We start from the raw sequence: 72,089 nt of genomic DNA, 5'->3' as shown, positions 1-72,089 counted from the left end.
TACAGTGAAAACAAATTATTTATTTAAAATCTAAAGCTTAACCAATTATTAAAACAGATATGAGTGGTGGCATTGACTGTGCAAATGGGCAAGGCATCCAACCTGACACAGAAGCTGGCAGGCAGGCAACTGCTCTTCTATTACAGTGAAAACAAATTATTTATTTTAAATCTAAAGCTTAACCAATTGTTAAAACATATATGAGTGGTGGCACTGGGCAAGTAGGCACAGTATCCAATGTGAACCTCACACAGAAGCTGGCAGGCAGGCACCTGCAATTACATTACTCAGGAAAAAAAAAAAAAAAAGCAGCCTGATGTTATAGCCCTAAAAAGGGCTTTTTGGGGTGCTGTCCTTACAGCAGATATCAGATGAGTCCTTCAGGATTGTAGTGGACACTGAATACCCTAGCCTAGCTATCAATTTCCCTATCTAATCAGCAGCAGCTAAACTTTCCCTCCTCTCACTTAGCATGCAGCTTCAGAATGAATCGAAAATGGATGCTGGGAGGGAGGTTGGAGGGTGTGGAAGGGAGGGGGTGCTGCTGATTGGCTGGAATGTGTCTGCTGACCGAGAGGCACAGGGTCAAAGTTTGCCCAATGATGACGAATAGGGGGCGGATCGAACCGCCCATGTGTTCGCCCGCGGCGGCGAACGCGAACACGCTAAGTTCGCCGGGAACTGTTCGCCGGCGGACAGTTCGGTACATCACTATTGTTTAGCCATAGGGTTAGCATGTAGTGTTGTATGCCTGTGAAATATAATGTGATGGTGTTGTGAGATAGTTTCAATTTAAAATGGCAAAAATAAGCAAAACCTAGGAGAGATGTCATGACAAATGGTTGAGATATGTCGCATTCCAATAGGAATCTCTTTTAAACAAGGTGAAGGCTTTGTTAAATGTCCCACGAGTATTGGACAAAAATGCTAATTAGGATAGTTTCCTGTTATGTTGCATGAGTATGTCTAATCCATGATTAGACGCTGGAATGAAGGAGTCGCTGTGGCTGCTTGAGCGCTTGATGAAATGCCTGGAATTTAAATCGAGACAAATTGTCAGCGGCTATGTTACAAACGCCTGGTACATGAAAGCAAACCAAAAAGAAATTGTGACATGCGGTCAACCAAGTGAGTTTCCTTAGAAATCTCATGATCGTTAGAGATGATGAGCGGCCCTTGTTGATGATATGGCATGTGGCTTGGTTGTCTGAGTAATAACGGACTGATGACCCTGACTATAAATGACCCCATGCCACGGCAGCTGCCACAATAGGGTAGATCTCAAAAAGAGCAGAGGTAGTGGAAAAACCTTCCAAATCCTGGACTTCTACAGGCCAACTGCCCCAAAGTAATTTGTTCCCGTATATTTCTGCAAAACCCATGGTAGATGCCGCGTCTGACCATATGGTTGGAGAAGTGTCAGACAATCCTTAAGAAATTCTTTCACATGTGCAGGTCTGCCGTGGCTTAGTTATCTAGGGACAGCATATGATCGTCATGTCGGAAGTGTGGGAAAAGGCAAAGTAGTCTGGATATAAAAGCGCAGCCTTGTTGTATGATGCACATGGCAAAATTTAAGGAACCTAGTAGGGATTGATCCTTGCGGTTGCAATTACCAAGCAGGAGGTAGTGATTGATGTTGTTGAGAATGTTCCCTATTTTGTCTTGTGGTAAACTTGCTTGCATGGATGCCGAGTCAAGTTGTATGCCCAGGAATTTGATGATAGTGTCTGGGACTTCAGTTTCTGGGATACTGGGACACTCAAGTGGTCAAACAGACTAATGGCTTCCTTGAGGCTTTTAGGATGAAAGGTGTTCTCTTCGACCAACAAGAAGTCATCTAGATAGTGTATGACTGTGGGGCTCTGGATATGTTTAATAACAACCAGCAAAGAGTTTCAGCGAATATATTGAAGATTTTTGGGCTACTCTTTGACCCAAAAGTTAAGCGGGAGAAGAAATAGTAACTGCCTGCCCATTTAATGCCATGCAAGAGCCAGAGTGTAGGGTGGATTGGTAGCGTTGATGATATCAGTTTTACTAAGCCAAGCTCCAACCCCTGCTTGAGTGATAGCTGTAATGGCATGATCAATGGTGGCGCATTGTAAGGAAAACTCCTCGGAGGGTATGAGGGAGACTTGGGGTGGCAGAGGTGTGTGGTGCCGATAAGTCTATGATTAGTCTTTGTTTTAGGGAAGATATCCCTGTGACAATCCCAATGGGGTTTGTGAACCATGCTGTGAATGGTGGAGATTATAAAGGCCCAAGTAGAAACCCCACTGCAATTTCTTGGAGTATGAGTGTGTTTATGTACGATACCTGTATGGAAGCTCTCTGAAAAAACAGAGATTAGGAAATCTACTAAATGTCTGAAAGGGTGATGAGTCAGTAGTGCTAAATATGCTAAATATGCATTAATGTTTACAGACGTTAAGTACGGTTTTGGGTACATTCTATTGGGACACATTTAGCATGTGCCCTGAAACATTTTGAACATGTATGCAACAGTCTACATTCACTGTAACTACACGTACCCACATTAAAATTGTTGCAAATTTGGGATTTGCCGAAAAAGATAATGGGACGACCCAATTTGTCTCTTGTAGTTCTCTCCGTTCTACCAGAGGTGCTAGTACCTGGAGCATGAGAGTGATCGTCCGCTGTGTTGGGACAAAAATTGGTAGTGTGGGTAGTGGAAGAGCAGGATGCACAAGCTGGTGTCTTAAGACCTGCAAAGTGTCTGCAGAATATCTCTGTATCCAGTGGTTCCAGTGGTATCCAGTGGTTCTGTTCTTGAAGTGGGAGAGAGCGACAAACACTTTGACTGAAAAAGACATATGGTAGTCATAAAATGCTGTACTACCATATTTGTTGCCTAGGTCTACCAGCTTGTACATATATAGGTCAAATACCTCTCTTCTATTAAGATAAACAGCACAAATTACATCTCTATAAATACCTGTTACGGACCGTTTCAGCAGAAAAGGGGTAAAAATCCGTTTAGGCGATAATCCCCTTTTCACAGACAGGCACAGCTACTGTAAAAGCACCAAAACTCACGAATTCGGATATAAATGAATACACCAAACTCCCGAACTGCATACAAGGGAATAAGGTAGCACTCCAAACTGGAACCTCACGAATAGCTGCTAGCAGACGAACAGGAAAAGCATACATCAGCTTACACTCCTAGCAATCAATCTCCAGCAGCATACAGTGAATCTCCCCAAGAACGAGACAAGGCTCCATGTTGAGGGTCAAGCAGTGGTCTGTTTATTGAGGGCTACCTGCCCCTGTATTTATGCAGGTCTCCCACCTGGTAGACACTCCCCTAGGGGACCAAATGGAAGACTGAAACAGCAGACAGACATGTATCACTTTGGTACACACAGCCACAATACTTTCCCACAATGCATCCTGGTTTCCTCCTCTCTGTCCTGGAGATAATTAATGAAGTAATTCAATTATCTCCCAGGACAAAGGCAAGACTCCATTATGCACGTGGTGACACAGAAACAGTATATCACTTTAAAATACATAAAGACACATTTTATACATAAAACACAGACATGTAACATATCCCCAGATCGCTCAGGTCTGGGTGCACATTATTAGGTGAATGGCACCCAGACCACCCGAATACAGTTTAAGTGCCATGGAGCTAAAGTCTTTAATTATACGAACAGGCTCCATGGCATTGCTATCTGGGTTAAAGCATTCACATAAAACATAAAATACCGAATTTCCCTGCATTCACCAAATCCATACGAATTAGAACCAGGGGCCGGAGGTTCAGCGGTGCCTGCACGTAAAAGTGTCCGATTTTGGTGCATGAAAGCCGGGCAGAAAAGTGCTGGCTGCCCGGGGAGCTCCAGAACACCGCCACCTAGCGGCCGCTAAGTGTAACAGCGGCCACCCAGTAACAAGCAATTAAGCTGCGGTTAACCGCAGCTTCAGGGAGGTAAATAGGAGGCACACTCCAGCTCCTGGGTGGCCAATTAACAGCGCCGGCCGGCTTCCCACGGATCTTGGAAGGTTGGTAAACGGCTGTTTGTTCAGTAGATGAAATCTACCGAACTGCTGTGCAGAAAGGGAGAAATAAATCCTTCTGCACAGCAAAATTAACCCTTTAGCTGCCGGTCCATAATCCAAAGGCAGCAGGCTGGCAACCAGGCTCCTCCAATACAATGTGGCGAGATTGGTTTCATCACAATACCAAAAGCCAAAACAAACTCAGGGATGGTCGGTTTCCTGTTTAACCTTGAATCCCTGGATCTGACCATCACAGATACATCATCATACGCATATGTCTTATTCTCAACAATATCCAGGGAGGCAATCAACAGTGATGCTAGATTGACATCTTTACCTTCCAGGATATCTTTCTTAATGTGAGCTGGAATCATATGGGCAGGGTTACCATCCTGAGCATCAGAAGAGGTGACTGAATCCCCTAATTGAGTTTCAGTTGATGCAGGTTGTACTACAGAGGGAGGCCCGGCCTTAGTAAGGGCTGTGGTGACAGACTCGAGATTCTCAAGCCTATCATTCACTTTGCTCATGGAATTTATGAGTGATGTTAACATAGCATGTATGTCACCCAAATTGGTATTGCTGGTGCCTTCCCCGGCTTCTATGTTATCCGTTGATGTGCAGAGCAGCTTACCTTTCCGCTTTCCTTGCTTTAGCTGGGTAGGGGATTTTTCGCCTCCTTAGCTCGGTAGTAATGCGTGGGATTGTCCATGATCTGATCGATGCAGGACTAGCAACATCTCCTCTACATGAAGGTGTGCCGGATCTAACCGGAGTGCTAGGTAGAGAGAATTCCTCGCCACCTTCTTGAGACATACTAAATAACATAAAGATAGCCATTATTACTTGAAAAACAAGGGTCTTGTACTGGCTTGCTAGCTAAAGCCGCATGGCGAAACAATTATTTCTTGGTTTTGGTGACTGGTGAGGCCCTGCTAATTGCCAAGTGGCTTGAGAGGCTCTATCTATGCGTTGGCGCGAGGGGACTTTTTGTGACCACCGAACGTAGTGGCGGGATGTCGGCCTCTCGGTGACTGTAACCAGCAAATAGGAAAGGGAGTGACAAGTGAGGCCCTCTCTATGTTACTATGCGAGGCGACTAGCTCACGAGTGGCCCGATGGGTGTTTGCCTCCGAGTGTGAGGCCTCACCGGACCACTAACTGAAAGGCATAAATGCACAGAAAAGGAAAATACCTATTGGACCCCAAAGGCCCTAACTGCCAGTATGCTATTATCTATACCTGGCAAAAATAGAATACATATGTACCACATGAGCAGGCGTACATACCTGATAGTATGGTTTGTGAACTGATAATCTGTATAGGTTTTAGTAGTACCTGTAACCTGAACGGATAAAACAACGTATGAAATAATGGATATAGACATATACCAAGCTTATCCTAATATGTGCAGCATGTAAAAGTTAAAGAGCAAAGCGCTCTGTCAAATAAGTTACTTGTATGCTTTTAATTTCCCCCTTTCTCATAGGGAGACTGATTATTGTATAAGCCGAAAATGCTATATGCTATGTGTTGTATTGAGTTTTAAATATGTACCGGAAGACATAAATGTAGTAAAACATGACTGGTAGCTGTCAAAACAGAATCTGAAAATTCAAACATAAGGCGGGTAACAGGAATATCCTTACAATCATATGTGAAACATGCGGTATATCTATATGACAAGTAGGGGGTCAGTATTTTGACGAAATGTTGTATTTCATGTGTTTGTTCACGAAATGTTCCCCGTATGAGTTCGTGCTGTGGTTAGCTGAAACAATGTGTCCATGATTAAAGCTGATTATCTCCCGTTCGTGAGTATGTGACCGCACTCAGAGGTTGTAAGCATGAGTGTACGGCAAAAGATCCCACAAATTAAATGAATGTGCTATGCTGAGAGATGAGTGGGTGACCTGTAGGGGTCAGTAGTAAGCATGCTGTGAGATTATGTGCACAAACGTAATAGCCTGGTATGACAGGCAAATGTAAACGAAACAGTGTTCCGGTTCGGGAGTTTGGTAATCAACAAGAACAAGTGAAATACATTAGATCCTTTAGTTGCAAAAAACAAATGGTTTTGCACGAACAGTAAAGGTAAGTATCAGCAATAGTGATGTCCTGAACGGTTCGCTGGCGAATAGTTCACGGCGACCATAGCATGTTCGCGTTCGCCGCCGCGGGCGAACACATGCGATGTTCAGTCCGCCCCCTATTCTTTATCATTGAGTAAACTTTGACCCTGTACCTCACAGTCAGCAGACACATTCCAGCCAATCAGCAGCACACCCTCCCTAGCAGACCCTCCCACCTACTGGACAGAATCCATTTTAGATTCATTCGGAAGCTGCAACCATTTTATTTTATTTTTTCAATTTATGATTTTTTTTTTCAGTGCATATAAATGTTACAAGCAGATACTCCCACCAGACACTCTGTATTACTGCATTAACTCCCCCCAGACACTCTGAGTTACTGCAGATACTCCCGCCAGACACTCTGAGTTACTGCAGATACTCCCTCCAGACACTCTGTGTTACTGCAGATACTCCCTCCAGACACTCTGTGTTACTGCAGATACTCCCACCAGACACTCTGTGTTACTGCAGATACTCCCCCCAAACACTCTGTGTTACTGCAGATACTCCCTCCAGACACCATGTGTTACTGCAAATACTCCCTCCAGACACTCTGTATTACTGCAGATACACCCCCCAGACATTCTGTGTTACTGCAGATACTCCCTCCAGACACTCTGTGTTACTGCAGATACTCCCTCCAGACACTCTGTGTTACTGCAGATACTCCCCCAGACACTCTGTGCTACTGCAGATACTCCCTCCAGACACCCTGTGTTACTGCAGATACTCCCTCCATACACTTTGTATTACTGCAGATACTCCCTCCAGACACTCTGTATTACTGCAGATACTCCCTCCAGACACTCTGTGTTACTGCAGATACTCCCTCCAGACACTCTGTGTTACTGCAGATACTCCCTCCAGACACGCTGTGTTACTGCAGATACTCCCCCTAGACACTCTGTATTACTGCAGATACTCCCTCCAGACACTCTGTATTACTATAGATACTCCCTCCAGACACTCTGTATTACTGCAGATACTCCCTCCAGACACTCTGTGTTACTGCAGATACTCCCTCCAGACACCCTGTGTTACTGCAGATACTTCCCCCAGACACCCTGTGTTACTGCAGATACTCCCTCCTAGACACTCTGTATTACTGCAGATACTCCCTCCAGACACTCTGTATTACTATAGATACTCCCTCCAGACACTCTGTATTACTGCAGATACTCCCTCCAGACACTCTGTGTTACTAAAGATACTCCCTCCAGACACCCTGTGTTACTGCAGATACTTCCCCCAGACACCCTGTGTTACTGCAGATACTCCCTCCAGACACTCTGTGTTACTGCAGATAATCCCTCCAGACACCCTGTGTTACTGCAGATACTCCCTCCAGACACTCTGTGTTACTGCAGATACTCCCTCCAGACACCCTGTGTTACTGCAGATACTCCCTCCAGACACTCTGTATTACTGAAGATACTCCCCCCAGACACTGACACAGAGCAGAATAGGGACTGTTCCCCCTACATAGGGTCACTTGGCAGATATGGATTGACACCTATCCTAAGGATCCCTGATACACACTGACACAGAGCAGAATAGGGACTGTTCCTCCTACATTGGGTCACTTGGCAGATATGGATTGACACCTATCCTAAGGATCCCTGATACACACTGACACAGAGCAGAATAGGGACTGTTCCCCCTACATAGGGTCACTTGGCAGATATGGATTGACACCTATCCTAAGGATCCCTGATACACACTGACACAGAGCAGAATAGGGACTGTTCCCCCTACATAGGATCACTTGGCAGATATGGATTGACACATATGATAAGGATCCCTGATACACACTGACACAGAGCAGAATAGGGACTGTTCCCCCTACATAGGGTCACTTGGCAGATATGGATTGACACCTATCCTAAGGATCCCTGATACACACTGACACAGAGCAGAATAGGGACTGTTCCCCCTACATAGGGTCACTTGGCAGATATGGATTGACACCTGTCCTCAGGGACCCTGATACACACTGGGGGAACCTGCTGTCCTCCCCCCGCCCCCACCCCTGCATGGTGGGTGAGCGCCATGAAAATAATGAGGGGGGGACCTACTGTCCTCCCCCCGGCCCCCACCCCTGCACGGTGGGTGGGGGCAATAAATCACAATGTGGGGGTGACCTACTGTCCTCACCTCCGGCCCCCACCCTTGCGCGGTGGGTGGGGGCCATAAATCACAATGGGGGGAGGACCTACTGTCCTCTCCCTGCCCCCACCCCTGCGCGGTGGGTGGGGGCCATAAAAATAATGAGGGGGGACCTACTGTCCTCCCCCCGGCCCCCAATTCTGCGCGGTGGGTGGGGGCCATAAATCACAATGTGGGGAGGACCTACTGTTCTCCCCCTGCCCCTACCCCTGTGCGGTGAGTGGGGGCCATAAAAATAATGAGGGGGTGACCTACTCTCCTCCCCCCCGGCCCCCACCCTTGCGCAGTGGGTGGGGGCCATAAATCACAATGGGGGAAGGACCTACTGTTCTCCCCCCGCCCCCACCCCTGCGTGGTGGGTGGGCGCCATAAAAATAATGAGGGGGGGACCTACTGTCCTCCCCCTGGCCCCCACCCCTGCACGGTGGGTGGGGGCCATAAATCACAATGTGGGGAGGACCTACTGTTCTCCCCCAGCCCCCACCCCTGCGCGGTGGGTGGGGGCCGTAAAGATAATGAGGGGGTGACCTACTGTCCTCCCCCCCGGCCCCCACCCTTGCGCTGTGGGTGGGGGCCATAAATCACAATGGGGGGTGGACCTACTGTCCTCCCCCCGCCCCCTCCCCTGTGCGGTCGGTGGGGGCCATAAAAATAATGAGGGGGGGACCTACTGTCCTCTCCCCTGGCCCCCACCCCCGAGCGGTGAGTGGGGGTCCTAAAAAAACAATAAGGGGGGGACCTGCTGTCCCCCTCCAGCCCCCACCCCTTAGTGGTGGGTGGGGGCCCTAAATAAAAATCCCCCCCGCCCAATCAAAGGTGACTAGGGGTCCCAAAGCCCCTAGTCACCCACCCCCCCACCCCAAAAAAAGTTACCCCCTACCTACCCCCTCCTCACTCTAAAAAATAGTGAAGGGGGAATAAAATAACTAACCTGTAAAGAAAAATTCAACTTACCATTTGACGTCTTCTTTTTTCTAAAATCTTCTTTTTTCAGCCCCCAAAAAGGCCAAATAAAAAGCCATAAGAACCGACGCAATTTAAAAAACAAAACAAAAAAAAAACAAGCGCAAAAAAAAAAAAATCCATCTTCACCCATGGAGGGCTCCGCGCAGACTGAGCTCTGCAGGGCGGGGGAAGGCTTATAAAGCCTTGCCACGCCCTGCAATTAGGCTAAGAACACTCTGATTGGCTGGTTTAAGCCAATCAGAGTGCTCTTTGTCATTTTACACAGCGTGGGAAAATTCCAAAGAACTTTCCCACGCTGTGTAAAATGACACAGAGCACTCTGATTGGATAGATTTCAAGCCCACCAATCAAGCACAGCACCCCCAGGCGGGAGGGGTAGGTAGGGGAGGGCGGCTCAGGGGAGGCAGACGGGGAAGACATGCAACAGATACCCCCATTACCCCCCCCCCCTCCTAAAAAACTTTCTGATGGAATATTTCGTAGCATTGGGAATCAAAATTGATCAACACGATTCAAAATTGATACGCTGCCACAGGCTCTTTCAAAAAAGTCAAGAGCAGAAATATCCAAGAGACGTGATTGCGGCGTTTCAATCTTACGAATTTAGGTCCCTAATACTATATACAGCAAAAAAAAACGAATCCTACAGAAATAAAGTTTAAAAAAATAATAGTATTAATTGACGTCTCCTACACAACAAGATTAAGGAGAGCGGCATTTACACAGATTTTCTTCTCTTTGAAGAATCATAAATTGGAACCAACAATCCTCGCTGCTTATTTGTCATAACGATTCATGGATCCCGTTTAAATCATTACTTCAGATTAAAGACTGGCTAATGGCGAATGATATGTCTTAGACTAAGAAGAATCTACCCATCAAGAAAATGAGGAGAAGTGGAAGAGGGAATCTTATGGATAAAATGAATATAAAGAAAAAGGAGGGGAGGAATGGGAAGAAAAGGGAAGAGAAAAGCAAAAGAAAATATATGTGTTTTTTTTTATCTAAAAGTAATAATTATCATAAGGACATCTTAAGATACAGAAATCTGTTGGTAGGGAAAAGGTGTATATCTAAGACATGTATAATGATAAAATGGAAATTATTAGGTTAATATCAGCTATATGGTGATTATTAGACGGTCAAAACCACTAAGAGGTTAAAATTTGTTATAAGTTGTTTATAAAACACTCTAAAGATTTTTAGGAAAATCCAGTTGCACATATATTATTAAGTGTTCTTGCATAGCAAGACCACTTAATGTTATCTCACATATATATTATTATTCTTATTATAGCCAAATTTACCACCCTAACTCCTCCCACAGTTTTTACACTACATAGACAAAAATATACCAAAACGTGCGGAATGTTCCCGATTGGTGTGCTATTACTTTGTGGAACGTTTCGCCGAATGGTTCACGGAATATCGTCGTTCTCGAGGCAAAATTGGTCCCATAGGACATCAAAATGTAGGTCTGGGTCTTTTGATTCTCACAATATAAAGCTCTTCGCTGTAGGATTTATAGTTTTTAAAATACGACCGTTTGAAGATGGCAACCGCCAAAATACTCTGACCTGTGCCAGGCTGCAGCAGCAAGTGATGTCATAGACAGGGCCTTTTGTACACCTGCTAATGTTTTTATAGATGTATGTTTTAATGTAACTGTGAAGCACTTTGGGCAACAACGTTGCAATTAAATGTGCTATATAAATAAATAATAACAGTTACCCCGCCCACTCCAGTTGTAGACTACTGGTGGAGGCAAGAACACTTCACACAATTTCCCCAGAATAAAGGGAATTATATTGATTAGGAACAATATTTTGTAATATATAGATTCTACTAGTATAAAAATAGAGTAAGACAATTTTATTTGAAGGAAGGCAAAAACTCAACATTTATGGGAAATTTGGTAAATAGTGGCATGGTTAAGAATCTACAAGACACAGCATTGTATAATGAAAAGGGGGAACACTTAGGTTATAAACCATGGAGTATATAATAGAAATATTGTGAAAATATACATTTTCAGGTCTTTAATGCAATTTTATTTTATTTTATTTTTTTCATCTAAAAGTAATGATTAACATAAGGACATCTTAAGATACAGAAATATGTTGGTAGGGAAAAGGTGTATATTTAAATCATGTACAATGTTAAAATGGAAATTATTAGGTTAATATCAGCTATACGGTGATTTTGTGATAAAATATGGTATCTTGGTTGATCACTACCTAGGACACATACTCCTCCCCGAGGGTCCCGATAGGTACCCAGAACTTGGTTTACAATGGTATTTCCAAGCAAGTTGTTCTGGAATAAATTTGTTATGAGAGTGTGGTTGATGTATATGGAAATTGTATGTCCGGTCTTGAAATGGGAGATGTTAAAAACAGAGGTAGAATATGGTTAGAATTATTTCAGTAAATGTCCAAGGTCTTAATTTTATCACATGACAGGAGGCTTCATATTTTGCATAACTTTCTTTACTTTATGCCTCCAGCAGCACAAGTCAATCAGAAAACTTTAAACCAATCAGTAACAGGCATCACATCCATATATAAAGCCCTGACAGTCACATTACTTTCTCTTTCTTTGCTGCTTCCAGCCAAGGCACAGGTCAGAGTATTATGCTCTCAACTGTTTTCTGTCTGTAGTGCAATTTTAACTTGTATTTGTACCTTTAAGTTATACTGTACACTGTGTCTTTAATCCCCCCTGTCTGGGGCTTTAATCTGTCCCTCTATTCTCCCTGCTTCCCCTCAATCTACCCTTCTCCCTGGACGGTCTGTTTTTTTTCACTTCAGGGCTCTGTTTCTGTTAGTCTGTTTGCCTGAGGACCCTCGCGATTCGCGGCATTTTACCGCGATCGTGCGGGACCAACAGGTTTGATTAAGGGTCCAGGGTGCTGGGGGGTGGTGTCACGTTTACATAGATTGAGATGGAGCTCAACTGCAAATTTCAATGTAAATAGTTGAGGATTCAGAATTATAGAGAATAATATAAGAATTTACTGGTACTGTGTCTTTAATTATTTGATTGAAGAAAACATAGGTACTGTATCTTTAATTGCTTCAATATTGGTGAGCGGATTCTTATTGCATCTTGTACATTTAAATTGCAATAAATAAATTAAATGAAGGAAATATAATGGAGTTTTAACCTGCAGAGATTTGTTTTAGCTTAATTGGTAGGATACGTTATCAGCTGGAGCCTGAATGGTTAATGAGCAGGTTTACAGCAATAATGATAGGAGAACTTGAGAGCAGACCGAAGATTGAGTGCTCAAAAGTCTGAGGAAAAAGTTCGTATAACACATGAACGATAACTTAGCTTCCAGAGGTTGAAGTTGGTCCCAGAGTCCCCTCCGGGGAGGTTCCGTGGGAGATAGGTCGAGAGGAGTCCAGGTACTAGCCGTGGTCGAGGGAAGGAGAAGGAGGTTAGTCGAGTATCAGTCCGGTTCGGTACACAGGTAAGTTGCAGAGAAGAGTGGCAGCCGGTTAAATTCCGCGGTACGCTGTTCATTAATCCAGCGTCTGGTGTATGGCGCGGTCGCATTATGTAGCGTAATGAGACCGCGTCAGAGAGGGTGTGTGGCTACAGTCCGTCAACCCGGAAGAGACAGGAATTACTGGTAAAGGCCATGACAGGTGGGTGGGGGGGGCATGAGGGGGTGCCGACTGGTACCGTCGGGCTGCGATCGCGGCAAAATTTGTAAAGATCCTCGTCGGCCATCTTAATTTCGCCAGTTCGTGATTCACACGAACTGCCACTAGTTTTTTTTAAAGTTACAGTGTAAAATGATTGGTATTGTTTTGAAATAAAGGTTTTGCCACATAATAAAAATTTGTAAAGCTAAGCACACTTCACACTGCAGTTAACCCCTGCAGCTCTGTGCTAAGGGGCCACTGCAGGTAACTTACCTTTGGGATTGTATTGCACCAAACCAGGAACAACTCCCATCAGGCTCAGACTGCACTGCCCATTTGGGTGAACACTCACAGAGGGCAATGATGATTGGTCCACACGGGTGAAAGCACTGAAGAACTATCCACAGAAACACATTACAAACAAACAAACAACAACAACAAAAAAACTGGCATTTGTCCGAAGTGACAATTTTGTTTTACAAAGGGGTGACCACCACGCCCAATCAGGGGCTTATAACGAAGTACGCTTATGGTATGCGGCACCTCCATGGTACATCTGGGGTGATCCGCACAATCCACAGTGGCGAAACTTCCACAAAATTCCATACACAAGGATGACCCCTTACAAAAGCGTACTGAGGTCTTCGATACCTCCCATTACCAGGCTTACGTCCCGACCATTACCGGGCTCCGTCCCGACCATTACCGGGCTCCGTCCCGACCATTACCGGGCTCCGTCCCGACCATTACCGGGCTCCGTCCCAACATTAATGACCGTTCACCCCGGTCGATAGGAGGGTGACCCCCTCTACAGACGACTAGTCAAACTCCTAGTGGTACTGAGTACATGGTACCTAGGTGACCTCCAGTTGTATGTGGAAGCCACTGTGTAGCTACATACGCACTGACGTATACTCTGTCTCCCCACAGATGGGAAAGAACAAGCTGCCATGATGTCAGACACTCCTCTATCATCAGCGGTGGATTTCCATGCCATGTCGGCTTTGGTGGAAAAGGCTTTGGCCAAAAATGATGACGCAGACACCGCCGGAGATGGCGGACACCACGCCTCCATCAAGAACAGAGGATAAGGATCCTACACAACTTAGGCCGGAGGCAGGGGCGTCCAAACGCCAATGGAAGGGCTCCAGCACAACCCTTCCAAGATGTGAGGGGAAGATATTGAGGAAGCGGAGCTGCCAGTCAAGGCGCCTGGACCGCTCCCCTCCACAAGACCCCTCATCAGGGGATGAGGAACCATAATCTCCACCGTCATTAGAAATCATGGACGAATGGAAGGCAGAGGACTCGCCCTCGGAGGAGGAGGCCCGGCAAGACATATCTCAGGAAGTCAGAGAATTCATCCAAGACCCGGAATGGCTAAGGATATATTTATATTGGGGTTTAACCCCAACGCCCTAGGACTGGCTGATAACCACGGAGTACGATCTGTTACTGTATGCACAGACCGGAACACAATGGATGGATGTATGTCGACAGAACCAAGAAGGAGAGCTCACGGTGCTGCCAAATCTCCACAATACTATAGCCAATAAGGGTGACCCCTTGGATAATTTGGAGGCTACCATACCTCCCCATACACGGGCTTACGTCCCGACATTACTGACCGCTCATCCCGGTCTTATTGAGGGCGACCCCCTCCTCAGACCACTCTCAGGAAATCTCTAAGTGGTACTGATTGAAACAATTCTGGGTGACCCCCAGTTGTACGTGGAGGCCCACTAGTGGCAATAAGTGTACTACCATACCTGACACCTGTTCGGTACCCCACAGACCGGAAGAGTGACCCAACATGCCATAAGAGACATACATACAGGGGTGACCCCCCTACGCTGGGTGACCCCAGGCTAGTCTTACTCCGGTGCTGGTGGCATAGGTACGAAGGGGTGATCCCCCGCGCCCTTGTCTAGGGCTTCTACCTTCAGAGTATGCTCTGTCATTGTATGCACTGACCAGGGCACACTACATGCATGTGTTCCGACACCTCTATACTTCAATTGGAGGATCCGTACGCCCTTCCCTTAACCGAGAAGGAGAACTCACCATACTGCCAAACTCCATAATTCTAGGTCATATAAGGATGAACCATTGGATTATACATAGGGAGGCTTTCACGTCTCCCATACTCGGGCTACGTCGCGACATTGCAGACCGCTCGTCCCAGGCCTTCTGACGGTGTCCTCAGTCACAGACCACTACCCAGATCCTGGGAAAGTGGTACCGATTAATCAAAATTCTGGTTGACCCCAGTTATACACAGAGGCACACTGAGTGGCTATAAGCGTACTGTTGTACGATCCTGGCTCCACACTTTGCCATCTTCCGGCTTCGTGGAAAAGAAGTCAGAAACAAGCTCAGGGTGGAATGCCCATGCCCTCTATGAACAAACAAGATAGTCCTCACCAGGGAGCTCGGTGTCACTGCGGGGATATCTATGTCCCGATCAGACCAGGGTCCACGTAAAGGTGTAAGAGAAGGACTCAAAACTAGTTAGGATGAAATACGGGACATGATCAGCTCGAGTAAAAATTCTATACTTTGCGGAACTGAACCCAACCAAGACTCACGTCTAGAAACTCACGATGTGAAGGTAGGGGCGCAGAACGGCGCAACACAGCCCAATTAAAAATGGATTTTACACCATTAAGGTTAGGGACGAAAGAACAAGGACCTCAGGCGGACGGACTATTGCTTTGGTAGTAAGGAAGAAGACAGGCGACTCTCGCCCAGTCATCAACCTAGGCCAACCAATGGTTTTGGGGCGTACCGACAACTCAAGAAGGAAGGTATACATCTATTAGTAGGTAAGTGTCCTTCAAATCCAACCTTGCAAACCCCTTACACCTACTCCTCGAAAGGGGTTTGCAAGGTTGGATTTGAAGGACACTTACCTACTGGTTCACATGGTACCTCAAGAAGTTTTGGAAGCTGGTCATGGCGCAGTGAAGAGCAAAGGTTATCCGCTGTAGCATGCCTAGACAACTTGCTGACCCTTTGCAAGTCCAATTCCTGACTACGTTTACAAACGAGATTTATGTTACAGTTTCGGGAATTGTTGGGATTCATAGTGAACAGAGAGGAGTCAATTCGATCCCAGTTCCGAGTAACTACGTACCTCTACTTCGGAATAGATTCCACCTTGGGCGGATTACACCTTCCCACATCAGCGATAGCGACTTTTCGTAAGGAAATTTGACGGGAACGGCGGAAAGGCTCCATAATACCTTGACTATTTCCCAGGACCACTTCACTACCGGGCCAGACATTGGCTGAAAGCTCACTGCCTGAGATCCGGGCACACCTATGAAATTGGGATCAGAATGGCAAGGACTTCGATAGTACTAATTACCGAGGTAAAGGAGTCAAGCGTGACACCTAGAATGATTGTCTTTAATTGGGATCATTCTCTGCTTCTTCAGTTTTAACTTGCCTTCGGGCAGATCCAAAAGGAGAACATCATCTATTGATAATGCAGGAGCGGCTAGAGTTGGTGGATTGGTGTCTTCTGGGGGAGACTGGTATCTCAAGGGACTATCGCAACCAACTAGAGACCTTTTATGGGACTCATGGACAACAGGTATTCCCCGAAATAACTTATCCGCATGGAACACCTGGAGTTCGCTGGGGTATGGAAAGGGACTGCGATCCCTTTATTACCCCTATCTACCTCGATGTTGAATCTTTATCCATTAACGGAATACGTTCCGCTATTTCGACGGTGCATAGTACGATTCACGACACTCCGGTCGATCAAGAGCCTTTGATATGACGCTTTCTGCGAGGTATCAAACGGTCCAGAACCATGAGTCAAAGTATCACTGTTGTGGGACTTTGATTGGGGTCTTTTGGAACTAGTCAGATAACACGTACCTATCCCTCCGTCAGCCTTCAGCCATAGTCACGTTACTTTAGATTTTTTTTCGTCGGGTACCAGATGTACTGGAGTTCGACGTAGATGGTCTTTTCGGTATCACCAGAAGGAAGGATCTCTACGGTGTCTCGTAGAACTAAATCCTATTCGCGTCCGTATCTTACCCGGTTCCCGGCGGTTTCCCAGTCTTTGTGCAGTTATAGCAGTGTTTTGTTATATGGAGATCACGACAACACTTAGATTGTCACATTAAGGACATCTGCTGGGCTTATACCAACCATACAAGCCAGTTACCATGAACACTCCGTCTAGATGGGGTCATTGGTTGTTATCGCTAACGGGGGTGGAGACGTGCTTTGGGTACTCATTCGGTACGAGGCGCGACTGCTTCTCAGGCCTTCACGGGAGGGCCTCTATATTTTACAGGTGGCGAATTGGACACTGCGAGACAACTTCCGTATATTTATTTTCGTCAAACCACACACGCATCCTTCTCGCTCATACCACAGCTTTAAAAATGGTAAATATGAAGCCTCCTGTCATGTGATAAAATTGTAGATTATGCTAACTTAGTGTTCCTGTAATCTTAATTTTAATAATGACAGGAGGCGAGTATATTCCCTCCCTGTTTTCCTTCCCTATACTCTGGGAAATTCTAATTTTCTGGTTGTCATTTTCACAATCTAATTGTAAGGTTTTGGGTACTTCAGTATATTTATGGGATGCTTATCTGGTTGACAGGTGTTACAGACGTGGCGATTATTAAGTATACTATGGTTGTTTAATATTTCAGTATATTAAGGTGATATAAATATAGATACATATAGTACTGGATTTAATGTGGACATCAGTTGGGTTCCATCACCTTTCACGTATTTCTGTTCTTTTCAGAGTAATCATCATAAAGATAAAGATCAAGATAAAGCTGGAAGGTTTCAAGTCGTATTCCAAGTTATGTTCTACACGTTACTCAGGACTGTTATTTGAATTCCCTGACGTTATAATGGACTGTTTTTCCGCATCAAAGAAAGAGGAAGTCATGTGACTGTCAGGGCTTTATATATGGATGTGATGCCTATTACTGATTGGTTTAAAGTTTTCTGATTGACTTGTGCTGCTGGAGGCATAAAGTAAAGAAAGTTATGCAAAATACTCGCCTCCTGTCATTATTAAAATTAAGATTATAGGTACACTACGTTAGCATAATCTACAATTCTCATATAAAGAGAGGTATGCTTTATGAAACATTTATTAGAGAAAGAATCCAAGTGGGCTTCATTCAAGAGACCCATTGGATTGCAAACACTAAACAAAAATGGCACTTTAAAAAATATTTAGTAATTTATGCGGCCTCATTGCAAAATAGAAAAAAATGTGGGTTAGCTATTATTTTCTATAAAAAGATACAATTTGATTGTCATTATTCAAATCTAGATTCAGAAAGCAGATTTATTTTTTAAGTTGGCTTATTAGATGGGATGGAATATACATTGGTAAACGTCTATTTACCCAACAAAAATCCGGTTATCACCCTGACCAAAATATTACGATTATTAGATCAAGTTAAAAAAGGAAGATTGTTGATTTCTGGCGATTTTAATTGTATACTCGATCCCATAATGGATAAAAACTAAGCCCTGGTTTAACGATAGATAAAAATCTATAAAAAACAAGCGGCCTCAATGAATAGAACTATTAAAAAATATGAACTATATGACTGCTGGAGATTATTTAATCCTAATGATAAAAACTATACACATAGATCGATTCCACATAATTCAGCAGCTAGAATAGATTTGATCCTAGGGGATATTAAATTATCAAATTCTATTTCATAATTAAAGACAATACATGGTCAGATCACGATCTACTGATAGCGGAAATAGCAGATAAGAGAAAAGACCACCTATGATCTGGAAACTAGATGTCACGGTTGCCGGTTCTCCGCGTGGCAGGGCTGTGCCCGACCTGCTCGCCGGCGAGCCGACAACCGCTTCCCTGCATCCTCCGTCCGTCGCGCCCAGATCCAAAATGGCGCTGACCGTGTGGTCGTACCGTGTGGTCGTGCCTAGACGTAGCTACGCCCCCGAAGTTCATACTGACGTGCGCGTGACGTCACGACGTCAACGTGCATGCATGTTTTGGGGTCAGAGGTTGCCCTCTGACCAATCAGACCTTAGAGAGGGATATTTAAATCCCTAGCTCACCTCAGTACCTTGCCCTGTCGTGGTTTCCTGTTCCAGGTTTCCTGGTAGGGCTTTATATTTGTGAATCCGATTTCCTGGTATCCTGATCTTGGCTTTTCCCTGGTTATTCTGAATTCTGGTTTCCCTGACTTGGCTTGTGTAAACGGTATTGTGTATTTTCTGGCTTCCTTGACCCCGGCTTTCCCTTTGACCATTCTCTGTCTCTAGCGTATTAGTCCGGCCATTCTAAGGTGCGGTTTACACTCTTTCCTTTTATTTTCCTTTTCTTGTCTATGTATATGTTTACATAGTTTCTGCGTGCTGGACCACACTAGTAGTCGTGACACTAGATGATAGATTACTGGAGAATAGAGCCAATATTGACTATCTTTCAAACTTAATGGAGTTATTTTATAAAGCAAATATAACCCCAGAATTATCTAATGAATGTATATGGTGTTCCTTTAACACAGTGATAAGAGTATATATGATTAAATTAGCAGCTCAGCAAAAAAAATAGAAGAGAACCAAACCTATCGGAGTTATACATTGAATTTTATAACTTATCCACAGAAAATAAAATCAACTTTACACCTGAGAGAGCAAGTAGGATTAAAACAATTCAAGAAAAGATTAACAAAAAAATTACGGAAAGAATAGAATATAATTTACATAAATTAAATATAAAATTCTACTATAAGAATAACAAGGTCGATCGTATGCTATCAAATAAACTCAAGAAACAAAATTTAGAAAAGAAAATTCTAAAACTAGTGGTAGAAGGTAAGAACATCTATAAACCAGAGGAAATAGCTAAGAACTTTAGAGATTTTTACGAAAAGTTGCATAATTTAAACCTTGACCCAGATAAGGAGGAGATAGAGAAATATTTAAAGAACATCAAATTGCCCAAGATCTCGCAAGCCCAAAAAGAGTACCTAAATAAAACCATATCTTTGGAAGAAACAGAAAAGGCAATAAATAATTTAGTAAATAAAAAAGCCCCAGGGCCTGATGGATACTCAAATTTATTTTATAAAATCTTTAAAAAACAAATTGCTCCTTTTATGACAGATACATTCAATGAAATCGCAGGTAAAAGTCAAGCTTCTCTTGACTTAATAAGAGCCCATATCACCCCGATATTAAAGCCAGATAAAATACCTACGGACATATCTAATTACCGTCCAATATCATTAATGAATGTGGACGTCAAATTATTTGCTCCTATATTAGCAGCTAGATTACAAGCAATTCTTCCGTCCATTATTCATGCGGATCAGATCAGTTTTATCTCAGGGAGGCAATCCAGTAATAACTTTCAAAGAATGGTGGAGATTATGGACTGGGCCCAATGTACTGGGACGCCCCTTCTGACCCTGTCGATAGATGCTGAGGGTTGGATGGGAATTTCTCAGTAGGACAATGTCAGACTTTGGATTTCAGGGCTGGTTTATGGGGGCAGTGGGCACACTCTACTCTAATCCCTCTGCCAGAATAGTGGGATGAGACTTATGTTCCGACTGGTTCACTATTTCAAACGGTACTCGCCAGGGATGCCCACTGTCACCATTACTATATGTGCTATCAATTGAGCCATTCGCCTTTAAAATTAGACAGAATAACGATGTTAAAGGAATATCTATCCCGGGAGATGATATTAAAATTTGTATTTACGCCGATGACGTTCTCATATCAATAACTGAGCCTAAAACGTCACTACCCCATCTGATGGAGGAATTTGACAAATACAGCCTAGTGTCAAACTACAAACTAAATGCCAAAAAATCTACAGCCTTAGTAAATAACCTACAAGATGAAATGCAAACTCTGAAACAATTATACGATTTTAAATGGACTAACAAAGATTTTGTATATCTAGGTTTAATTCTATCTGCTGACCCTAGAAGATGTATGGAACTAAACTTTATGAAGTTGCTAAAATAAACTAATAGATTATTAAAGGAATGGGGACCATATGATATATATCATGGTGAGGAAGAGTAAATACTATTAAGGCGTATATAATCCCTAAGTGGATATACATGTTTCGTTTGATTCCTCTTTACAAATCTCCACATTGGCTTAACTTGGTCCAAAGCAGTTTCACACATTTTATTTGGAGAGGAAAAAAGGCTAGAATTAATTCATTCTCACTTTCAAAAAAAAGTTTAAAAGGAGGTATTGGCTATCCAAAAATTAGTCAGTCTTATCAGGCTACTATGATGCTACACGCTATTAACTTACAAAAAACCAAATCAATACAACAACCATGGTATAAGCTGGAAGCATATAGAATCAGAAAGGTTAATTTAGAATTTCTTTTATGGCATAATGTGAATAAAAACAATATGATAAATATCACAGAAAACGAGTCCTTAATATTATCCCAAACCATGAGAGAATGGGGAAAAATAAAAAGAAAACTTAAATTAGAAAATGTCATACCTTACACTATATCATTAAGAACTTTAGGACATATTATGACACAAATTGATCTGAAAAACTGGTATAATATCAAGAATATTCAAGTTGGAGACTTATATAATGACAAATATTTAAAATGCTATTCTGACCTATCTATCTCTTTCAATTTACCATCTAAGGAAATTTGTAACTATTTAAGGATTAAAAGTTTTCTCAGAGAACATATTATAAATAGAGAAGATAAGCTAGGCAAGCTATTAAAAGAAATGTTAGTGAATAACACCATTAAACATCATTATGCTAAAGCGATCGAAGTATTTAATAATAGTGGGTCGCCCCAACGTGCCAACAGTCTTTAAGTCATGGGAAGTAGATTTATCCAAAAAAAAATACAATATAGGGCATGGTGTAAAGCATTTATAAAAAAATATATATATATACATTGCCTAAACATACCGTATATACTCGAGTATAAGCCGACCCGAATATAAGCCGAGGCCCCTAATTTTACCCCAAAAAACTGGGAAAACGTATTGACTCGAGTATAAGACTAGGGTGGGAAATGCAGCAGCTACTGGTAAATTTCTAAATAAAATTAGATCCTAAAAAAATTATATTAATTGAATATTTATTTACAGTGTGTGTATATAATGAATGCAGTGTGTGCGTATGAATGCAGTGTGTGCGTATGAATGCAGTGCGCGTATGAGTGCAGTACGCAGATGAGTGCAGTGCGTGTATGAGTGCAGTGCGTGTATGAGTGCAGTGCGCGTATGAGTGCAGTGCGTGTATGAGTGCAGTGCGCGTATGAGTGCAGTGCGTGAGTGCAGTGTGTGTGTGTATGAGTGCAGTGTGTGTGTGTGTATGAGTGCAGTGTGTGTGTGTATGAGTGCAGTGTGTGTGCGTATATATTAATTGAATATTTATTTCCAGTGTGTGTATATAATGAATGCAGTGTGTGTGTATGAGTGCAGTGTGTATGAGTGCAGTGTGTATGAGTGCAGTGTGTATGAGTGCAGTGTGTGTATGAGTGCAGTGTGTGTGTATGAGTGCAGTGTGTGTGTATGAGTGCAGTGTGTGTGTATGAGTGCAGTGTGTGTGAGTGCAGTGTGTGTGAGTGCAGTGTGTGTGAGTGTGCAGTGTGTGAGTGTGCAGTGTGTGTGAGTGTGCAGTGTGTGTGTGTGAGTGCAGTGTGTGTGTGAGTGCAGTGTGTGTGTGTGAGTGCAGTGTGTGTGTGTGAGTGCAGTGTGTGTGTGAGTGCAGTGTGTGTATGAGTGCAGTGTGTGTATGAGTGCAGTGTGTGTATGAGTGCAGTGTGTGTGTGAATGCAGTGTGTGTGAGTGCAGTGTGTGTATATGAATGAAGTGTGAGTGTGTGATGCAGTGTGTGATGCAGTGTGTGTTTGTGTATGTGTTGGTGGGGGTGGGCATTTGATATTTAATTAATTATTATTATTTTTTTTTTATATTTTTATTTTTTTTATTTATTATTTAATTATTATAATTTTTTTTTTTTAATTATCTTTTTTTTTTCGTCCCACCTCCCTGCTTGCTAGCTGGCCAGGGAGGGGGGCTCCTTCCCTGGTGGTCCAGTGTCATTGGTAGTTCAGGGGGGGAGAGGGGTGCTGGCAGAGCTGTACTTACCTTTCCTGCAGCTCCTGTCAGCTCTCTCCTCCTCCGCGCGGTCTGTGCAGCTCCCTCTGTCAGCTCCCAGTGTAAGTCACGCGAGAGCCACGGCTCTCGCGAGACTTACACTGGAAGCTGACCGAGGTGCTGAATGGACGGCGCGGAGGAGGAGAGAGCTGACAGGAGCTGCAGGAAAGGTAAGTACAGCTCTGCCAGCACCCCTCTCCCCCCAGTCTGTATTATGGCAATGCAAATTGCCATAATACAGACTTTGACTCGAGTATATAAGCCGAGTTGGGGTTATTCAGCACAAAAAATGTGCTGAAAAACTCGGCTTATACTCGAGTATATACGGTACTTAATTTTTTTTAAAGGTGTCTTATAGATGGTATTTAGTTCCTATAAGACTTAATAGAATATCGATAAGCAACCCTTCAAATTGCTGGAGATGTTGCCACATAAACGTCACATTCCTACACATTTGGTGGAATTGTTCTAGAATTACTCCGCTATGGGACCTAACTTTTGATCTGATAAAGAAAATAGGGTCAATAACACTAGAGAAGAACCCAGAGGTTGCCTTATTACATTTATATGGGAATTAATATAATAAAAAAGTAGAGATTTTAATAATTCATAGTCTTATGGCTACTAAGATATTAATTGCAAAAGCTTGGAAACAAATTATTATACCATCTATATTACAACTCAAAACCCAAATGTTTAAACAATTAGAAATGGAACTGGGCGTTTTAATTCATAATCCAAATACAAACCAAACATATCTTGATGTATATAAAAGCCTTATTGCTGATATTGTAAAGCTGGGATAAGCCACATAAAATTGTAGATTATACTAGCTTTAGTGTAACTATAATCTTAATTTTATTAATGACAGGAGGCGAATATTTGCTTAAGTCTCTCTTTACTAGAACTCCACAGCAGCACATTAACAGAGAGATAAACACCAAAGACAAAAACATAAGGTATCTATATAAGGCTCCTCCTAAACCACCATTTCCTCTTTCACGCTGCGACAACGTAACGTACACAACAATGACAATAACTAAATAAAGAAAAATTCACAACATAACGATGAATGTCATCTGGAAAAACTTCGGATAATGGATGAACTTGATCTTTAACCCGCCAAACGGCCGATCCTATGAACTGAAGTCGAACCATTAAACTGAAACGAAATAAACAGAATCGAAAACACTGATTATTGAACGAAATGTACTGATAAAACATAAATCCCACGATCCAGTACTGATAGAATAAAGACACGAAATCCATACTAATGACCGTCAATACAATATAACATGCACTTCCCACAACATCACCCCAGACTCACCAACCTAGCCCAGATAATCAGACAAATCAACAGAAATACAATCAATGCAATCCATCCAAAACAAGGGGGGGAAGAAATCAAATAGGGTGGGAAATATTCGCCTCCTGTCATTAATAAAATTAAGATTATAGTTACACTAAAGCTAGTATAATCTACAATTTTATAGCATGACAGGAGGCTTCATATTTGCTGTTTTAACGCTCCGACAGCAAAGCAAAAGAAGCATGTTCCGACGGTCCAAAATAAACTGACGCAAAAACTTCACACGGGCCCGGACCGCCACATACAGAAACGTCCCGAGGAGAAACGCTCATCAAGGAAAACCTTGGAAGCAGTAGCGCCGCTAACCGAATGCACTCCAAGAGTCGTATTCACCCTTGCCAGTGTCAAAAAATCATCTCATCCATCGAGATTGGACAGGGCGAAGGAACAGACGTCAGAAACACATCTGAACGAAAACCAGACACAACAAGAGGGCAAACACAGTAGAAAAACTGGCGAAGGGAAAAAACAAGGAACTCCGGCCGAATCCCGAAGTAAAAACGGTAAAACCATACTTACCTCCCAGAGGGAAGAGTATGTAGGCGCCGGAGGACGTGTCAGCCTCATCCCACGTAGAAATCTGCAGACCAGCGGGTCCTGACCGATGGGAAAAAAAAAACCTCCAAACGGAACACATGCCGTCTAAATAAAAGACTAATTACAAGAACCAGACGACACAACCGTCCCAAATCATCGAGGAGGGACAAGACACTCAGCAAGTTTGTCACGGTCGGAAAAAGGGGTCAGTATCCTGTCCTAAGCACCCACAACACTATGAAAATCCATGCTGAGAGGAAACTTCCCCTCGACCCGGGAGCTCAGGGGTCCCAGAGAAGGTCCCTGACCGATAGTGACGACGCCTCGACCTACAAGGCACTCCCGAAAGAGTCCAAGAGGAGAATTCGAGAGGACGGTAAGAGAAGAGGGTCCCGACAAGAAAAATCCAGAAGCTCCGTGAACCCGACCGATCTCGCCAAAGCGGAGTCAACAACACTAAGGACACACGACGACCACAAACTAAAAGTAACACCCGGGGAAAAGAGGCAAAGGGAGGAAACACCTACGCTTCCTGAGAAAAACGACCGCACCCGTCGAAGCGCGACCATCACTGCGCACGCCGGATCCGAGAGTCAACCAAAGCACGACCGAAACCGATGGCCGTCCCGGAGGCGAATAGAGAGCGACCAGTCGCTGGCATCCTTCCAATGTCCGGAAAACCAATCCGACGTCAGGTTTGACTCCCACGGCCGATACACCGCCTGTAATGCGACGTTGTGCTGGGGTAGAAGCTGAAAATCTCCTTCGTCACCTCCAGTGTGCGAAACCGAGCGCCCCGCAAGCGGTCGGTATATAGCACCACTGAGACCTTGTCCCTCCGAAGGAGGACGCAGCAGTCTGACAGGTGACTTGCCAGTCTCCGAACTGTCAACGAACTCGCAATCAATCCAGGCACTTGATGGGGAATTCAGATTCCTTGTATTACCACGGGCCGCCCGTGGACCCGGTCACGCATGTGGCCCCCAACCCAAAAGCGTACAGTCGATTCCAGTACGAAATCTGGGGTTAGTCCGACTATTGCCTTGCCGTTCCATGCGGCCATGCGCAGGAGCCACCAGCGCAGTCCGGCCTTACGTCCGGAACAGAAAATCATCGGGTCTGAAGAAGGACACATGCGTAGAACAGGGGCCTTTAACCATTGCATGGTCCCCTAGTGTAGTGGGCCCGGACATATTGCCTGTATCGAGGCTGAGAGGAGGCCCACCACGCGAGTAGACATTTGAAAGGGAATCCGGACTTGCCGTAATATCCTTCTCATTACCTCCCGGGCGGTAGTCATCAGTGCCAGAGGCAGACGGGGAATGCATTCCGTCGCATTGACCACGACACCCAAGAACTCCACCGTCTGGGCAGGTTCCAAAGCTGATTTCTTCAGGTTAACCACGAATCCCAGGAGCTCCAATAAGGAGATCGCCGAACGCGTTCGAAATCCGAGCCAGGAGGGATCTTCGCAGAGGGCTAGGAAATCATCCAGAAATAACAGGAAACAAGCGCCCTCTGACCAGAATCGGGTGACCACAAGCGACAGCAGCTAGGTGAAGCACCAAGGGCCGACCTGAGGGCGAACGGGATGCATATGAATTGGCGAGGGGTGCTATTCCAGATGAAGCGAAGCAACCCGCGACCATTCTTGTCCACCAGGACGGAGAGGTAAGCATCCTTCAGGTCCAGTCACATGAACAAGTCTCCCGGCTGGGGAAGGTCCCGATGGAGGTGAATGTCCCCCAACTTGAAGTGGTGGTAGACAACGAAGGTGTTCGATTCCCGAAAAATTTACCACCGGGTGGAACTCCCCCGACTCCACCTTCACTAGAAATCGAGCCCATGGCGAGCAGAGTCCGAACCTCCGAATCCGTCAAGGAACCTTGAACCCTCTCGATGATCGAGACACTTGGAGGTCCAATCTGCGTCAGTGGGGAGTGGAAGTCCATGACCTAATCCCATACAGTCCGATGGACCCATGCATTTGAAGGCACTTCCTGACACCTGTCCCTGCAGCGAAACGATCTGTCTGTACGTAGTAAAGGGAAATAGAAAAGTGGCAGGAGTTGCACTCACCCGCAGGAGATCTCGCTCGTCCTCTGGCACGGTCTCTGCGACCTCAACCCGCCCTTCGAGTGTAGAGAGGTCTGGGCTGGTATGGTGTAAAAAGGGTGGGCCACGGGATCTGAGTGCCCGAAGACCAGCCGGGATAACCGTGAGCGAAACACCTTCTTTATAGAGGACTGAGCTCTATCCAGGGAAACAAAAAATCGATGCGTTTCTGTAGCTCCTAAATGAAAGGTTCCCCGAACAGTAGGTATTATTGCCAGGGGGCCCAATTCTTCGAACCCTGGCCTTTGATAGCTCGGTGTCCATCTGAAACGGAGCCGTATACCTGCTTTCGGTGCAGGATAGTATTGCCTAGAAGGCAAATGGGGCGTAACGTCCAATCCCGCCTGACGGCCGGGTCCAAGCTCGTACCATCCATGTAGGCCACGTCCGTCAGGGTCAACAACCTGCACAAATGGGCCCAGCCAATCCAGCTGTCCATCTTGCGTTCAGCGGAGGTGACGCTCGACCCCTTTCATGGGGTCCCGACCCGTACGATTCAAGTACGAGGCCGCCAGGGGGTCAAAATCCGGGGCCGTTGCCACCTCGTCCGGCAGGACGGGACTGGGGCATTCCGCCCGCAGTTTCTTGCGGGCCTCCCCTTCAAGGGGTCTGCGGATCCAGTAGTGCACGAATTGTGCCGAGTGGTCGGGCAGTGACCTTTCCGAGGGTCAGTGGTGTCTGATAGACCGAGGGATAAACAGAGGCTCTCCTGTAGTGTCCAAAAGGGCATCGTCTCCCAGCATCGCCGTGGGGGCCTCTGTCGCCGGCGCGTCTTCATCCTCCCAGCGCCAACCGGGACCTTCCCCACGGTCCTCATCCCAATCGTCTCCTTATTCCGAGGGAGACAGGTCTGCCCGCCACTCCTCCAGCAGGCCAATGTAGGGGGGTAAGGGGGCCACCTCCCCTGCGCCCGAAAGACGGCGGCGCCTGGCCGGTGAGGGTCGATAACCTCGAACCGTGTCGTTTCGCCGGAGCCTTGTCCTTCCGGGAGCATGGTTCAGGCCCTTAACCCTTCCAATAGCGCATTTGCGCACTTGCCTGCTCTCTTACATGAGAGTCTGACTCAGTCGAGTCGTCTGCCAAGCAGGGGGATCCTCTCGCACCCCTTTCCGGTCGTGATTGCGGGAGGGCCCTAGCCCGGGCTTTCTCCACATTGGCGGGCACCGCCGCATTAATCAATGCCTGCAACCTCTGCTCCTATGCAGAGGCCTCCATAATACCCGAGATGATGATACGTGCTACCTAAGGAGATAGAAAACAGGTAACACTAGCAGGCAGTAGGGGCAGCACCCCTATAGTTGGCAGAGGCAAGTAGTAAACGCATGCCGGCTCCACAAACATGGGTCCAGGTAAAGGAGCCGCTGGCCCAGTAGCATGCGTAATATGGCACTGACAGCACAGGCCAAATCATGGGGCACAGACAAAGCTGGCCAATCAAGGGGCACTGACAGAGCAGGCCAATCATAGGGGCACGGACGAAGCCGGCCAATATATTGGTACGGGTAGCACCGGCCCAGTGGTATATGGAGGTAGGGCGTAATCCGTAGAGGTGACAGGCAGGCAAATTCTCGGCACAGAGGCATGTAGGGAAGATGCACCAATGTCCCCAGGTAAGGTCCAGGGTAGCGTAAGGGGTAGCTTCACCAAGCAGGGTCCCACGCGGGAGACATGCAGATGTAACGCAGTAACCAATCTTTAATTAGTCCAGGCAGCATGTATAGTGTAGGCAGTAAGGGCACAGAACCCCTGCACAGAGCGTAACTGCAAACAGCAGTGTACCACGCAAACATGCAATGCACAGTTACATGTAGTGAGACAGGGGGGAACATGCCCCTATGAGAAAACCTCAAATTACCTCTGAGAGGTATATATGTACCTAGGGGGGCAGAACATAGAAAATACGGGACATAAAAACCGAAGTGCAAACCCCAAATTATATAGGAGGTCTGCCAGAAAAAACAGACGTTCAGAAAAATAGCAAAACGGTAATGAAGCATAGCAATGGGCACAGGCCCAGATATAGGACACAGCCGACATACCAGGTACAAATCCAATAGGATATAGGTGATACAGTTATGAGACACAGAAAAGCATCTGAATTTATAGTAAAAAACAAAAGTGTCCTGCGCCCTTAAATGAAGGGAGCACCCGCGGCAAGCACATAGAAAGCCGCGCGCCCCCAGACCCGGCCCCGTGGCCACGGGGGAGAGGGCAGATGGAAGCCGCAACCCACGGCAATAGAGAGGCTCCCAGCACCCTCCCCACGCTGCCCGAGCATAGCCGGAGAGTGGGCGAAGCGTGGAGGGGGGGCCGGGGAGCAGGCAGGGGATTCCCGCTCGGCGGACGAAGCCGGCGGGCGGGAATCAATACACGCGCTCGAGGGACCGCCGGAGTCTTTCTCCGCGGTCCCGACGGTCGGCACGGGAGGCGGTCGGAAGACCGCTTCTCGGCGACCGTAAAAGCAACAGGTATACGCAAAAGGCAGCAAAAGCAGAAAGCATAAAAACGGAAAGAAAAAACAGTCGAAGCACGACTGGGAAGAAAGAAAGTAATAACACAAATTATCAATCAGCAGGATGAGAGAATAAAATAATATTTGAACAGCTTACAGAGTCAAAAGGGTATAAATATAATAAATACACAGCCACCCAGGAAAAAAACAGGAGGCAGTGGTACTCTGACCTGTACTGTGCGGAGCAGCAAAGAAAGAGGAAATGGTGGTTTAGGAGGAGCCTTATATAGATACCTTATGTTTTTGTCTTTGGTGTTTATCTCTCTGTTAATGTGCTGCTGTGGAGTTCTAGTAAAGAGAGACTTAAGCAAATATGAAGCCTCCTGTCATGCTATAAAATTCAAATGGTAAGCATTACGACTAAGAAAGTTTCTTCTTTCCCTCCTCGCCTTGGTGATTCCAGGGAAAGGGAAAAAGAGGTATGAGAGGAAACCATTTACTACTATATAAAATATTACTGAATTAAAATATTAAAACTTGACCCATTTTTGATCTACGAGATGAGAATAGCTGACTAATATATTTAAGACATATAAGGATTTACAACTTTGAGTTATGTAAAGGACATTAAATAATCAGGTTCAATGTTCTGTCTCTGCCTATTTTGTTAAAATTTCTAATGAATAATGAACTCATTCTGGTGGGAACATTTGAGGTCTGGGCTTTGCACATTATTGGAAAATGACTACCAAAAAATATAAGCCTCCCAATATAAAGTATTAATATAAGAAACTTAGCAGAGCGGATGTATGTATGTATGTATATTGAATGCATGTTAATTAGGTAGAATGAATATCATACAAAGAATACTGAGATAAAAATACAGATTAATGTAATCTACTCTCAAATAAGCTAAAGGAAGAGTTTCTAATTTTTCTTTTTTATGTATAATGATTAATGAGAACAAACTTTGTATGATAAATGTAAAGTTTGTAATATTTAATGAATGTATTGTGCTCGAAAGAGCTATTTTTTAAGTGTATTGAAAACTTGAATAAAAAGAAATCAAAAAAAAGATACAGCAGTAAGCTAAACCTAGCCTCACATTGGAATCAGTTGCCCTTAATATTCATCACTCCCACACAAGCGAGCACAGCAAGGGTTACATCAAGCAATCTCTGTTGGTTAGTCTGAAATCAAAGTGTCTAAAAGAATCCTACTTGGAAATGTAGTTGTTTTTTGGTGGAATCTCGGTAAAAATAAATTTAGTAGGCCGAGATTACCACGTGGCATGTGTACGTGCATATGCTGACGTATCGATCAGTTGGTTGCACGAGGCAAGATACGATCAGTAGTGTACGGAGCATGTGCAAGAATACAGGATGTAGTATTCCCCTCCTCCATTGTGCTGGACAGGCCATGCGGTCAAGCAGGAAGTTAATTCTTATTTGTATTGATTGGTCAAGAGAATGTGCGGGTGGAGCTTAATATGGGAGGAGTTATGTGCCTATATAAGGAGCCTGCACTATTGTCCGGGGCTCAGAACTTGCTGTATTTTGGTGACATTAGTCCCTCTGAGTCCCGATCAGTGATCCAATAAAGAATCTCTTCCTTCCTGAAGAAACCTGTGTCCATCTCTCTGTGCTTGGCTTCCGTCAGTTTCTCCGGTATCATTTGGTGCATTGGCCGGGAACCTCATCGTTCAACGGTAGCTGAGAGGCAGAGGCGTGAGACGGTCTATCTTTGCCCACGTTCTCTACGGCTGCACCCCTGAACTTCTGCGTGGACCTCCCTTCGTCTCGGCGCCACTGGTCTGTTGTCCAGGAGATCATCGGCCTCTATGTAAGAAGTGCTGGGGTGTCCCCGTCGATGAGTGTGAACTCAGGTTCAGGAACGAGGAGGTAAGACAACTGCTGTTTTAGACGGCAGACCCACTAGGGGTATACCGATTGTGCGGTAGGCCCATAAGGGGTTATTTGTGTATGGAATCTGCCCCCTCTGTCGGAGGGAAGGAGCGAAGGCGCACCGCTCAATCGAACGCTCTTTAGTCAGACCGTTTGATTTGGTTAGTCAGGCGGGGTTCTGGTGTAAATAGCCCTAGCCGGACACCGGTGTCTTGTCTAGACTAGCGTTCTAGGGTGTATATTACGTTCGCTAGGTCGGAGGGACCGGGAGACTAAGCGGCGCCTGTGTAAATTCGGTTCGCTAGCTCTCAACCTATCTTGGCTAAGTGGGAAGGCGTGTAAATTTGGAACCCACTAGATTTTTGATAGTAATCGACTAAGAGGCGCCTGTGTAAATTCGGTCCTCTAGCTCGCTATATGTGGTGCTTGGGCAGTGTGGCTAACCAAAACGGGTGTACATAGTTTTAGGTAGTCCATTCAAGGTACTGGCCAATAGTTTAGTTGGGAATTGTAAATGTGTTAAAGATTGTTTAGTAAAGTGTATATCTTGTTAGATAGCGCGAGCTCAGCCGTCTAGCGAGAGTGTTAATAGTGTGTTGCTGTATCATAGTGCACGGTACCATAACTCTGTATATTTACTGACACTGTATATAAGTACTAATCATTGTCGTCTATTGCATGTTTAACACCATAACCACTAATAATTGTATTGTGACCTTAAATTGTGCTTTGACCTATGCTAACCGTACTGTAACCGCTATTTGTAAAAGACGATGTTACTGGGTTGTGTTATAGACGGGTAATTCATATATAGAGAATTATAGCGTGAGTGACTGTATAGTTTTGCCAAAGGGCATAATATTGATTATCCAGTGACTGGTGTAACAGCTGTGTGTGTACGGGAATTCCCTGAGTGTTTATTGTGTTATTGTGTACGTCTCACTTGGTAACCGTTCCACGTGGTGCTGTTGCCAGAGGAAACGGGTGTGACTGTTGAATAGTACGCGTGCATAGTATTCGTTGTCAACGACGTTCCATTGATAAGTATGGGCACGTCGGAGTCAACGATTCCGGATCCCTTAGGTTGTATGGTAAAGAATTTTAAAAAGGGATTCAAAACATGTGATTTTGGGGTTAAAATGTCTCCTGTACGTTTGGTCACTTTGTGTACTAGGGAGTGGCCTACTTTGGTTGCGGCATGGCCGCCACGTGGTAGTTTGGATCCAACTCTGGTACAGCGCATACACGTGGCTGTATCGGGTAGGCCTGAACTTTACGGGCAGTTTCCTTATATTGATTGTTGGAGACAGGCCGTAAATGACTCGCCAAAATGGATTCAGACATGCCACGAGGAGCAATGTCGCCTCATGGTGGCTAGGACTTGTTCGTCCACTAGGACTGGTGTTAGGCCCATTTTGGACACGCCCCCTGAGTCCGAGATCCCTTTGCCGCCCCCTTACTTTCCTTTAAGAGGAAGTGACGCGAATGCAGGAAGTCCTGCACCCCTTCCCCCATTGCCCCCATCCACTTCCGCTTCCTCCTCCAGTACAGAATCCACCCCCTCTCGTACTAAATCTCCCCTTCCGGAACCAGAACCAACCCCCATTAGATCTGAATATCCTGATTTGGCACCACTTCAGACTTCCGGTCAAGCTTCTTCTAGCTCGGCTCGAAGTGTTCTATTTACTAACTTTTCCCAAAACCAAGCTCCCACATCCTCATGCTTTATTACCCCCCGACCGGAACCTCTAACTGACGCCCCTCTACGTAGCCCCATACTAACCCGACAACTGACCGGTACCCAACAATTAAAACATTATCAGATGCCTCTTCGTCTGAATCCCGGGTCAGCCTATATCGATGCCGCAGGTCAAATGGCACATGCTGACCCAGTCTTCGTATATGTCCCGTTCACGACTACCGATCTCTTGAATTGGAAGACCCACAATTCCTCGTACACTGAGAAACCACAAGCTATGACCGATCTGTTCACCTCGATAGTTCAGACACATAATCCGACATGGGCTGATTGCCAGCAGTTATTAATGACTTTGTTTAATAATGAGGAAAGGACAAGGATTAACCAAGCGGCCATTAAAGCACTAGAGGATAGAGCCCGTGCTTTGAATCAAGCCAATCCAGCAGCATGGGCCGCAACACATTATCCTAACACCGATCCCGACTGGAATGTAAATGGTGCAGATATGGTTCAACTCAGAGCCTATAGAGACGCTATAATTGCTGGCATGAAAGCCGGAGGAAAGAAAGCTATTAACATGTCGAAGACAGTTGAGGTGATTCAGAAAAGTGATGAAGCGCCCAGTGTCTTTTATGACCGATTATTGGAGGCATACCGCTTGTATACCCCCTTTAATCCGGAAGACGCAGATAATTCCCGAATGGTGAACTCCGCCTTTGTCAGCCAAGCTTACGGAGATATTAAGCGCAAGCTACAGAAGTTAGAAGGGTTTGCAGGTATGTCTATCACCCAACTAATGGAGGTAGCGAATAAAGTGTATATGAATAGGGAAACAGAAAGTAAGAAAGAGGAAGAGCGCAAGATGCGTAAAAAGGCTGATATGCTAGCGGTAGCGATCGCAGGCGTAGATAGACGGGGCCCAGATAGAGGCGATAGTAGATGGAATAGGGAGCCTTTGAGTAGGAATCAGTGCGCGTATTGCAAGGAAGAAGGGCATTGGAGGAACGAGTGTCCACAAAGAGAGCAGTACGAGAGAGACCAACCCAGGGCAGGTTACGGAAACTTTAGAGGCAGAGCGAGAGGTAGAGGAGGCCCCGGAGGGAGTAATGGTAATAGAGGGAGCAATGGGAACAGAGGAAGTGTTAGGGAAGATAGGTATTTTCCAGCAGCGCAAAGGTCCCGCGATAGAGAAGGTAGGGACTTTGTAGGATTGGCTGACACGGTCATGGAGGACTATTGATACCGACCAGGCTCCATCCCCCTTGGTCGAGCGGAGCCTATGGTCGATGTATCAATAGGGGGAAAAAGGAGTGCGTTCATGATCGACACTGGTGCTGAACATTCGGTGGTGACTGACCTAGTTGCTCCTCCATCTGGAAGAACTATTACTGTAATAGGAGCAACTGGAAGAAGTGCTGCAAAACCGGTTCTTAAACGTCGACTCTGTACATTGGGAGGCCACGTAGTAAAACATCAATTCCTTTATATGCCTGAATGTCCAGTCCAATTGCTGGGACGTGATATGCTATCTAAATTACAAGCGCAGATTACGTTCCTACCAAATGGAACAACATCCTTAAAGTTTAATGGACCTTCAGGTATTATGACATTATCCGTACCAAAGGAAGAAGAGTGGCGACTTTATACAGCGTTGACTAGCCAAAACCCTAGGAGTGATGAGTCCTTATTCAACATACCAGGAGTTTGGGCAGAGAACAACCCACCAGGACTGGCCCGCAATATTCCACCTATTAAAATTGAACTAAAACTTGGGGTTTATCCAGTGAGCCTAAGACAATATCACATCCCGCAGAAGGCTAAGAAGAACATCCAATCTTATCTGGATAAGTTCATACGGTATGGTATCCTAAAATTCTGTACTTCCCCCTGGAACACCCCATTGCTGCCTGTTCAAAAGCCCGGTACAGATGAGTATCGACCTGTGCAGGACTTGAGAGCAGTCAATGATGCGGTTGTTAGTATACATCCAGTTGTACCCAATCCATATAACCTGCTTGCTTTAATTCCGGGCGGGGCTACTTATTTTACAGTCTTAGACCTCAAAGATGCCTTCTTTTGCCTCCGAATTGCCGCAGAAAGTCAATGTATCTTCGCTTTCCAATGGGAAAACGCTGTAACGGGCTCAAAACGCCAAATGACCTGGACAAGACTGCCCCAAGGGTTTAAAAATTCACCTACCCTATTTGGTTCAGCTCTAAGTCAAGATTTATTGGATTTCGAGTCCATCCCAGGAGAGTGTGTATTGTTACAATATGTAGATGACTTGTTGATAGCAGCAGTTACAAAGGAAATATGTCAGCAAGCAACGCACGATCTACTACACATTCTCTGGAAGGCAGGATACAAGGTGTCTAGAAAGAAGGCTCAGTTGTGTTTGCCAACTGTCAAATATCTGGGATTCCATATCTCTGAAGGTCAAAGAATTATGGGGCCAGAGAGAAAAGAAGCTGTGTGCCAAATACCGATACCCAAGAATAGAAGACAAGTGCGAGAATTCTTGGGGGCAGCAGGCTTCTGTAGGATATGGATTCCCAGCTACGCGATACTGGCAAAACCTCTGTATGCAGCTATCAAAGGTACAGAGCACGACCCCTTCTTATGGACCCAAGAACAGCAAACGGCATTTGAAGATGTGAAGAAGGCTTTGATGAGTGCCCCAGCATTAGGTCTACCTGATCACACACGACCATTCTACCTGTATGTACATGAGCAAAGAAGAATGGCTGTGGGAGTATTGACACAGTACTTGGGATCATGGCAAAGACCTGTCGCCTACATGTCTAAGCAACTGGATGCAGTGGCCAGCGGACTTCCACCTTGTCTAAGAGCCGTAGCTGCAGCCGCCCTGCTAGTAGCTGAAGCCGATAAACTCACTCTAGGTCAAGAACTTTATGTACGAGTCCCACATGCAGTACAGACGTTGTTGGATTACAAAGGAAATCATTGGTTTAGTAATAGCCGTATGACCAAGTATCAAGCAATGTTGTGTGAAAACCCAAGAGTGCATTTAGAGACTGTAAACACCTTAAACCCAGCTACCCTTTTGCCACAACCTACTGAAAGTCAACATGATTGTTTGGAAGTAATGGATGAAGTATTTTCAAGTAGACCAGATCTTCGTGATTTTCCCATCCAGAACCCCGATGTTCAATATTATACCGACGGCAGTAGTTATGTGAAAGAAGGGATCCGCTATGCAGGATATGCAGTAACAACAAGAGACAAGGTGATAGAAGCTCGGCCACTGGCGAAAGGAACATCAGCACAAAAGGCAGAATTGATAGCACTGACACGAGCATTACAATTGGCTGAAGGTTTAAGAGTGAACATTTACACGGACTCCAAGTATGCGTTTTTAACCACTCATGCCCACGGAGCTTTGTATAAAGAAAGAGGACTATTGAATTAAGAAGGCAAAGAAATTAAGTATGCAGCTGAAATCCTACAACTATTGGAAGCAGTGTGGGAGCCGAAAGAAGTCGGTATTATACATTGTCGAGCGCATCTGAGAGGAGATGGTGATGTAACCAAAGGAAATCGGATGGCAGACAGTACAGCTAAGCGTGCCGCTGAATCGGGAAGACAGGAGTATGTGGGGCATATAGCTGCTCTTATACCAACTCCACTGTCTCAATGGACTCCAGTTTATACAGCTCAAGAAGAGGAGTGGTTAAAGACTGAACCTGGAAAGTATTTGGAGAACAAATGGTATCAGTTAGAAGATGGAAGAATAGTCATTCCAGCATCACTAGCGGTAGAAATTGTCCAAAACTATCACAACGGGACACATTCTGGGAGAGACAGCACAGAAGAATCTCTCAGAAAACATTTCTACATACCAAGATTGTCCAACTTGACTCAGGCCATTGTACGAAGATGTGTAACGTGTGCTAAAAATAATGCAAGGCAAGGACCAGTAAAGCCACCAGGAGTCCAGTTTATGGGGGGACTCCCCATGTCCGATTTACAAATTGACTATACAGTGATGCCTAAATCGGGTGGACATCGTTACGTGCTGGTAATTGTGTGCACCTATTCAGGCTGGGTAGAAGCATGTCCTACTCGTACAGAGAAAGCAGGAGAAGTTGTGAGATTCCTGCTACGAGAAATAATACCCCGATATGGACTACCCTGCTCTATAGGGTCGGACAATGGTCCAGCTTTTGTTCATCAGTGCCTACAACAACTGACTCATATGCTTGGTATAAAGTGGAGGCTTCATACGGCATATAGACCCCAGAGTTCTGGTAAGGTAGAGAGAATGAATAGAACTATTAAGAATCAGTTGGCTAAAATGTGTCAGGAAACCCAACATAAGTGGAATGTTCTCTTGCCCATAGCTCTATTGCGAATCCGCAGTACACCTACCAGAAGGATGGGCCTCTCTCCTTTTGAAATCATGTATGGGCGACCACCTCCCGTACTTGGTAACTTAAGGGGGGATTTGAGTCAGTTGGGAGAAGGAATTACTCGGCAGCAGGTTGTAGAGTTGGGTAAGACTATGGAGGAGGTACAGAAATGGGTACAAGATAGATTACCTGTGAATATTTATCCCCCAGTTCATAGTTACCACCCAGGAGACCAAGTGTGGATTAAAGAGTGGAATAATGTACCGTTAGGGCCCAAGTGGAGAGGTCCTTATGTTGTTCTTTTGTCTACCCCTACAGCGATAAAAGTAGCCGAAGTGACTCCGTGGATACATCACTCCAGGGTTAAACCAGCAGCAGTCGATTCTTGGCAAGCTACAGCAGATCCAGAGAATCCCTGCAAGATCCGGTTAAAACGCACGACTCAGTCGGAGTGACGAGGAACTCTGTGGATTACAACATTTTATTGTTTCAGAGATTTGGTAAGTGAGTGAGAGGGCCATAATAAAGCCTGTCCGCTCACCGACGTATAGTATATAAGCCAGGAAAAGTCTCGAAGGGACTCCTGTGAAGACGAGCAGAACTCCATTCCATGCAGCCCTTACATCCTGGAAGCTGAGGTGCCTTCGCACGGACGAAGACTGAGGATGACGACGAAAGATGTGTTTATGATAATGTTTATTTATGTGTATTTTTATATTCAGGAAGGTAGAGGTACCGACACTCCTAGCTGTGAGGTATGCATTAAGACTACAAGAACAGGTAACCATATATCCCAGACCCTAATTTGGCATTCACAATACGAGTGTAAAGGAGATGTATCAAGATGTAGATACCTAAATATAGAATATAGTGTGTGCCATTTAGAAGTAGGAGAACCTAAGTGCTTCAGTCCAGAGTATCAACCCCGTACAATTTGGTTGACTCTCAGGAATGGAGATCCTCAGGGGACCCTAATTAATAAGACGGTATTAGAATCCGAACATTCTTCGGGTGTTCTGCTATTTGATGCGTGTAAGGCGATATCAAGTGGTAGAAAGCCGTGGAATGTATGTGGGGATCTTAGATGGGAGAGGACGTATGGGTCTAACGATAAATATATTTGTCCCAGTAGTAAAAATAAATATGTGAGTCCTAGATGCCCAAATAGAGATTATAACTTTTGCCCATATTGGTCTTGTGTGGGGTGGGCAACTTGGGGACAGACAGTAGACAAGGACATGATTGTGACTAAGTTGCCTACCAGCCCATATTGTAAGTCTATGGAATGCAATCCAGTCCATATACTTATAAATAACCCCGACAAGTTCTTAGATAAATATGGTAATTTATTTGGGTTTCAAATATATGGGACGGGTTTAGATCCTGGGACAGTATTGTTTATAGGGATAGAGACTGATACGGTATCCTCCCAGACTCATCAAGTATACCATTCCTTTTATGAAGAGATGAGCATAGATAATAAGATCCCCCATAATGCTAAAAACCTGTTTATTGATTTAGCCGAAAGTATTGCCGGTAGTCTTAATGTTACCAACTGCTATGTGTGTGGATGTACTAACATGGGAGACCAATGGCCTTGGGAAGCAAAGGAGGTAATGTCCGGTTCTGAGGCAGTTGACCAATTAATATCTACACAAGCCGATTATCATATGAGTGTTAGAGGTAAATCTGAGTGGAGATTAAAGACCTCCATCATAGGTTATGTTTGCATAGCAAGGAAAGGAATGATGTATAATACTTCTGTAGGAGAATTAACTTGTCTAGGGTAAAAAGCTTATGATGATGATACAAAGAATACAACTTGGTGGTCGGCTTCAAATGTCTCAGAACCATCTAACCCGTTTGCTAGATACGCCAATTTAAAGGATGTGTGGTTTGACCTATCCATCACATCTACCTGGAGAGCCCCAGCAAATTTGTACTGGATCTGTGGTAAGAAAGCCTATTCGGAGTTGCCACAGGACTGGGAAGGGGCATGTGTGTTGGGTATGCTCAAACCATCCTTCTTCTTGTTACCTATTGAAACAGGTGAGACTTTAGGTGTTAAAGTGTATGATGTGAATCATAGGAAGAAAAGGGGACCCATAGAGATAGGCGCCTGGGAAGATAATGAATGGCCTCCCCAGCGTATTATAGATTATTATGGGCCAGCCACGTGGGCAGAGGATGGTACCTTTGGTTATAGAACCCCTATTTATATGCTCAACCGTATTATAAGATTACAGGCGGTGGTTGAGATCATTACTAACGAGACATCACAAGTGCTCAATCTTCTAGCGAAGCACAATACCAGGATGAGGACAGCAGTATACCAAAATAGATTAGCCTTGGATTACCTTTTGGCAGTAGAGGGAGGTGTATGTGGGAAGTTTAACCTGAGCAATTGCTGTCTTCAAATAGATGACGAAGGGCAAGCAATAGCTGAGCTTACTAGCCATATGGTTAAACTAGCGCATGTGCCTACTCAGGTATGGAAAGGGTATAATCCAAGTAGTTGGTTTGGTAGCTGGTATGAGTGGTTTGGAGGGCTTAAGGCAGTGGTAGGTGGAGTCCTACTGATTTTAATGTTGTGTCTACTCCTGCCGTGTCTTATACCCTTAGTAGTTAGGTCTGTGCAAAGCCTGATAGAAAATATAGCAGAGAGGAAGGCTGCTGCACAGATAATGGCAATTTATAAATATAAGGCTCTAGATCAGGGAGAACCAATGCAGGAAGATGAGTGTTGAAGATTCACATCATAAGATAAGTCTGGTCTGGTTCAAGGTAACTTGCGGTGTATGCAAACTAAGGTTAAGTGATGCCTCAAGTAATTGTGAAATATCAAGAGGCATCAAAGGGGGGAATGTGGTGGAATCTCGGTAAAAATAAATTTAGTAGGCCGAGATTACCACGTGGCATGTGTACGTGCATATGCTGACGTATCGATCAGTTGGTTGCACGAGGCAAGATACGATCAGTAGTGTACGGAGCATGTGCAAGAATACAGGATGTAGTATTCCCCTCCTCCATTGTGCTGGACAGGCCATGCGGTCAAGCAGGAAGTTAATTCTTATTTGTATTGATTGGTCAAGAGAATGTGCGGGTGGAGCTTAATATGGGAGGAGTTATGTGCCTATATAAGGAGCCTGCACTATTGTCCGGGGCTCAGAACTTGCTGTATTTTGGTGACATTAGTCCCTCTGAGTCCCGATCGGTGATCCAATAAAGAATCTCTTCCTTCCTGAAGAAACCTGTGTCCATCTCTCTGTGCTTGGCTTCCGTCAGTTTCTCCGGTATCAGTTTGTTTTCTACCTTTTGGTTCGGGGAGGAGATACAGCCCACAATAATCTGGAAGACCTCTTGTCCATTATGGTAAACTAAATTGCTTGTTAGCTACTAGCTCTGAAATTTGCTACCACAAAACACGTGGCAATTGGAATTTCATCTGATGATGCTATTCATACAAACACCAATTTGGAATTAAACAAATCTCCAAATGTAGTAACTGAGAAAGTGCAGATGGCCTGCAGTGGATGGCCGCCGACTCTATATTAAACCTTCACACTGCCATGTGGTGTTAGGGTATAGGAGAACTATCACCTTTCTAATCCAGTTTAATAGTGAATACATTGTAATCCTATTAATTAATTACTGGTTTGAGAAATAGGTGTTTCACACAGAGAAAGTTACCTCAGAAAAGCCCGTGAAGTAAAAATAAAATTGCAACAGTAGGCATGTAGAAGACAGTTTAATTATAAACTCATATAGAGGTTTTTTTTTTTCATACTGTATTGTGTTTGAACTATATATACTGTGTCAAATTATATACAATGTCAAAGATTAGTTTATGTATAGGATTTTGGCACATTTATTACACTGTGCTTCTCTAGCACAATAATAAACACAACTGTCTTCTGTTTTCACTCCAGTGAATTTAACATAAACTTCACCCTTAGTTGTGTCCCTTGATATTGTCAAACGACCCTGCACAGATGTGGCATAGCGCATAGTACCATCATACCATATCCCTGTCAGCCACTCGAGACCTTTCCCTGGAGACTGTCTGACCCATTGCACGGACCATACACTAGAACTGTCAGTAAGGGATGCTCCAGTGACTTTACAGGTCAACATCATATTGTCTCCTGGTTTCACGGCCCCAGGACCAGATTCTGAGAAGGATAACTGGGAAAAGACACCTGTAAATACATAAATATAGTATGAAATGCAGTCTGAACTTTACTTGATAACTGAAATAATTGAACTTCACATCACACTCACTTGTTATGGTCAAGAAAACACAAAGTAACAACAATACATTTTCCATGTTTGAACTGTTATGCAAGAATTCAGCTCAGTATGATCTGACTGATCTATTTCTTCTCTGATGGTATTTCCTGGATATGTTGCCCTATTTACACAGGAAACTGTTTGAATATATTTCCTTACACAATGAGCTAATTATCTTCATGATAAAAACAGCTCATGTTTCAGATTTTTAACAGCATTTACATGTTACATTACAACATATTTGACATCCTCAAAATATTTTTATTTAATCACATTGTAAAATATACATATTTTAAAAATGCAAAACATATCTAACAAATATTCATAAAAAAAAATACATTTAGAATTAAGAATGTATTTTTTTTATGGCATAAGCTAAGACATAAGAAACTCAAACAAATCTGAGAGGGCAGTGTTTTCATTTAAGATACTAAGGCACCCTGCAGAAGCTATAAATTCCTTTGCGCCCACTGCTCATAATTATTACATATCATGTAATATTCAAAGGGATATATAGAATTGCACTCTTCTGGACAGACATCTCAAGTGTTCCACTTGGAATTTTCTGAAGCCACATTTCCAACTTAGGGTTACAGCCTATCACAACTGGGACTATTGTTACTTTCACTTTCCACATCATCTTGATGTTGTGATCACTGGATAGTGCCACATCTAGAACCGGATTAATAGACCCTTGTTCTTAGTGCTGACAATAATGATGGCTCTAATTATAGAATATTATGGACAGAAAAGACTAAAACAGTCATACTTCCTGTTGAAACATACTCCCAGGTGATCACCAGACCTCTGCCATAGACTTATAAAGTATAGTTATATCCAGACAGAGCTAGGGAAGGTCAACCTGGTGTGAATGCATGTCAGGTTGCCTGCCAGTCATGCGTGTTGCCCACTAAGGGCATATTATGCATACAGTGCCCTGAGCTTGACATAAATGTGTCTGTTTGCCAAGTTTTACCATAACTAATTTAGTTCACACAAGGTTTATTACCCATAAATGTCCATACTTAATTCCCTCTGCACAAATTAAGAGCATGTGAAGTGAGGTAAAATACGTTTCTTTTTGCTTTGTTTTTAATCAATTCCATGGGCATGGTCCTGGAGCTTCAGCTCGATTATTCTCCTATGTTATTCAGGCCCACTCCACATCCACAACCACTGCAATATTTTGTTCCTTATCTACCACCACAGTGCTGAGTTGGTTGACCAGTACATGCATTTTCATCTGGATCTAGAGGTGCCACAACCCTTTCATTCTCAACTACCCTTTGTGGCACCTCCCATCTGGACTTAGACAGGCCCAGCCCATATTCTGTGCAGACGTTTTGGTACACAATCCCAGAAACTTTGTATGCACTAAACACCAGATTTTATCTGGTTTGTGGTAGGGCATACTATCTAATTTCTAATTTCATATCTAATAAGATCTAATTTCCCTGTCCACTGGTGGTAGGTGATTGCTCTCTCTCCTATATATATATATATACATATATATATATATATACGATGCACAGGGTGACCTAATAACCTCCCCAAGACTGCCCCCATGAGAGGCGAATAAGGGCTCTAAATAGTGATGTCGCGAACATAAAATTTTCTGTTCGCGAATGGCGAACGCGAACTTCTGCAAATGTTCACGAACGGGCGAACCGGGCGAACCGCCATAGACTTCAATGGGAAGCCGAATTTTAAAACCGACAGGGACTCTTTCTGGCCACAATAGTGATGGAAAAGTTGTTTCAAGGGGACTAACACCTGGACTGTGGCATGCCGGAGGGGGATCCATGGCAAAACTCCTATGGAAAATTACATAGTTGATGCAGAGTCTGGTTTAATCCATAAAGGGCATTAATCACCTAACATTCCTAAATTGTTTGGAATAACGTGCTTTAAGACATCAGGTATGATGTTGTATCGATCAGGTAGTGTAGGGGTTACACCCGCTTCACAGTGACAGAACAAACTCCCCGTTTAACGCACCGCAAACAACCGCAAACAGTCCATTTGCACAACCGCAAACTCCCCATTTGCACATGTTTTAGTGCAAACTAGTCTAACTACTAATATAGTTGAAACATGCTACTTTTATTCATGCCAGACAACCATGCAGGCCAGACTAACAAACATGCCAGGGCCAATCATAGTTACCACCTCAGATAGTAACATGGCTCCCTCTATATACAGAGTAAACATGGCTCCCCTCTATATACAGAGTAACATGGCTCCCCTCTATATACAGTGTAAACATGGCTCCTCTCTATATACAGAGTAACATGGCTCCCTCTATATACAGAATAACATGGTTCCCTCTATATACAGAGTAACATGGCTCCCTCTATATACAGAGTAACATGGCTTCCCTCTATATACCGTGTAAACATGGCTCCCTCTATATACAGTGTAAACATGGCTCCTCTCTATATACAAAGTAACATGGCTTCCCTCTATATACCGTGTAAACATGGCTCCCTCTATATACAGAATAACATGGTTCCCTCTATATACAGAGTAACATGGCTCCTCTCTATATAGAGAGTAACATGGCTCCCTTTATATACAGTGTAAACATGGCTCCCTCTATATACAGAGTAACATGGCGTCCCTCTATATACCATGCAAACATGGCTCCCTCTATATACAGAATAACATGGCTCCCTCTATATACAGAGTAACATGGCTCCCCTCTATATACAGTGTAAACATGGCTCCTCTCTATATACAGAGTAACATGGCTCCCTCTATAAACAGTGTAAACATGGCTCCTCTCTGTATACAGAGTAACATGGCTCCCCTCTATATAAAGAGTAACATGGCTTCCCTCTATATACCGTGTAAACATGGCTCCCTCGATATACAGAATAACATGGCTCCTCTCTATATACAGAGTAAAATGGCTCCCCTCTATAAACAGAGTAACATGGCTTCCCTCTATATACCGTGTAAACATGGCTCCCTCTATATACAGAGTAACATGGCTCCCTCTATATACAGTGTAAAAATTTTTCCTCTCTATATACAGAGTAACATGGCTTCCCTCTATATACCGTGTAAACATGGCTCCCTCTATATACAGAATAACATGGCTCCCTCTATATACAGAGTAACATGGCTCCCCTCTATATACAGTGTAAACATGGCTCCTCTCTATATACAGAGTAACATGGCTCTCTCTATATACAGTGTAAACATGGCTCCTCTCTATATACAGAGTAACATGGCTCCCCTCTATATACAGAGTAACATGGCTCCCTCTATATACAGTGTAAACATGGCTCCCTTTATATACAGATTAACATGGCTCCTGAGCTGCGGGTGGGGGCCCTATAAAAGAATAATGGGGGACACACCTACTGTCCTCCCCCCCGCCCCCAACCCTGAGCGGCGTTTGGGGTTCTTAAGTTACAATAAGAGGGGGGGACCTACTGTCCTCCCCCCGGACCCCACCCCTGAGCTGCGGGTTGGGGCCCTAAACAACAATAAGGGGGGGGACCTACTGTTCCCCCTGGCCCCCACCCCTGAGCGGCAGGTGGGGGCCCTAAATGAAAATCCCCCCCTCCCCCATCAAAGGTGACTAGGGGTCCCCAAGCCCCTAGTCACACACCCAAATAAAAAAGCCCCTACCTCTCACCCTCTCACCCTAAAAAATAGTGAGGGGGGAATAAAATTACTACCCTGTAAAGTAAAATTCAACTTACTATTCAACGTCTTCTTTTTTCTAAAATCTTCATTTTTCAGCCCCAAAAAAGGCCAAATAAAAAGCCATCATACCCGTCGAACTTAAAAATAAAATAAAAAACCCGAGCGCAAAAAAAAAAATTCATCCATCTTCACCCATTGAGGGCTCCGCGCAGACTAGGGTATTAACGTATACCCTATTGTTACAATTGTTACTTGAAAAGCATGAGGAATGCCGTTGGGGTACCACATGCTCATTTGTTATACCTCCATGCACTACAAAAATAAAGAATTAAAAAAAACAATAAAAAAAAAAAAAATAAATAAAAATAAGAAAAATTATTAAAAGAAAATAAAAAAAAATGTATGCAGCTTCCAAATGAATCTAAATGGATGCTGTCCAGGAGGTGAGAGGGTCTGCTAGGGAGGGAGTGCTGCTGATTGGCTGGAATGTGTCTGCTGACTGTGAGGTACAGGGTCAAAGTTTACTCAATGATGACAAATAGGGGGCGGATCGAACCGCGCATGTGTTCGCCCGCCGTGGCGAACACGCTATGTTCGCCAGGAACTATTCGCCAGCCAACCGTTCGGTACATCACTAAAACACAATATGATAAATATCACAGAAAACAAAAATATTATCCCAAACCATGAGAGAATGGGGAAAAATAAAAAGAAAACTTAAATTACACTATATCATTAAGAACTTTAAGACATATTATGACACAAATTGATCTGAAAAACTGGTATAATATCAATAATATTCAAGTTGGAGACTTATATAATGACAAATATTTAAAATGCTATTCTGACCTATCTATCTCTTTCAATTTACCATCTAAGGAAATCTGTAACTATTTAAGGATTAAAAGTTTTCTCAGAGAACATATTATAAATAGAGAAGATAAGCTAGGCAAGCTATTAAAATAAATTTTAGTGAATAACACCATTAAACATCATTATGCTAAAGCGATGGAAGTATTTAATAATAGTGGGTCGCCCCAACGTGCCAACAGTCTTTAAGTCATGGGAAGTAGATTTTTCCAAAAAAATACAATATAGGGCATGGTGTAAAGCATTTATAAAAATAAAAAAATATATATACATTGCCTAAACATACTTAAATTTTTTTAAAGGTATCTTATAGATGGTATTTAGTTCCTATAAGACTTAATAGAATATCGATAAGCAACCCTTCAAATTGCTGGAGATGTTGCCACATAAACGGCACATTCCTACACATTTGGTGGAATTGTTCTAGAATTACTCCGCTATGGGACCTAACTTTTGATCTGATAAAGAAAATAGGGTCAATAACACTAGAGAAGAACCCAGAGGGAATGAATATAATAAAAAAGTAGAGATTTTAATAATTCATAGTCTTATGGCTACTAAGATATTAATTGCAAAAGCTTGGAAACATATTAATATTCCATCTATATTACAATTCAAAACCCAAATGTTAAAACAATTAAAAATGGAACTGGGCATTTTAATTAAAGGGACACTCTAGGCACCCGGACCACTTCATCTCATTTGAGTGGTCTGGGTGCCTTGGCCCTCTACCCTTAACCAAGTTTGTCAAAACACTGTGGTTTTTGCTAAACCGCAGTGTTTTGATTAAATTGAAAATCCCACCTCCAGCTGCCTTCTCTTACCTAGCCGCTAGATGGTGCTTCCGCATCCATAGGAGAGGAAAGGTGAGTTACGACGTGCGACGCCCCCACGCACTGTATGAGGACGTCGCACATCACGTGGGTCTAATGCAGCTTCACAAGGGGATTCAATGAATCTCTGCGTGAAGCGTGCGAGGGGCGGGGCGCTGCGTTAGATGCGCATGCGCTCTTGCTTCCCAATGAGTATGAGCTCATTGGCGGAGGGAAGGAGAGTGGGTCAGCTGATCGGATGACGCGGAAGGGGGTGTAGACGACGGAGGATGGATGTGTGATGCGGCGCTGGAAATAAGGTAAGAATTATAATATTTATTGAAGTTTATATGTCTTGCAAGGGGGGTTACAGAGGTGCAGGGGATGGGTAGAATTTAGTTTGGGAGGAAAATAAGCTGTATTTTCGGTGAGTAGAGTTTCCCTTTAATAATCCAAATACAAACCAAACATATCTTGATGTATATAAAAGCCTTATTGCTGATATTGTAAAGCTGGGATAAGCCACATAAAATTCAAATGGGCAAGAATTACGACTAAGAAAGTTTCTTCTTTCCCTCCTCGCCTTGATGATTCCAGGGAAAGGGAAAAAAAAAGGAATGAGAGGAAACCATTTACTACTATATAAAATATTACTGAATTAAAATATTAAAACTTGACCCATTTTTGATCTACGAGATGAGAATAGCTGACTAATATATTTAAGACATATAAGGATTTACAACTTTGAGTTATGTAAAGGACATTAAATAATCAGGTTCAATGTTCTGTCTCTGCCTATTTTGTTAAAATTTCTAATGAATAATGAACTCATTCTGGTGGGAACATTTGAGGTCTGGGCTTTGCACATTATTGGAAAATGACTACCAAAAAATATAAGCCTCCCAATATAAAGTATTAATATAAGAAACTTAGCAGAGCGGATGTATGTATGTATGTATATTGAATGCATGTTAATTAGGTAGAATGAATATCATACAAAGAATACTGAGATAAAAATACAGATTAATATAATCTACTCTCAAATAAGCTAAAGGAAGAGTTTCTAATTTTTATTTTTTATGTATAATGATTAATGAGAACAAACTTTGTATGATAACGAAATGTAAATTTTGTAATATTTAATGAATGTATTGTGCTCGAAAGAGCTATTTTTTAAGTGTATTGAAAACTTGAATAAAAAGAAATCAAAAAAAAGATACAGCAGTAAGCTAAACCTAGCCTCACATTGGAATCAGTTGCCCTTACTATTCACCACTCCCACACAAGCGAGCACAGCAAGGGTTACATCAAGCGATCTCTGTTGGTTAGTCTGAAATCAAAGTGTCTAAAAGAATCCTGCTTGGAAATGTAGTTGTTTGTTTTCTACCTTTTGGTTCGGGGAGGAGATACAGCCCACAATAATCTGGAAGACTTCTTGTCCATTATGGTAAACTAAGTTGCTTGTTAGCTACTAGCTCTGAAATTTGCTTCCACAAAATACGTGACAGTTCGGCAATTGGAATTTCATCTGATGATGCTGTTCATACGAACACCAATTTGGAATTAAACAAATCTCCAAATGTAGTAACTGAGAAAGTGCAGATGGCCTGCAGTGGATGGCCGCCGACTCTATATTTAACCTTCACACTGCCATGTGGTGTTAGGGTATAGGAGAACTATCACCTTTCTAATCCAGTTTAATAGTGAATCCATTTTAATCCTATTATTTAATTACTGGTTTGAGAAATAGATGTTTCACACAGAGAAAGTTACAGCAGAAAAGCCCATGACGTCATAGCAGGGTGTGTGACTGAAAGAACATATATATTGAATGGGGAAAAATGAAGAACAGAAACCTCCTTCTAGCCAACGCCATTGCAGCAGTAGGCATATGGAAGCCAGTTTAATTATAAACTCATATATTGTTGTTTTTTTTTTATTTTTTTTTATTCTGTATTGTGTTTGAACTCTATATACTTTGTCAAATCATATACAATGTCAAAGATTAGTTTATGTATAGGATTTTGGCACATTTATTACACTGTGCATCTCTTGCACAGTAATAAACACAACTGTCTTCTGTTTTTGCTCCAGTGAATTTAACATAAACTTCACCCTTAGTTGTGTCCCTTGATATTGTCAAACGACCCTGCACAGATGTGGCATAGCGTATAGTACCATCATGCCATATCCCTGTCAGCCACTCGAGACCTTTCCCTGGAGGCTGTCTGACCCATTGCACTGAATATACTCCAGAACTGTCAGTAAGGGATGCTCCAGTGACTTTACAGGTCAACATCATATTGTCTCCTGGTTTCACGGCCCCAGGACCAGATTCTGAGAAGGATAACTGGGAAAAGACACCTGTAAATACATAAATATAGTATGAAATGCAGTCTGAACTTTACTTGATAACTGAAATAATTGAACTTCACATCACACTCACTTGTTATGGTCAAGAAAACACAAAGTAACAACAATACATTTTCCATGTTTGAACTGTTATGCAGATATTCAGCTCAGTATGATCTCACTGATCTTTTTCTTCTCTGATGGTATTTCCTGGATATGTTGCCCTATTTACACAGGAAACTGTTTGAATATATTTCCTTACACAATGAGCTAATTATCCTCATGATAAAAACAGCTCATGTTTCAGATTTTTAACAACATTTACATGTTACATTAAAACATATTTGACATCCTCAAAATGTTTTTATTTAATCCGAGATTGTAAGATAGACATATTTTGCAAAACATTTTGCAAAAAAATGCAAAACATATCTTACAACTATTCATAAAAAATAAACAAATAAATACATTTAGAATTAAGAATGTATGTTTTATGGCATAAGCTAAGACATAAGAAACTCAAACAAATCTGAGAGGGCAGTGTTTTTATTTAAGATACTAAGGCACCCTGCAGAAGCTATAAATTCCTTTTGCGCCCACTCCTCATAATTATTACATATCATGTAATATTCAAAGGGATATATAGAATTGCACTCTTCTGGACAGACATCTCAAGTGTTCCACTTGGAATTTTCTGAAGCCACATTTCCAACTTAGGGTTACAGCCTATCACAACTGGGACTATTGTTACTTTCACTTTCCACATCCTCTGTAGCTCCTCTTTCAGCCCTTGGTATTTGTCAAACTTCTCATGCTCCTTCTTGATGTTGTGGTCACTGGATAGTGCCACATCTAGAACCGGATTAATAGACCATTGGCCCTAATTATTGAATATTATGGACAGAAAAGACTAAAACAGTCATACTTCCTGTTGAAACATACTCCCAGGTGATCACCAGACCTCTGCCATAGACTTATAAAGTATAGTTATATCCAAACAGAGCTAAGGAAGGTCAACCTGGCATGAATGCATGTCAGGCTGCCTGCCAGTCACGCATGTTGCCAACCAAGGGTGTACTATGCATGCAGTGCCCTGAGCTTGACACAAATGTGTCTGTTTGCCAAGTCAGCTTTACCTTAACTAATTTATTAGTCAGCTAGTTCACACAAGGTTTATTCCACATAAATGTCCATACTTAATCCCCTCTGCACAAATTAAGAGCATGTGAAGTGAGGTAAAATACATTTTTTTTTTTTTTTTTAGTCAATGCACTTATTCAATGGGCATGGGCCTGAAGCTTTAACTCCATTATTTTCCTATGTTATTCAGGCCAAGGCCACATCCACCACCACCGCAGTATTTTGTTCCTTGTTTACCAAAACAGTGCTGAGTTGGTAGACCAGTACATGCTTTTTCATCTGGATCTAGAGATGCCACAGCCCTTTCATTCTCAACTACCCTTTGTGGCACCTCTCATCTGGACTTAGTGTCAGGGCTCCCCCCTCCTCTTACCGGGCGGCGAGCGGTGTCCTCTCCTCTTGACACGCCGCTCGCGTCCTCTCCTCCTCCTCCCCCCAGCGGCAGCATGTCTAACGCTGCACGCTGGGAGCCGGCACCCATATCAGTACGCCGGGGTCACTCACGTGACCCGGCGTTAAAGCGACAGTACAACAATCACAGTGGGGGGTATAGATACCCCCCACGTGTGATTGTTAATTCTGATTGGAAGTTATCCAATCAGAATTAAGGCAAGGATATTTATACTTACCTTTCCTGTCTCTCAGTGCCCTGTTGTGGTCTTTGCTTTAGAGTATTGATACTGAACTTGTGTTTCTGGTTACGTACTCCCTGGCTTGTTATACTGACTTTGTGACTTTCTCCTACCCTTTGACCTCGGCTTGTTTCTTGTTATTCTGTTTTCTGGTTCCCCTTACTCGGCTTATCTCCTGACTATTCTGTGTGTGCTTAGCCCGGCCACTCTAAGGTCCGGTACTGCACACTTTCTGTGTGTGTGTCTGTGTGTGTGTTAGCGTGTTGGGTTCCCCGAATCGTGACACTTAGACAGGTCCAGCCCATATTTTGTGCAGAAGTTTTGGTACACAATCCCTGAAACTTTGTATTCACTAAATACCAGATTTTATCTGATTTGGGGTACGGCATAATATAACACTGGACAGGATCTAATTTCCCTGTCCATTGGTGGCAGGTGATGGCTCTATATATACGATGCACAGGGTGACCTAATAACCTCCCCAAGATTACACCAATGAGAGGTGAATACGGGCTCTAAATAATTATAAAAGAAGGGAGGACTCGTTGCCATTGTCCACTAGCCTTGTGCATTCAGTTTTAGATGAATATGTATTCATCCACAAATCAAGCAATTCAGTCATTCTTCAGATTACTGTATGTTCGAATGAAAAATCCAATGAAAGAAATGATTATCGAATTGCTTATTGGATTAAATATTGTCTATGCAATTTGGTAATTTCTCTATTGATTAAATTACAAGGAGAGAGTTACAGGCACCCTCCTTGAAATTAAAATATTTTAAAGTAGAAAAAGTAGCTGCCCAGCTTCCTTGTCAAGCTTCAGCACACATGCTCTCTGACACAATTGCTGGTCCTATTCCCCCTACCCCCCTTTGGAGTGGTGGGGGTTGTCCTGGTCCCCTCTGGAGCATCCAAAGATGAACTGAGAGGGAGATCACAACTTACCCTGCACTCAGAATCCCACTCTCTGATGATAAAATGGCCACTGACCCTACCCTCAAGAGATCCTCTATGCTGTCAAGTTTGTGAGTGGATTCCTTAATGCTGGAGAGGAATGGCCTCTGTTCCTCCCAACCAAAACTCACAAGTGGTGGTTGGGGGCTCTAATATTATATAATTTGGGGAGGCATATATTATCCCCTTCCAGTCCCCACCCATTGGTAGCAGTGGGAGACCAAGTAATATTAAAAGTATGTCTATCCCCCAAACTACTGCCAAAATTGTGGCCTAAGTGGCTAGCGGAACCCAATAGAAATAGTTACCATACCTACCACACCATACATACCATACTAATAATAGTGAAAAGGTAATTAATTCCTGTGAAATACAAATTATACTTACCAACAGATGTCGTATATCTTCTTACATAATTAGATAGTTACGTAGCTGAAAAGAGACATGCGTCCATCAAGTTCAGCCTTTCTCACATTTGTTTTTTCTGTTGATCCAAAAGAAGGCAAAAAGTCCAGTCTGAAATTTTGCAACAAACTAGGAAAATAAATCTTCTTGATCCTAGAATGGCAGTCAGCTATCTCCTTGGATCAAGAAGCTACTAATTAAAAAACTTATTTATCCAAGTGCTGTTTAACCCTCTATATACTATATATCTAGATACCATCTATATACTTTATATCTGTGTACCATCTATATATACTATATATCTAGATACCATCTATATACTTATATCAAGTGTTAGAGAAATCTGTATCTTTGTCATAGATTTAATTTCTTTTTTAGTTACATTCAGCAATAATGTAAACTGTTGTTGTGAAATTAATTTAGGAATTGGTTATAGTTACATTTTTATTTTTTCAAACAACTAGTGAAGCAACTTTTTTGTTATACTATAGCTTGTATAATCTGACTGTGTGACTGTACCTAGCTATGCTTCAAGGTAGCTGTAATACATCTTTTGGTTTTTTAGTAGCAGTAGTTTAAATTTTACTTCCCTCGGTATTTCTCTTTCACAACCTAGGAGGGCAAGTCTCTGTCTTTTTCTAGCACACTGATTGAAAAATCTAGTCAAGGTGATGTACCAATTGTGACCTTTATGGGCAAAGCAACACAGTCCTCTAGGGTAACAGGTATAGAACAACAGTCTCTTGTGCAAAAATTGTGTGGTTTATTTACATCGTGCACAAAAATCCATGCAGCAATCAATTTGTTCAAAACTGCAGCACAACAGAAAGGAAAATCTACAAACAAAATCCTAGCTCAAATTTGAGCACTAACTAAACATAAAGTAATGTCCCTTACTAACCAGGGTAATAAACTACACAAATCACCAAAAATAAACATTGGTTTCACCAACCTTTAGCACTTTGTTTGGTGCTGCTCTGCACAGACCTGCTCTCTCTGCAGGTCAGATTGTATCTCTCTCCTTTCTGCTCTGAGACCTGCTAATTAAAGCCTCAGCAGTTGCTAATTGGGCAGGTGAATGAGTATAGACCGCGCAGGGGGGGTGGGGGGGTTTATTAGGTTTTTTGTTTTTTACAGTGAGCAGCTATAGGCTGCTCACTGCTTACTAGGCATGCCCCTACTCGCGATATAGCGAGTAGGTGCATATTATTTACTAATACTAAGTAATCTTTACTTAGTATCAGTAAATTTGGCTGAAAGACCAATTTAGGTTTTTCAGCCTTTTAGTAGATAGCTCCCTGATACCGTGGGAATTAGGGAGTTATCTACTAAGCGGCTGCAAGATGCAGCCGCGGCAATGAATAGGATCGGAGTTTCATTCATTCGAATGAAATTGCGATCCAAACAAAGTCCCGAATTGCATCCTAACACCAATGGAGAAACTCTTCTCATTCTGTTAGGATGCAATTCGGCAGTTTTGCCGGCGTTCTGTCTAAGTGACAGGACGTTCGGCAATACTGACAGGAAGCATTGTGGGAACAGGGAGGAAAGCTAGGGTTCATGGGAAAATTGCTCTGACCAGCGGAAATGAAGCACACTTTGCTGGTCAGAGCTGGTCAAGCGGAGGAATCCTCCATAAGGCAAAGAGTGCCTACTTTGTCTTATGATTTTAAAGAAAACTAAAGAAGACAGGAAGAAAAGAATAACAGATCCCGAGAGAGGGGGAGAAGAGGAAGAGATTGAGGAAAGGTAAGTTCGGCATGACAGTGCCGCTTTAAGAGTATAGTACACAATTATATTTGACCTATGTCTATAAAGGTATGGACTAGGGAGAATAGGTTTCTGGATATGGCGATAAGTTGTTTTATGATTACCCTGAGTTTGTAAGACACAGACTAGGAATAAGAGTTTCTATTTTATTTTATTTTAATTTAGTCAGTTGAAGTGTACTAAGGAAGACGGATTGGTCAGAACAAATGTTTACGTAATATTAGGACAATCCTACTTTTATGTTAAGATGTATTACAGTAATAAGTCATCACAATGCTAATGAAGAGAGTGACGATAATGAATTTAAATTATTCTGTCCAAGTTCTTTTAAAGTAAAACTTTCTCTATTTGAATGAATAGTTTGTTACTATAGGGTGGGATTTTAGTGAAAATTATAATGATGTAAACAAAAACAAATAGATGTGATAGAAAGATTTCTGGGTGGAGAATTTCTAGGACAATAAGTATTGTCAACAACATGAATATTATTAGAATAATTAGAACTTCATGGTTGATAACAACACATCCTTTGAATGAGTCTTATAAGTAGTGTTGATATATTTTAGGTAGTGAGAGCCTGCTGAATATAAAAATCAAAATACTCTGATTGTAAAGTACTGATACAATCATCACTAGGTGGTATTAATGGTATAGGAATGTAATTCATGAATACAAATAACCTAAAGATTTTAAGGTTGCTAGAAACCATATGATTCATGGAAATATAAATGGACAGGATATTATAGTAACACATGTATTAGTACTTAAGTAATATCAGGTATTGAGAATGAAAATACTATGCTATATGTGTCTTTAGGAATATGATAGTGATCCACAGTTATAACTTAGAAAGTTATCATCTTGATTTTGTTGACTACAAAGACATGATAGTACCAGAGCAGGTAGATATTTCTGATTGATTTACATTGTTTATTCGATCAACATTTGTAAATATTTTATTTTATTAATTTATTATTGTTATATTTGTGCTCGGAATTTAATATGTAATGGATAGTGTGAGATGAAAGTTGGTAGTGGTGTGCCGTAACCAACGTCCGAGTGGGCCTGTAAATAAAAGAGGGACCACCAAGGAGAATTGTATGTTCTAAGGGTGCTGGTGGGTGGGGAACACTTGAACTTGAACGTCAGAGGTGAGTAGGGGCTGGGAGATTAAGTAGAGGACTTACTCCTCCCACAAATTCAGACCTAATGGCCTTTCTACTTGTGCTCGGAATTTAATATGTAATGGATAGTGTCTGAGATGAAAGTTGGTTGTGGTGTGCCGAAACCAACGTCCGAGTGGGTCTGTAAATAAAAGAGGGCAAAGAGAAGTTTGGAAAAAACACACTTTATTGCATTTATTACATAACTAAATTCCTGAAGGCTTGGCGGAGCTCTCTTTCCAGTCGTGGAATGTACGTATTGTATATGGAGGATTTCCAACGACCCAGTCTCTTGATGATGTGGACCGGGCTGTTTGTACTAGAAGCTGATGAAGCGGCTCCTATGCGGAAGGAGTGCCCGGCGAACGAAGCCGGGTTGTAACCCAGTTTTTTTCAATAAGGTTCTAACATGTGTGGTGAATTTTGCTGTGGTGAGTGGGTGCCCTTGAAGTTGTAAGAGCGGTCTGTCTGGTAGGCGCGTGATATGAGTTGACCGTAGGTGGTCTAGTGCCTTAACCGGACACCAAGCATTATCTGTTGGAAAGAGGGGAATGATAGTGGGGTGTAGTGAATGATTAGTTTTGGTAGATGGTATTGTGAGAACGTAGTAATCCTCTACTTTTGTGAGTTGTGAGGTTTTAAGGCTGTGTGTGATATCTCCTTGACAAACAACGGTAAATTCCCTAGGTCTTAGGAACCCGTAAAAAGCTAAATAGATAGCAGACTTGATCAACAGGTTCGTGTTGGGATCAAATGGTGATTCGTCAAGGAGATTGCTAAGTAATCTAAAGATAGGCCCATCTATCGGTAGTCTGGTTGTGATAAGTGGAACGGAAACTTTAGAGATAGCCTTTAAGATTTTCTTGATGGGGTATGATGACAAAAAGGGGATGTTGTTAGGGAAATTTGTGAGGCTGTGATGCTGCACCCACGTGAGGTATAATTTAATTGTATTGTGGGAAAGTTTTAAATGTAAGTGGCAAAAGGAGGCAAGCGCCACCATAGTTTGGGTAGAAAAATCACCTTGTAATCCGAATTCAGCTGTGAATTTATTGAAAATGGTAAGTGCCCTACTGTAGGTGATAGTTGTGTTAGGTGATAGTGCTTGGTGCATAAGAGTCGTAGCTTGGTGCATAAGTGTGGTCAATCCAGGATTAACTTGTGAAACCTCGGTGTTCTGGATAGTTGATGGTGGGCTGACGGGAGTGCCTGGAAGAATACCTGAAATTGAGATCGAGACAGAGCATCAGCGGCCGTGTTGTGGATACCAGGGATGTGAAAGCAAATTAAGTGGAACTGGTCGGTTGCTGCCAGCCAGGTCAGCTTGTGAATCAGGCGCATGATGGTAAGGGAGGAAGAGCACCCTTGTTAATGATATCGCAAGCTAACGAGTTGTCGGAATAGCATTTTACTGCCTTGCTGGACCAGAGATGACCCCAGGTTTGTGCGGCCGCCACGATGGGGTAAATTTCAAATAGGGCTGAAGTCTCTCTGAAACCCGGCAAGGCATCCGTCTCAGCGGGCCAGTGACCCCTAAACCGGTGATTACCGAATATAGCTGCGAAACCCGTGTTGGCTGCAGCGTCAGTGTGAATACAGGGTGAGGAGTCGGAGAGAGGGGGAATAAACATGGAGATACCATTCCACTTAGTCAAAAACTTCCCCCACATGAGTAGGTCAGCTTTGGCGTGCTGGTCCAACGCAATTGGGCAGGCGTCCGGTACTTCGTGAAGTAGACAAAGAAGCCTGGATACAAAAGACCTTCCATGCGGAATGATGCGCATCGCGAAATTCAGGGACCCCAATAAGGACTGAAGTTCACATCCCTGGTATCCACAACACGGCCGCTGATGCTCTGTCTCGATATCAATTTCAGGTATTCTTCCAGGCACTCCCGTCAGCCCACCATCAACTATCCAGAACACAGAGGTTTCACAAGTTAATCCTGGATTGACCACACTTATGCACCAAGCTAGGACTCTTACGCACCAAGCACTATCACATAACACAACTATCACCTACAGTAGGGCACTTACCGTTTTCAATAAATTCACAGCTGAATTCGGATTACAAGGTGATTTTTCTACCCAAACTATGGTGGCGCTTGCCTCCTTTTGCCACTTACATTTAAAACTTTCCCACAATACAATTAAATTATACCTCACGTGGGTGCATACATAATTCTGCAGGAACATGTCTATCTCCCCTCTCAAGCGGACCAGTTTGTCAGGGGGAAGGCTGGTGCGGAAAGTACCAGAGTCCAGCTCTATCCCCAAGAAAGTAAGTTTAGTAGTGGGGCCAATCGTTTTAGAGGGAGATAAAGGTACCCCGAGAGTGGAGAAAAGTGCTGAGGTGCTGAGGATATCAGTGGGTGTGCGTGTGCTTGGTTCTATTATGAGGAAGTCATCCAAATAATGAATGACGGCGTGACACCTGAGAATGCAGCCAGCATAGAGTTTCTGCGAAAATATCAAACAGTTTAGGGCTGATTCTGGACCCGAGAGTGAGTAGCGTGGAAAAATAGTACCTGTTTCACCATTTAACACCGTGCAAGTGATGGGTGCATGGGCAGTAATTTGAATGCATTAGTTATGTCTGTTTTGCTAAGCCAAGCGTTGAAACCAGTTGAAATTATGGTTTTTATAGCGTCGTCAATTTTTATGTACTGTAGTGAGAATTTGTCTGCGGGAACGAGTGCGTTAATGCTGGGAACAAAAGAAAAGTGTGGTGTCGATAAATCGATAATCATTCGCTTTTTATTCGAGTGTTTGTGCACAGCTATGCCAATGGGATTAGTGCGCCAGGAGGAAAACAGTGAGGAGGTGAAGGGGCCGATCATAAAACCTTGTGCTATTTCTGTGGAAAGGAGAGCGTCTGTGGCCTCTGGGTCTAGGCAGGCTGATAGGAAATTGGGGCATTCCAGCGTGCCTGAGGGAATGGCTACAAGACCCGTGAGAAAGCCCTGGGTGAACCCTGTTAACAAATATTCCACTAGATGTCTACTTGGATGAGTTTTAAAGTAAAAAAACAGGTTGTCGATATTAATGTCAGTTAGTCACTTCCTAGGGGACAACCTGGCCGGGCTCATGGTCTTATTGCAACAATCTACAGGCGCTGAAGCTGCAGGAACCTGCATTGAAATTGTTGCACACCTGAGCTTTTCCTAGAAAGGAGATGGGCCTACCCAGTTTATCCCACTGACCACCCTCATGTTTATTGTGAGGAGTGGAAGTGGGTTGAGGGGTGGGAGTGGGGGTGAATGGATCAGCCACAGAAGGGCACAAATCAGCCAAGTGAGTTAAAGAATTACATATGGCACAAGACGGGGGCCTCAGACCAGCGAAGTGGTGACAGAATAATTGTATCTGTATCCATCTGACACCAGTTAATTCTTATGTTAAATTTTTTCAGATGTGTCGCCGCTTGTGCTGATATCGATTTATGATAGTCATAAAAAGATGAGCCCCCATACTTGACACCCAAATCCACCACTTTATGGAGATAGAGGTCCAGTTCCTCTCTCCTGTGGGGATATACTGCGCAGATGACATCACGGTATATCCCGAAAGCCAAAACGAAATTGGGAATAGATAATTTTTTGTTGAGCCTAGGGTCTCTGGTTTTAAGAACCACCGAAATATCCCCAAAGTTATAAGCCCTGTTCTCCAGCACGTCTTGGGAGGATTAGGATTTCTTTCCTAATGGAGTCTCGGACGGAGTGAGCTGGTGACCCAAAAGGAGACGTATCTGAGGCAGAAGCTGAAGGGGGAAGTATAGTGGCGGGTGTTGGTGCCATAAGTACTGCCGGGGTGAGGGCTGAGAGGTCAGGAAGGTTACCTTGGGAGGTGATGGCACTCTCCACCTTGCTTAACCTGCTGTTCAAGGTCTGCAGGTTGGCCAGGATTGGCACAAGGGTGTCCTGGGTGGCTGTGCCAGCGCCAGATAGTTGACCTTGAGAGCTAGTGCCTGGCCTAGGCTCAGGGGCCTGGTTGGTCAAAAGTCTGTAGAGTTCCGCCTTATGAGCCGTAGCAGGAAAGGGGATGCCCCTAAGCCTAAGTTCGGTTGAAATTTTTGGAATAGTCCATGCTCTCAAAGACGTAGGGGTAGAAGGGGCGAGAGATTCGCCTGGAGACTCGGATCTGATAGGCGTGAATGGTATAGTGGTGGAATCTCGGTAAAAATAAATTTAGTAGGCCGAGATTACCACGTGGTATGTGTACGTGCATATACTGATGTATCGGTCGGTTGGTTGCACGTGGCAACGATACAATCAGTAGTGTACGGAGCATGTGCAGGAATACAGGATATACAAGTTTTTTTCCCTCCTCCATTGTGCTGGGCAAGCCATGTGGTCAAACAGGAAGTTAGTCTTGTTTCGGTAGATTGGGTAAGAGTACGTGTAGGTTGAACTGACTTATGGGAGGAGCTACATGCCTATATAAGGGACCTACACTGTATGATCAGGGCTCAGACTTTGCTGTTTTTTGGTGACATTAGTCCCTCTGAGTCCCGGTCGGTGAATCAAATAAAGAATCTCTTCCTTCCTGAAGAAACCTGTGTCCATCTCTCTGTGCTTGGCTTCCGTCAGTTTCTCCGATATCATTTGGTGCATTGGCCGGGAAGCTCATCGTTCAACGGTAGCTGAGAAGCAGAGGCGTGAGACGGTCTATCTTTGCCCACGCTCCCTACGGCTGCACCCCTGAACTTCTGCGTGGACCTCCTTTCGTCTCGGCGCCACTGGTCTGTTGTCCAGGAGATCATCGGCCTCTACGTTGTAAGTGCTGGGGTGTCCCCATCGATGAGTGTGAACTCAGGTTCAGGAACGAGGAGGTAAGACGTCTACTGTTTTAGACGGTGGACCCACTAGGGGTATTGGATACCGATTGTGCGGTAGGCCCATAAGGGGTTATATGTGTATGGAATTGGCCCCCTCCAGTGGAGGGAAGGAGCGAAGGCGCACCGCTCGTAATTAAACGCCCTGTAGTCAGCCCGTTTAATTTTGGTATTGGAGTCAGGCTGGGTCCTGTGTAAATAGCCCAAGCTGGACACCGGTGTCTTGTCTAGACTAGCATTCTAGGGTGTATATTACGTTCGCTTGGTCGGAGGGACCGGGAGACTAAGCGGCGCCTGTGTAAATTCGGTTCTCTAGATCTCAACCTATCTTGGCTAAGTTGGAAGGCGTGTAAATTTGGAACCCACTAGACTATTGATAGAGTAAATAGACTAAAAAGGTTTTGTTGTAAATTCCGCCCTCTAGTTCGCTATATGTGGTGTTTGGGCAGAACTGGCTAACCAAAATGGATGTAAATAGTTTTAGGTAGTCCATCTAGATACTGGCCAATAGATTAGTTGGGAAATTGTAAATGTGTTAAAGATTGTAGTAGATAGCGTGTTGTTAGATAGCGTGAGCTCTGCCGTCTAGCGAGAGTGTGAATAGTGTGTAACTGTATTATAGCGCACGGTACCATAACCATGTATTATAATTACTGATACTGTAAATAACTACTAATAACTGTTGTTTATGTTGTATGTTTAACACCATAACCACTACTAATTGAACTGTGACTTTAAATTGTACTCTAACCAATGCTAACCGTAATATAACTACTGCTTGTAAAGACGATGTTACTGGGGTGTGTTATAGACGGGTAATTAAAATATTGAGAATTATAGCGTGGGTGACTGTATAGTTTCGCCAAAGGGCACAGTAATAGTTATTCAGTAACTGGTGTAACAGCTGTGTGTGTACAGGAATTCCCTGTATGTTTTGTTGTGTAACAGTAACTGGTAACTAGTAACTGTACCACGTGGTGCTGTTGCCAAGGGAACGGGTGTGACTGTTGGAAGTGTGTTGGTTTGCTTCTGTTGGAAACGACGCTCCGTTGTTAAGTATGGGTGCGTCGGATTCAAAGATTAATGATCCCTTAGGATGTATGTTAAAAAACTTTAAGAAGGGATATAATGTATATGATTTTGGAGTTAAGATGTCTCCAACACGCCTGACTACTTTATGTAGTAGGGAATGTCCTACTTTGGTGGCTGCATGGCCACCACGTGGTAGCTTTGATCCTAATCTGGTGCAGCGCGTACACGTGGCTGTATTGGGTAAGCCTGAACTTTACGGCCAGTTTCCGTATATTGATTGTTGGAAGCGGGCCGTAAATGACTTGCCAAAATGGATCCGAGTATGCCACGAGGAGCAATGTCGCCTCATGGTGGCCAGAACTCGTTTGTCCAATAAGGCCGTGACCACGTCCATTTTGGACACGCCCCCTGAGACAGAGATCCCTATGCCGCCCCCTTACTCCTCCTCTACAGGAAGAGGAAGGGGAGGTGCTGTTGGTAACGTTACTCCCCTTGCTCCGTTGTCTCCACCCACCCCCTCCTCTAGCTCAGAGTCTAGCCCACTTGTTTTAAACCCTCCCCTTCCCCCATACTAACCCGACGACTGACCGGTACTCTCCAACCCCGACATTATCAAATGCGACTCCGACTGACACCAGGCCCGACACATATTAACGGTGATGGCCAGTTACAACACGCTGACCCCGTATTTGTTTATGTTCCCTTCACTACAACTGATCTATTTAACTGGAAGACCCATAATTCCTCCTACACCGATAAACCTCAAGCCATGACAGATTTGATTACCTCCATTATCCAGACACATAATCCCACTTGGGCTGATTGCCAGCAATTGCTTATGACATTGTTCAATAACGAGGAAAGAACACGGATAAATCAGGCAGCAATTAAAGCGCTGGAAGAAGTGGCCCGTACTCAGAATCAGGCCAACCCGGCAGCATGGGCCGCTGCCCATTATCCAAATACAGATCCGAATTGGAATGTCAATGGCGCAGACATGGCCCATTTAAAAGCTTACAGGGACGCTATTATTGCTGGCATGAAAGCCGGAGGGAAAAAGGCGATTAATATGTCGAAGACGGCTGAGGTATTGCAGAAATGTGATGAGTCGCCCAGTGACTTTTATGATCGATTATTGGAGGCATACCAGTTGTATACCCCCTTTAATCCAGAGGCTCCTGAGAATTCCCGGATGGTTAACTCTGCCTTTGTCAGCCAGGCCTACGGAGATATAAAAAGGAAGTTACAAAAGTTAGAAGGGTTTGTAGGGATGTCTATTACTCAACTAATGGAGATAGCGAATAAGGTTTATATGAATAGGGAGACAGAGACGAAAAAGGAAGAAGAGCGAAAGATGAGAAGGAAAGCAGATATGCTAGCAGTAGCTATCGCAGGCGTAGATAGATAGGAAAAGGAAGTCTATAGGGGAACCGAGAAAGGCGAGAATAAGTGGAATAGGGAGCCGTTAAGTAGGAACCAATGCGCGTATTGTAGGGAAGAAGGGCATTGGAGAAGTGAGTGTCCACAGAGGGAACAACATTAGAGAGAGAGATAGACCAAGGGCAGGGTATAGCAATAATTATAGAGGCAGAGCGAGAGGGAGAGGAGGCCCTGGAGGAAATAGTGGGAATAACAGAGGTAGCGTTAGTGGGGATAGGTATTACCCAGCAGCGCAGAGACCCAGAGAGAGAGAAGATAGGGACTTTGTGGGTTTGGCTGACACTGTCATGGAGGACTATTGATACCGACCGGGCTCCATCCCCCTTGGCCGAGCGGAGCCTATCGTCGATGTAGCAATAGGGGGAAAAAGGAGTTCTTTCATGATGGACACTGGTGCTGAACATTCTGTGGTGACTGACCTAGTCGCTCCTCCTTCAGGAAGAACTATCACCGTAATAGGAGCAACTGGAAGGAGTGCCGCTAAACCGGTTCTTAAAAGTCGACTCTGTACACTGGGAGGCCACGTAGTAAAACATCAGTTCCTTTACATGCCTGAATGTTCAGTCCAACTGCTAGGGCGAGATTTGTTGTCGAAGTTACAAGCACAGATAACATTTCTGCCTAACGGAACGACGTCCTTGAAGTTTAATGGACCCTCAGGTATAATGACAATATCAGTACCAAAGGAAGAAGAGTGGCGACTTTATACAGTGTTGACCAGCCAAAACCCTAGTGATGAATCCTTGTTTAATGTACCAGGAGTATGGGCAGAGAATAACCCACCAGGACTTGCTCGCAATATCCCACCTATTCGGATTGAACTAAAGCTTAAGATCCAGTGATCTTAAGACAATATCACATTCCACAAAAGGCAAAGAAGAACATACAGTCTTATTTGGATAAGTTCATAAGGTATGGTATCCTAAAATTCTGTACTTCCCCCTGGAACACCCCATTGTTGCCTGTTCAAAAGCCCGGGACAGATGAGTATCGCCCTGTGCAGGACTTGAGAGCAGTCAATGATGCGGTAGTAAGTATACATCCAGTTGTGCCCAATCCCTATAACCTGCTTGCTTTAATTCCAGGCGGGGCTACTTATTTCACTGTTTTGGATCTCAAAGATGCCTTCTTTTGCTTTCGAATTGCTACAGAAAGCCAGTGTATCTTTGTATTCCAATGGGAAAATGCTGTAATGGGCTCGAAACGCCAGATGACTTGGACAAGACTGCCCCAAGGGTTTAAGAACTCACCTACCCTATTTGGATCAGCATTAAGTCAGGACTTACTAGAGTTCAAGTCCATCCCAGGAGAATGTGTACTACTACAATACGTAGATGATTTGTTGATAGCGGCAGTTACAAGAGAGATATGTCAGCAAGCAACACATGATTTACTGCAAATTCTTTGGAAGGCAGGATATAAGGTGTCCAGGAAGAAAGATCAGTTGTGTCAGCCAACTGTCAAGTATCTGGGATTCCATATCTCTGAAGGTCAAAGGATAATGGGGCCAGAGAGAAAAGAAGCTGTATGCCAAATACCAACACCCAAGAATAGAAGACAAGTGCGAGAGTTCTTGGGGGCAGCAGGCTTCTGTAGGATATGGATTCCCAGTTATGCGATATTGGCGAAACCTCTCTATGCAGCTATAAAAGGCACAGAACACAATCCCTTCCTGTGGACCATCGAACAGCAGAAGGCATTTGAGGATGTTAAGAAGGCATTGATGAGCGCCCCAGCATTAGGTCTACCTGATCATACAAGTCCATTCTACTTATACGTACACGAGCAAAGAAGAATGGCGGTGGGAGTACTGACACAGTACTTGGGATCATGGCAACGACCTGTTGCATATATGTCCAAACAACTGGATGCAGTGGCCAGTGGCCTTCCACCTTGTCTAAGAGCCGTAGCTGCCGCCGCCCTGCTGGTAGCTGAAGCTGATAAGCTCACTCTGGGTCAGGAACTCTATGTGCGAGTCCCGCACGCAGTACAGACATTGCTAGACTATAAAGGCAATCACTGGTTTAGCAATAGCCGCATGACTAAGTACCAAGCTATGTTATGTGAGAACCCGAGAGTGCATCTTGAGACTGACAATACCTTGAATCCAGCTACCCTTTTGCCACAACCTACTGAGAGTCAACATGATTGCCTGCAGGTGATGGATGAGGTGTTCTCAAGCAGACCGGACCTTCATGATTTTCCCATCCAGAACCCCGATGTCCAGTACTATACGGACGGCAGCAGTTATGTGAAAGAAGGGATTCGCTACGCAGGATATGCAGTGACAACCATAGACAAGGTGATAGAGGCTCGGCCACTGTCAAAAGGAACATTGGCACAGAAGGCAGAACTAATTGCACTCACACGAGCGTTACAATTGGCTGAAGGATTGAGGGTGAACATCTATACGGACTCAAAGTATGCGTTTTTAACCACTCATGCCCATGGAGCCTTGTATAAAGAAAGAGGACTATTGAACTCAGAGGGTAAAGAAATCAAGTACGCAGCTGAAATATTACAACTCTTGGAAGCCGTGTGGGAACCGAAAAAAGTTGGTATCATACATTGTCGAGCGCATCTGAAAGGTGATGGTGATGTAGTTAAAGGAAATCGGATGCCAGATAATGCAGCCAAGCGTGCCGCTGAATCGGGACAACAGGAATATGTGGAGCATATAGCTGCTCTCATACCGACCCCTCTGTCTCAATGGACTCCAGTTTATACAGCTCAAGAAGAAGAGTGGTTAAAGACTGAAGCTGGAAAATACTTGGAGAATAAGTGGTATCAGTTAGAAGATGGAAGGATAGTTATTCCAGCGTCGCTAGCCGTAGAAATTGTTCAGAATTATCACAATGGGACACATTCCGGGAGAGATAGTATGGAAGAATCTCTTAGGAAGCATTTCTACATACCAAGATTGTCCAATTTGACTTAAGCCATTGTACAAAGATGTGTGTTATGTGCCAAAAACAACGCAAGGCAAGGTCCAGTGAAACCACCGGGAGTCCAGTATATGGGAGGACTCCCTATGTCCGATCTCCAAATAGACTATACGGTAATGCCTAAATCCGGTGGACATCGTTACCTACTGGTAGTTGTGTGTACCTACTTAGGATTGGTAGAAGCATGTCCTACTCGTACAGAGAAAGCAGGAGAAGTTGTGCGATTTTTGTTGCGGGAAATAATACCCCGATATGGACTACCATGTTCTATAGGATCGGATAATGGTCCAGCCTTTGTTCACCAGTGCCTACAACAACTGACTCATATGCTTGGTATTAAGTGGAAACGTCATACGGCATATAGACCTCAGAGTTCTGGGAAAGTGGAAAGAATGAACAGAACTATTAAGAACAAATTGGCAAAAATGTGTCAAGAAACTCAACTTAAATGCAATGTTCTTTTGCCAATATCTCTGTTACGCATTCGTAGTACACCTACCAGAAGGATGGGTCTCTCACCTTTTAAAATTATGTATGGGCGTCCACCTCCCGTACTTGGTAACTTAAGGGGGGATTTAAGTCAGTTGGGAGAAGGAATTACCCGGCAGCAGGTTGTAGAGTTGAGTAAAACTATGGAGGAGGTACAGAAATGGATACAAGATAGGTTACCTGTGAATATTTATCCACCTGTCCATTCTTATCATCCAGGAGATCAAGTTTGGATAAAGGAATGGAACAGTGTACCGTTGGGGCCAAAGTGGAGAGGTCCTTATGTTGTTCTTTTGTCTACCCCAACAGCTATAAAGGTGGCCGAAGTGACTCAGTGGATTCATCACTCCAGGGTTAAACCAGCAGCAGTAGATTCTTGACAAGTTATACCAGATCCTGAGAATCCCTGCAAGATCCGGTTGAAACGTGCAACTCAGTCGGAGTGACAAGGAAATATTGGGACTTCTAAAGCAATCATAGAGATCAGCAAGTAGGTGTTTTGACGGCCATAATAAAGCCTGACCACCTACCTACGTTACATAGTCAGAGTGTCCTGAAGGGATCTCTGTGAAGAAAAGTGAGGATCGGGAAGGACTCCATTCCCTGCCGCCCTCACACCCTGGAAGCTGAGGTGCCATTGCACGGTCGAAGAATTAGGTTAAAGATGTCAGGAGTGATGTGTTTGATAATGTGTATATTTGTGTTTTTAATTATTCAGGAAGGTAGAGGTACCGACACACCAGGCTGTGAGGTTTGCATTAAGACTACGAAAACAGGCAATCATATTTCTCAGACCCTTATTTGGCATTCACAATATGAGTGTAAAGGACATGTATCTAAGTGTAGTTACTTAGGTATAGATTATAGTGTATGCCATTTAGGAGCAGGAGAACCTAAGTGTTTTAGCCCAGAGTATCAACCCCGTACAATTTGGTTGACTATCCGGAATGGAGACTCACAGGGGACACTGATAAATAAGACCATACTAGAAACCGTACATTCTTCAGGTGTTCTGCTATTTGATGCATGTAAGGCGATATCAGTTAGTAGAAAACCGTGGAATGTATGTGGGGATCTTAAATGGGAGAGAACATATGGGTCTAACGATAAGTATATTTGCCCCAGTAGTAAGAACAAATACATAGATCCAAAATGCCCAAATAAAGATTATAATTATTGTCGGTATTGGTCCTGTGTAGGGTGGGCAACCTGGGGACAGACAGTAGATAAGGATATGATTGTTACTAAGTTGCCTACCAGACCATATTGCAAGTCTATGGAGTGTAACCCAGTCTATATACTTATCAATGACCCAGAACTATTTATAGATAGTTTTGGAAACTTATTTGGGTTCCAGATATATGGAACAGGGTTGGATCCTGGGACAATATTATTTATAGGGATAGAGACCGATACTGTGGCCACCCAAACTCATCAGGTTTTCCATTCCTTTTATGAGGAGATGAGTGTGGAAAATAAGATCCCCCATAATGCTAAGAACTTATTTATTGATTTAGCTGAGAGTATTGCTGGTAGTCTTAATGTAACCAACTGCTATGTGTGTGGAGGTACTAATATGGGAGACAAATGGCCTTGGGAAGCAAAGGAGGTAATGTATTCCGGTTCTGAGACAATTGAACAGTTAATAGATTCTCAAACTGATTATCAAATGAGTGTTAGAGGTAAATCTGTGTGGCGATTAAAGACCTCCATTATAGGTTATGTTTGCATAGCAAGGAAAGGAATAATGTTTAATACATCTGTAGGAGAATTGACTTGTCTAGGGCAAAAAGCTTATGATGATGATACAAAAGATACTACTTGGTGGTCAGCTTCAAATGTCTCAGAACCACCTAATCCGTTTGCAAGTTATACCAATTTAAAGGATGTGTGGTTTGACTTATCTGCTACATCTAGTTGGAAAGCCCCGGCAAATTTTTACTGGATCTGTGGTAAGAAGGCCTATTCGGAGTTACCACAGGACTGGGAAGGGGCATGTGTATTAGGTATGCTCAAACCATCCTTCTTCGTGTTGCCAATTGAAACAGGAGAGACTTTGGGAGTTAAAGTATATGATGTGAATCATAGAAAGAAAAGAGGACCTCTAGAGATAGGTACCTGGGAAGATAATGAGTGGCCTCCCCAGCGTATTATAGATTATTATGGGCCAGCTACGTGGGCGGAGGATGGTACTTTTGGATATAGAACCCCAATATATATGCTCAACCGTATCATAAGGTTACAGGCAGTGGTTGAGATAATTAGAGGGAGGTGTATGTGGGAAGTTTAATTTAAGCAATTGTTGTCTTCAAATAGATGATGAAGGGCAAGCAATAGCTGAGCTTACTAGCCATATGGTTAAACTAGCACATGTGCCTACTCAAGTATGGAAAGGGTATAATCCGAGTAGTTGGTTTGGTAACTGGTATGAGCAGCTTGGAGGACTCAAGGCATTGGTAGGTGGAGTCATGCTAATCTTGGTGCTATGCCTTCTCCTGCCATGCCTGATTCCTTTGGTAGTTAGGTCTGTTCAGAGCATTATAGAAAGTATAGCAGAGAGAAAGGCCGCTGCACAGATAATGGCTGTTTATGGGTATGCGGTTCTAAATCAAGGAGAACAAGTACAGGAAGAGGAATGCTGAGGGATTCGTATCTTTAGACAGTCACAAAGTCTAGTCTGGTTTATGGCAACTTGAGGTGTAAGCAAACAAAGATTAAGTGATGCATCTGGAATTATGAAAATATCAGAAGCATCAAAGGGGGAATGTGGTGGACTCTCGGTAAAAATAAATTTAGTAGGCCGAGATTACCACGTGGTATGTGTACGTGCATATACTGATGTATCGGTTGGTTGGTTGCACGTGGCAACGATACAATCAGTAGTGTACGGAGCATGTGCAAGAATACAGGATATACGAGTATTTCCCCTCCTCCATTGTGCTGGGCAAGCCATGTGGTCAAACAGGAAGTTAGTCTTTGTTCGGTTGATTGGGTAAGAGTACGTGTAGGTTGAACTGATTATGGGAGGAGCTACATGCCTATATAAGGGACCTACACTGTATGATCAGGGCTCAGACTTTGCTGTTTTTTAGTGACATTAGTCCCTCTGAGTCCCGGTCGGTGAATCGAATAAAGAATCTCTTCCTTCCTGAAGAAACCTGTGTCCATCTCTCTGTGCTTGGCTTCCGTCAGTTTCTCCGGTATCAGTATCTCATCGGTAGGCAACTCGTCAATGGGAGCTGTATGTTGAGACATTCTAGAAATGAATTAATGAATTGGATTTAGTAGGGTCGTATGAGAAAATGACACAAAAGGGTGGGGGTAGGGGGGGGGGTCCTCAGGTGAACTGGACTGTAAGGCTATTGCCGAAGCGAAAAACTTAACTTTGACTAGTGACAGATGAGGCCCTACTAGTGCCAAGTGGTGATGAGAGGCTCTAGCTATGATTTTGCCGAGGTAAGTACGTTGCCACAGATGTGGTGGCGGGATGTTGGCCTCTCGATGACATTTAAGAGATTCAAAACGTGTGGCCGTGGAAAGTGAGGCCCTGACTACGGCCCTGTAAAAAGAGCGAATGAGGCGTTTAACTATGATTTGGACATGGGGCCGTACCTCCGTGTTAAGGTGGGAGATGGCCTTGTGGGGCCTGTAAATGCCTTGGTGAGCTATGTCTGGAGGCCAGACCCTGTGAGCCAGTTCACGTACAATCTATGGGATAAATTGGCAAATTATGTAATGGGTGGATACTAACTTTGATAGTGGTTATACCCAGGAACTTGAACCTTCGAGTATTTTTTGGAAGAGAGGCACAGCGTTTGGTGATATCGTAGAAGAAACCTAAGGGTTTGAGACAGATGTAAATCTGTATGAGCGTGACGTATGAGCGCAACATGAGCTCCTGGGGGGTCTGAACGAGTGATACGTGATAGAGTGACAAGTGTAGAATGAAGGCTGCCTGAGGCCTTGACAAACATAACTGAAGTAAAATAAATACTATACCTGGATTAAAAGACAAGAACCAGGGTTTTTACAATTTAGAAGAGGCACCGCGGTTGGCGATATCGTAGAAGAAACCTAAGGGTTTGAGAAAGATGTAGATCTGAGTGAGCATGACGAATGAGCACAGCGTGAGTTCCTGCGGGGTCTGAATGAATGATTCGATACAGAGTGATAAGTGTAAAGTGAAGGCTGCCTGAGGCCTTGACAAAACAGAAACTAAAATAAATACTATACCTGGATTAAAGGACAAGAACCAGGGTTTTTTGCAATTTAGCCGTAATATATGACAAAATGGGCGATCTGTGGAGATCAAAGAACATTTTTTTAACAGAGCTAAGATTAACTTGCTGTAACGAGATTATACCCCAACACGCAGGATCCAGCTAAACAGAAGACAACACAGAGGGAAGATACGTCTACCGGTCCTTAGAGTGGCCAGACTCGACGTATATAGGAGAAGTACAGAGTCAGGAACGATCCGAGGTCAAGGGCACTAAGAGACAGCGTAAACTAGGACTAGCCAGGGTCTGGTACACAGTAAACAGCAAGCCGGCAAACAGAACAGATGAGGATAAAGAGTAAACAAAGTCAGAATACAAAGCCAAGGTCAAAACGAAGAAACACAACTGAACACCACAAGCGCTAACGGGAACTGTAACAGAAACCACGATAGGGCAAGAAACAAGGGAAAGAGGTAAGTATAAATAGCCAAACCTCTATTATGATTGGTCCCTGTCATATCCATACCCCCAAAAGGTAATTGTATGGGGAGTGTGGCATGACAGGGACCAATGGGAGACCTTTTCTAATTAGGCTCCCACTGTCCCTTTAAGAGCGCGCCCGAGACTCGCGGCGCGCTCTTAGTGTCAGGCGGGACACGTGACCGCTTCTCACGGTCTCTGCCTGCCCTCCATTTCCAGCCGTTGGATGAGCCGCACGCGGCTCAGGCAGCAGCTGAGCCGCGCGCGGCTTGAATAGAGGACCCCGGCCGGCACCCGGAAGGGTAAGTACCGCTACACTTGCACATAAAGGAATGGTATACAAGTTGTGTAATTAGTAATTTCACGGTCAACATCCAAGTATGTAAGATTGCAGCTGCTGCTAGAGTTTAGTGCAGGCAAGCTACATGTAATACATAAAGAACCAGCCAATACCATAAAAAGCCACTAGGTGGCGATAACAGCCCACTAAACTTGGCCTGTGAAAATGACACAAGAGAAACAATAATGGAAAATATGAAGGAAAGTTTACAAATAGTAGCAATATGTCGTGCACACTATAGTGAATTATGGCATCCTTTACATATACAGTATAGTAGCATAGCCTCTGCTATAACAGTCTGCTGCTAACCCAATGCAGATTTACATACCCCTATTTACAAGAGTATCGTTTTGACCGAGGGTAGTAACGAACCGCGAACCTACGAGTCCGTGGGGGGGGGGGTGTAGGACCCCCCTGGAAAGATGTACCCAAAACCGACCGCCTAGTTGCCGTAGTGTGGGGACCGTGGGTGGTCTCCGGTAAAGATTACCGCCATGTGCGTTCCGGCCCCCCAATAAGACCACAGAGCGGAGTTGAGGGGACCAGAATATACCGTAAGTATGACTCACGGTTTAGCAGCCAGGAAGCCAGACCGCAGATAGGACGGAGGATTCTGCTGGAGACTGCAGCTGACAGACAGGACGCCCAGACCAGAAGTCAAGCAAACCGTAAGTTGATCAGGAACACTTGAACTTGAACGTCAGAAGTG

The 72,089-nt window shown here is 43.8% G+C and overlaps 1 gene segment (V, D, J or C); it reads right to left on the bottom strand.

The window, feature by feature from the left end:
- Positions 1–49,189: 49,189 nt before the first annotated feature.
- On the bottom strand, positions 49,190–49,718 carry LOC134612150 (Ig heavy chain V region PJ14-like). The segment is given in 2 exon segments: positions 49,190–49,548; positions 49,631–49,718. Coding segments are annotated over 2 exon segments (405 nt in total).
- Positions 49,719–72,089: the final 22,371 nt, after the last annotated feature.

The sequence above is a fragment of the Pelobates fuscus genome, chromosome 5, assembly GCF_036172605.1.
Source record: "Pelobates fuscus isolate aPelFus1 chromosome 5, aPelFus1.pri, whole genome shotgun sequence".
Lineage (NCBI taxonomy): Eukaryota > Metazoa > Chordata > Amphibia > Anura > Pelobatidae > Pelobates > Pelobates fuscus.
This window is presented reverse-complemented; position numbering and strand designations above follow the sequence as displayed.